Below are 72,089 nucleotides of genomic sequence, written 5' to 3' on the forward strand. Positions count from 1 at the left end.
CAAAAGCATCATGTCTAAGAAAACAATGTACATTACCTTAATTTAAAAATATTATCACTAAAAATTGCTAGCCATTTTCTGAGCCTTTAGCAGATTGTAGTCTTTTGCTGATCAGGGTGGTGATTGTTGAAGTCTGGGGTAGCTGTGGCAGTTTCTTGAAACAAGACAACAATGAAGTTTGCCACATCAATTGACTCTTCCTTTCATGAATGATTCCTTTTCACCATGCAATGTTGTTTGACAGCATTTTGCCCATTGTAGAACTTCTTTAAAGATTAGTCAATCTTCTCAAACCCTGTGGCTGCTTTATCAACTAAGTTCACACAATATTAAATTCTTTGTTTTCATTTCAACAATCTTCACAATATCTTTTCCAGGAGTAGATTCCATCTCAAGAAAATACTTTCTTTGCTCATCATAAGAAGCAACTTCTCACCCATTAAAGTTTTACCATGAAATTGTGGTGATTTAGTCACATCTTCACGTTCCACTTCTGATCTTGGTTCTCTTGCTTTTTCCACTACATCTACAGCTACTTCCTCCATGGAAGTCTCAAATCCCTTGAGGGATTTGAGGGATATGAGGACCAAAATCAACTTCTTAGAAAATCCTGTTACTCTTCATATTTTGAACTCTTTCTTAGAATCATGAATGCTCTTGAAATGAAGTCACACAGTCATGTCCGACTCTTTGACCCCGTGGACTGTAGCCCACCAGGCTCCTGTGTCCATGGGATTCTCCAGGCAAGAATACTGGAGTGGGTTGCCATTTTCTTCTCCAGGGGATCTTCCCAACCCAGGTCTCCCACATTGCAGGCAGACACTTTAACCTCTGAGTCACCAGGGAAGCCCAAGAATGCTCTTAATAGCATCTAAATAGTGAATTCTTTCCAAAGTTTGATTTTGCCTAGATTCATCAGTGGAATCACTATCCTTGGCAGCTATATCCTTTCAAAATGTATTTCTTTAATAATAAGACTTAAAAGTCAAAATATTACTTCTTGATCCATGAGCTGCAGAATGGTTGTTGTTATCAGCAGGCATGAAAACATTACTTTCATTGTACATCTACATCAAAGCTCTTGGGGAACCATACCCATCATCCGTGAGCACTAATATTTTTAAAAAAGAATCTTTTTTTTTTCCTTAGCAGTGGGCCTCAACAATTGGCTTAAAATATTCAGTTAACTATGTTGTAAACAAGTGCTGTCACCCAGGCTTTGTTGTTCCACTTACAGAACACAGGCAAAGTAGATTTAGCATAATTCTTAAGGGCCCTAGGATTTCAGAATGATAAATAAGCATTGGCTTTGAGTTAGTCACAAGCTGAATTAGCTTCTGACAAGAGAGTCAACCTTGGCTTTGGCATCTGAACCTAGGCATAAACTTCTCTCTGGCTATGAAAATCCATGATGACATCTTCTTCCAATATAAAGCTGTTTTATCTACATTGAAAATCTTTTTGTCTAGTGTAGCTATCTTCATTAATTACCTAGATATTTTGGATAATTTGCTGCACCTTCTACATCAGCTCCTGCTGCTTCATCTTGCACTTTGATGTTATGGAGTTGGTTTCTTTCCTAAAAGTTGATGAACCAACCTCTGTTAGCTTCACTTTTCTTCTGAAGCTTCCTCACCTCTCTTCCCTTCACAGAATTGAAGAGAGTTAGGGCTTTGCTCTAGATTAGGCTTTGTTTTAAGGGAATGTTGTGGTTGGATAGATCTTCTATCCAGACTACTACAACTTTCTCCCAAGAGCAATGTCTGTTTTACTTCCTTATCCCTTGTCTGTTCACTGGAATAGCACTTTAAATTCCTTCAAGCACTTTTCCTTTGCATTCACAACTTGGCTAACTGGTTGGTACAAGAGACTGGTTCTCAGCCTATCTCTGCTTTTGACCTGCCTTCCTCACTAAGCTTAATAATTTCTAGCCTTTGAAGTGAGAGACATGGGATGCTTCCTTCCACATGAACAACAAGTAGAGGCCATTGTAAGGTTATTAACTGATCTAATGTCAATACTGTTGTGTCTCAGGGAATAGAGAGGCCCAATAACAGGGACAGAGATGGGGGGATGGCCTGTTTATGGAGGAATCAGAACATATAAAACATTTATCAATTAAGAACACTGTCTTATATAGCATGATTCATGGCCTCTCCAAAACAATCACAATAGTAACCTCAAAGATTGCTGAGCACAGATCACCATAAGAAATATAATAATGATGGAAAAGATTGAAGTATTGCAGGAATTACCAAAATATGACACAGAAACATGAAGTGAGCAAATGCTGTTGGAAATGTGTCACTGATAGTCTTGCTTGACAAAGGGTTGCCACAAGCCTTCAATTTATAAAAGCACAATATCATTTTGGAGTGTAAAATTGGAGTGTAATAAAATGAGCTATGGCTGTGCAATGCTGAGTCTTACTGTTGATGAAAAGTATTTACCTGGATTTTGATGAATTTGAATTCTTTGTACTGAAAATATTAAGGCATTGGATTTTATAAAATGCTTTTGCTTCATGAACCAACTAGTTCCACACTTTTGTCACACCACATTCCTTCATGGAGCTAGGCACAGCTTTTATTTTTATGATTATTTTTAATCATTTAATGCATGTATACTATTCTGGTAGGCCAAGAGCCACATGCGATACTTTTATTTCTTATGCTAACAATGACATCTCCAGCATCATATGTAGCACTTGGATTCTAGTTGCCATTTGATAAACATCTGTTGAATCAGTGACTGAATCCTATGTGTTGTGGCTTTCCAAACCAGTATCTACCTGGTTAATATACACTTCCTTGGAAATGCTGACACACTCTTCCCCTATATCTTGATGCACATTCTTTCAGTCACTATCATCTTTTTCTAAAATAGGTTTCATCTAGTTTTTATGATGTAATTTAAATTCATCTGAATTTCCCACCCTGCAGTGCAATTGTATTTTTCAAACACAATTTTATGAATCTCTAGAAAAGGATATAAACATATACTTTCAATCTACACTTTATTTAAGTGAAATTTTAGATACTGATTTCTTAATTATATGCTCTCAAAACATTCTACATTTCATTTCTTTCTATGGGAAAATTTCCAGCAATAAACAGAAGAAATATTTTTTTGACTGCTTCTATAATATATAATTAGCACTTAGTAAATTAGATGTGGTGTTGTGTTAAATAGGATATAATTAAAAGGGACTACACATTTTATGTAGAATATGAATCCATGTTTCAAAATGTGATTAAAAATCAGACATATTCCCTTTGTAAAATGATAATGCTAGTATAAACACAAGAATTATTTAAAAATTAAAAAATTTTATTCTCTTGATTTTAATGTTATGGGATTAAAATTGTATTAGGCAAAAATTAGAATTTTAGTTTGTGGAAATATACTCTCAGATAATGGGCTATAATAAAACTTTAAATATAATGTCTCTACAATTTTTTTATAGAACTTGAAAATATCTGACTTTCTAGTTTGGCAGGCTGCTTGGAAGCACATGACTTCCATATTTGTTAAGAATCTATGCAGCAGTCCTCAGCACCATAATGGAAAAAGATTCTTCTGAGCTTTGTAAGTATATTCTAGTTTTAGAGAAGTGCTACACTCAGTTACTTTTGGGCTCCAAAATCACTCCAGATGGTAATTGCAGCCATGAAATTAAAAGATGCTTACTCCTTGGAAGGAAAGTTATGACCAACCTAGATAGCATATTGAAAAGCAGAGACATTACTTTGCCAACAAAGCTCCATCTAGTCAAGGCTATGGTTTTTCCAGTAGTCATGTATGGATGTGAGAGTTGGACTATAAAGAAAGCTGAGCACTGAAGAATTGATGCTTTTGAACTGTGGTGTTGGAGAAGACTCTTGAGAGTCCCTTGGACTGCAAGGAGATCCCACCAGTCCATCTTAAAGAGGATCAGTCCTGGGTTTCATTGGAAGGACTGATATTGAAGCTAAAAGTCCAATACTTCAGCCACCTGATGTGAAGAGCTGACTCATTTGAAAAGATCCTGATGCTGGGAAAGATTGGGGGCAGGAGGAGAAGGGGATGACAGAGGATGAGATGGTTGGATGGTATCACCAACTCAATGGACATGAGTTTGGGTAAATTCCTGGAGTTGGTGATGGACAACAGGGGAGGCCTGGTGTGTTGAAGTTCATGGGGTCAAAAAGAGTCGGACTTGACTGAGTGACTGAACTGAACTGAATCCTCAGTTACAGCATACAAGGGCATAGATATGAGTTCTTTTTTTTTCTGATCTTAAGAAATTCATATTCTCTGTAAAGAGTTACAAGCTGGGTCCTTTCACTGATTTTATCTTGAAAATATGACAAAATATTACCATGATGTTGTGAAGGAATGGTTGCCCCAATTTTCCTGATGAAAATTAGTCTGTGGTTGTTAGTATTGTTTGAAAGATCCTTAATTGTGAAAAATTGACTACCTTTGAAAATTAGAAATCTCAGAATGGACCATTAAAATGATTCTGAGATGATAAACCAGCAGATATTTAAGAACTTCTGGGATGGGCCAGGTTGGGCAAAATATGTAAGGTACATTTTACATGTCAACTTCAATTAAATGTTAAGGGGTAGCTTCTTGATTCATAGCACTGAGGATTTTGAAGCTGTGTTATAGTAGCTTTATCTGACCTTTATAGGTATTAAGGTGAAAGCACAAAAATAAAATTAGGAAGCAGAAGTATTCAGAAAACAATGAAGGAAATTTCAGGTCCCTGTTTTCATTTAGGATATCTAAAGCAGAACCTACCTAATCAACATGGTGAGTAGGAGATCTTATAATCTTTTTGGAATATTCTTATAGAGACAGAAGGTTGAGAATTCACTCCTCTTTAAATAAGGCTATGTATATGCTTATATGAGTCATTCTTCAACTTAACTTCACATTACAATCATCTAGGTAGCTTTAAAAAACTACTGATACCTGGGTTCCACTCCAGACTAAATAAACCATCATCTTTGGGACTGAAGTTCTGGCACTGGTATTAAAAACAAAACAAAAGAAAACAAACAAACAAACAAAAAAACTGCTCCAAGGTGCAGCTAAATTTGGGAATCATTGGACATTTCATGTAATTGCAAAACTAGATGGTGACAGCATATCCTTTCTTCCTTCTCTCCAAAGTTCCCATTGGAATGTATAAAAGTGTTTAAATAATTTACATATGTAAGAGTTGGACCATTAAGACAGCTGAGTGCCAAAGGATTGATGCTTTCAAACTGTGGTGTTGGGAAAGAGTCTTGAGAGTCCCTTGGACTGCTAGAAGATCAAACCAGTAAATCCTAAAGGAAATCAACCCTGAATACTCATTGAAAGGACTGATGCTGAAGCTCCAATACAGTGGCCACCTGATGCAAAAATCTGACTCATTGAAAATGAACCTGATGCTGGGGAAGACTGAAGACAGGAGAAAGGGACAACAGAGGATGAGATGGTTGGATGCATCTCAATGGTTGGATACCAACTCAATGGAAATGAGTTTAAGCAAACTCCAGCAGATGGCAAAGGACAGGAAGCCTGGCAGGCTGCAGTCCATGGGGTCACAAAGAGTCAAATATGACTTAAGGACTGAACAACAATAGTAACAAAAACAACAATAATACTGATGATATATGCGAGTTCTGGAAAGGAAGTGTTATCAGAGGTCCAAGCATGATAAGACATTTTATAAGATAAAAACAGATGGAATTAATTGGTGATGAAATCTAATCAGAGGAAACCACAGTGCAAGATATACTAGCTACAAACCCAGTTTCAATCAATACAAAGATAAAAGAATCACATTCTTAACAAATATTGTGACTGGGTCCTTCCCAGTTGCTGTTTATTACATAAAGAGGCTGTGAGCAGAGACTTGAAAAAAAGAGCAGAAATATAGTTATTATCAGAGCTCTTCCAAATACACAAAAGAGAAGAGAGGGAATGGGAAGGGAGGAGACTGCAGACAGAGAAAGGCACTTCTCCTAAGAACTGACTGAAACTTTGCACTCCCAGTGTGAATCCCTCTTTATAATGGCAAACATAGGGCAGCATACTTCCATAAAGAGAAACCTTCTTTCCACACTCACTCTCATTTACACAGAAGCTGAAGGTATCTGTCCCATAAGTGGAAAAGCATTGGGAGAAATTGATCTACAATTCCCAGATTTCTGTTAAAAATCATCAGTCTTTCATTTACTTCTATGAAGGTCAGCGAAGGCTATTCATACAAGTTAGAATAAGTTCTTTTTAGCCATTGAAGTCTTCAACAGTAGAGGGGTTTTGGAAGGGTTTTAGCAAGCGCACAGAATGAACAGGAGGTCTGGAGAGGCAGGGTCAGTGACTGGGCAGGAACCTTGGAGCGTTGTGCATCAAAGTCAGTGTAGAACGCTGTCATTAGTTCTACCCTTACTCACAATGTATCACCATTTCACCAGACTCAGCTCCACTGACAATGATGCAAATTACTCTTCTATTGGATGAAGCACAGGCTGGAATCAAGATTTCCAGGATAAATATCAATAACCTCAGATATGCAGATGACACCACCCTTATGGCAGAAAGCGAAGAAGATCTAAAGAGCCTCTTGATGAAAGTGAAAAAGAGTGAAAGAGTTAGCTTAAAACTCAACATTCAAAAAACTAATATCATGGCAAACAGCCCCATCACTTCGTGGGAAATAGATGGGGAAACAGTGGAAACAGAGTCAGACTTCATTTTTCTGGGCTCCAAAATCACTGCAGATGGTGACTGCAACCATGAAGTTAAAAGAGCTTGCTCCTTGGAAAAAAGCTATGGCCAACCTAGACACATATTAAAAATCAGAGACATTACTTTGCGGACAAATGTCCATCTAGTCAAAGCTGTGGTTTTTTCAGTAGTCATGTATGAGTGTGAGAGTTGGACCATAAAGAAACCTCTGCACTGAAGAATTGATGCTTTTGAACTGTGGTGTTTCAGAAGACTCTTGAGAGTCCCTTGGACTGCAAGGAGATCCAACCAGTCAATCCTAAAGGAAATACTGAATATTCATTGGAAGTACTGATGCTGAAACTGAAACTTCAATACTTGACCATCTGATGTGAAGAACTGACTCACTGAAAAAGACCCTGATGCTAGGTTAGATGGAAGGCCGAAGGAGAAGGGAATGACAGAGGATGAGATGGTTGGATGGCATCACTGACTCAATGACCATAAGTTTGAGCAAGCTCTGGGAGTTGGTGATAGACAGGGAAGCCTGGTATGCTGCAATACTTGGAGCCAAAAAGAGCAGGACATGACTGAGTGACTGAATTGATTGTGTATGTGAGCCTATCCTTTCTCCTGTTTTATGATTTCTTTGAGTCAAAGGTGTTTAAAGATAGGGATGCCTAAAGCTGAGCAATAATCATAATCAAAACCAAAATCCATAAATGATAAGAAAAAAAGCAGAGCATACAGAAAAACTGATGTCAGAAGCATAAAATATTGAATAATTTAGAAAACAAAAGAGAAACTTAAAGATTTTCTGAAAAATGCACTTGCAGAAATTTGACAAATTTTTGTCTATAATGCAAGTAAGAAAATACTACTATGAATAATACTATGTACTATGAATAAGAAAAATACAGAAGAGTGATTTCATGAAGATCAGAGAAGAAATAATACTTAAAATATAATACTAAAAATGATAGCTGAACTAATAAATCTAGTGAACCAACTAAACAGTAAACTGAACATGCCTTATGACCAAGTCAGTGATCTGGAAAATGAAAGAAATCTCTCATAATTTATACTACATACAAAAAGTTATTGAACATTAAGGGAAAATAAGACTCTGAGATTAGACCTGGAGTTAGAAATTTTATGTAAGTGGAGTTGTGGAAGAACAGTACATAGGGAAAAGTAAATGATTTTTTAAAAAGATTAAGAAAACAAAGTACAATTCCTAATGTTTAACAAACATAATATCTTTCAATTAAAAGAGTGCACCAAAAATAAAAAATAAATAAAATAAAAGAGCTCACTAAGGTCACTGTACTCTCACCACCACTATTCAACAAGTTTTGGAAGTCCTAGCCACAGCAATCAAAGAAGATAAATAAACAAATAAAAGGAATCCAGGCTGGAAAAGAAGTAAAACTCTCAGTGTTTGCAAGTGACGTGATCTTCTACATAGAAAACCCTAACGACACCACCAAAAAATTACTAGAGCTAATCAATGAATATAGTAAAGTTGCAGGATATAAAGTTAATACAAAGAAATCCCTTGCATTCCTATACACTAACAATGAGAAAACAGAAAGAAATTAAGGAAACAATCCCATTCACCATTAGAACAAAAAGAATAAAATACTTAGGAATAAATCTACCTAAAGAAACAAAAGACCTATATATAGAAAACTATAAAACACTGATGAAAGAAATCAAAGATAACATAAATAGATGGAGAAATATACCATGTTCATGGAAGAATCAATAAAGTAAAAATGAGTATATTGCCCAAAGCAATCTACAGATTCAATGCAATCCCTATCAAGTTACCAATGGTACTTTTCACAGAACTAGAACAAGTAATTTCACAATTTGTATGGAAACACATAAAAGCTCAAATAGTCTTGAGAAAGAAGAATTGAACTGGAGGAATCAACCTGCCTGACTTCATACTATATTACAAAGCTACAGTCATCAAGACAGTATGGTACTGGCACAAAAACAGAAATATAGATCAATGGAACACAATAAAAAGGCCAGAGATAAATCCATGCACCTATGGACACCTTATCTTTGACAAATGAGGCAAAAATATGCAACAGAGGACAGACAATCTCTTTAACAAGTGGTGCTGATAAAACTGGTCAGCTACATGTAAAAGAATGAAACTAGAACACTTTCTGACACCATACACAAAAATAAACTCAAAATGGATTAAAGATCTAAATGTAAGACCAGAAACTATAACACTCTTGGAGGAAAACACAAGCAGAACACTCTCTAACATAAATCACAGAAAGATCCTCTATTACCCACCTCCAAGAATAATGGAAATAAAAACAAAAATAAACAAATGGGACCTAATTAACTTAAAGCTTTTGAACAATGAAGGAAACTATAAGCAAGGTGAAAAAATAGCATTCCGAATGGGAGAAAATAATAGCAAATGAAACAAATGACAAAGAATTAATCTCCAAATTATACAAGTAGCTGATTCAGCTCAATACCAGAAAAATAAATGACCCAATCAAAATGTGGGCCAAAGAACTAAACAGATATTTCTCCAAAGAAGACATACAGATAGCTAACAAACACCTGAAAAGATACTCAACTTCACTCATTATCAGAGAAATGCAAATCAAAACCACAATAAGGTACCATCCCAAGCTGGTCAGAAGAGTTGCTATCAAAAAGTCTGCAAACAATAAATGCTGGAGAGGGTGTGGAGAAAAGGGAATCCTCTTATGCTGTTGGTGGGAATGCAAACTAGTTCAGCTACTATGGAGAACAGCATGGAGATTCCTTAAAAAACTGGACATAGAACTGTCATACAACCCATCAATCCCACTGTTGGGCATACACACTGAGGAAACCAGAATTGAAAGAGGTACATATACCCCAATGTCCATTGCAGCACTGTTTACAATAGCTAGGACATGGAAGCAACCTAGATGCCCATCAGCAGATGAATGGATAAGAAAGCTGTGGTACATATACACTATGGAATATTACTCAGCTATAAAAAATAATGCATTTGAGTCAGTTCTAATGAGGTGGATGAAACTGGAGCCTATTATACAGAGTGAAGTAAGTCAGAAAGAGAAATACCAATACAGTATATTAATGCATATATATGAAATTTAGAAAAACAAAAATGACAATCCTGTTGCAAGATAGCAAAAGAGACACAGGTGTAAAGAACAGACTTTTGGACTCTGTGGGAGAAGGCGAGGGTGGGATAATTTGAGAGAATAGTATTGAAACATGTATATTACCATACATCAAATAGATGACCAGTGCAAGTTTGGTGCACTTAAATCAGGGCACTCAAAGCTGGTGCTCTGGGACAACCCAGAGGGATGGGGTGGGGAGGGAGGTTGGAAGGAGTTCAGGATGGGTATTTCTCTTTCTGACTTACTTCACTCTGTATAATAGGCTCCAGTTTCATCCACCTCATTAGAACTGACTCAAATGCATTATTTTTTATAGGAGTTCAGGATTGGGGGACACATGTACACCCATGGCTGATTCATGTTGATGTATGGCAAAAACCACCACAATATTATAAAGTAATTAGCCTCCAATTAAAATAAATAAATAAATATTTTAAAAAGATTAAGAAAACAAAGGACAATTCCCAATGTTTAACAAACATAAAATCTTTTGATTAAAAGAGCTCACAAAGGACACTGCAGAATTAATGAAAAACCACTTATACTCCATCAGTTCCTGGTGAAATTAGTACACCAAGGAGAATGAGAAATTTCTAGGAGTATACAGAAAAATTAAATTATCCATAAAAGAAGAGACTCAGAATGATGTCAGTTTTCCTGTAACATTGAAAATATAAGTGACTCTCAAGAAAGATCTTCAAATATTTGAATCCAAGATTTTTAATTAACTGTCGCAATAAACCAAAAATAATATTGAGCATAAAATTTTTAACCACTAAAACACAGGATAGAAAACTATCTTAGGAAGCACTCTAACAAGATGAAGAACAAATCAAGAGGATGGCATAAAGTATAAGATAGTATATGCAGTGTATATCATGAGAAACACTGGGCCGGAAGAAGCACAAGCTAGAATCAAGATTGCTGGGAGAAATATCAATAACCTCAGATATACAGATGACACCACCCTTATGGCAGAAAGTGAAGAGGAACTAAAAAGCCTCTTGATGAAGGTGAAAGAGGAGAGCGAAAAAGTTGGCTTTAAGCTCAACATTCAGAAAATGAAGATCATGGCATCTGGTCCCATCACTTCATGGGAAACAGATGGGGAAACAGTGGAAACAGTGTCAGACTTTATTTTTCTGGGCTCCAAAATCACTCCAGATGGTGACTGCAGCCATGAAATTAAAAGACACTTACTCCTTGGAGGAAAGTTATGACCAACCTAGCATATTCAAAAGCAGAGACATTACTTTGCCAACAAAGGTCCATCTATTCAAGGCTATGGTTTTTCCAGTAGTCATGTATGGATGTGAGAGTTGGACTGTGAAGAAAGCTGAGCACCGAAGAATTGATGCTTTTGAACTGTGGTGTTGGAGAAGACTCTTGAGAGTCCCTTGGACTGCAAGGAGATCCAACCAGTCCATTCTGAAGATCAGCCCTGGGATTTCTTTGGAAGGAATGATGCTAACGCTGAAACTCCAGTACTTTGGCCACCTCATGCGAAGAGTTGACTCATTGGAAAAGACTTTGATGCTGGGAGGGATTGGGGGCAGGAGGAGAAAGGGACGACTGAGGATGAGATGGCTGGATGGCATCACCAACTCGATGGATGTGAGTCTGAGTGAACTCTGGGAGTTGGTGATGAACAGGGAGGCCTGGCGTGCTGCAGTTCATGAGGTCTCAAAGAGTTGGACACGACTGAGCGACTGAACTGAACTTAACAGCTAAGTATGATCCAGAGAGGTTTAGGAAGCTAAAATGTAAATGAAGAGAACCCATTATTCCATAACACTTAGGTTATTCTTTAAGTGGCAAACTTTAAAATACTGTCCCAAGTTTCTATCTTGTGTGATCTCTTATGATGTGTCTTCAAGGTCATCGATTCTTTCCTTAACTGTGTCAAATGGAAAATGATTTAAGTGGACTTAAGTCATTCTTCATTTCTGGTTTGATTTCCAGCATTTCCATGTGACTGTTTTTATAATTTCTATCTTTCTGCTCAAATTACTCATTTGACTTTACCTTTCCCATTAGGGCTGTTAATATCTTACAATTATTTTAAATCCCTATCTGAAAGTTCCTGTGTCTGCTTCTGATGCTTAATCTTTAAAGCAGTTCCCCCCTTTTCATATGCCTAGCTTTTTTTTTAAATTGAATATCTTGTGTAGGACAACAAATACTTAGGTAAGTAGCTTTTATACTTAAGAGATGAGCACAACTGATTATCAATATGGGATGATTTTCATCACCCAGGGGACACTTGACACTGTCTAGAGACATTCTTGAAAGTTATGATTGGAGGGGTGGGGTGCTACTGGCACCAAAGGTGCTCTTAAACATCCTTCAATGATATGACAGCCCCTAAATGATTACCCAGCCCAAAATATTACAGAGCTAGTGTTAAGAAACCTTCATTTAGAGTAAAAAGTCTCATTGTCCAGACACAAAAATTGATTTGAAGATCTAGCACCCAGAACAGACAATGAAAGAGTTGGAGATCCTGTCACCTATAGGTCCTGGTTCCAATATGGATCTAACACAAAGACAAGTACTCTGGTCAATGATTCAGTTAAGCCAGGATTTAATATGGGCTATTTTCTAAATAAAAGTCAGTTAGAAATAGCCACAAGGGCATTTCCCAGAGAGGACTAGAAAAGGGCTATAGATATTCATCACATACCACTTATATCTTAATCGAGACCCGTGATCATGAGGATGCTGCAGAGAGGCAGAGGATGAGATGGTTGGATAGCATCAACAACACAATGGAAATGAACTTAACCTGGGCAAACTCCAGGAGATGGTGAGGGACAGAGAGGCCTGGTGTGCTGTAGTCCATGGGGTTGCAAAGAGTTGGACATGACTTAGCAACTGAACAACAGCATGATCATGAGCACAACTATGTCCATCAGCAGATGAAAGGATAAGAAAGCTGTGGTACATATACACAATGAAGTATTACTCAGCCATTAAAAAGAATACATTTAAATCAGTTCTAATGAGGTGGATGAAACTGGAGCTGATTACAGAGTGAAGTAAGCCAGAAAGAAAAACACCAATACTGTATACTAACACATACATATGGAATTGAGAAAGATTAAGAAAGATGGTAACGATAACCCTGTATGCTGCTGCTGCTGCTAAGTCGCTTCAGTCGTGTCCGACTGTGTGACCCCATAGATGACAGCCCACCAGGCTCCCCTGTCCCTGGGATTCTCCAGGCAAGAACACTGGAGTGGGTTGCCATTACGAGGCAGCAAAAGAGACACAGATGTATAGAACAGTCTTTTGGACTCTGTGAGAGAGGGAAAGGGTGGGATGATTTGGGAGAATGGCATTGAGACATGTATAATATCATATAAGAAACGAATCACCAGTCTAGGTTCGATGCAGGATACAGGATGCTTGGGGCTGGTGCACTGGGATGACCCAGAGTGATGGTATGGGGAGGGAGGTGGGAGGGGGGTTCAGGATTGGGAACATGTGTACACCCGTGGTGGATTCATGTTGATGTATGGCAAACCAATACAGTATTGTAAAGTAAAATAAAATAAAATTTAAAAAATATATATATTTTAAATGAAAAAAAAAAAGAGTTCCTTTAAGTGTGTGCCTTCTTGTAAAGTTTATATTTGCAACTTAATTTGACTGTTTCTTTCAGACTCTTATTAACAACTTTAAAGAGCTTCCTCCACCATGTCAGATACACCTGGCTCTCAAGGGGAAAAAAAAGATTTCTACACAGTCACCTTTGGAAAACTTATTTTCTGAACTGCCAGACTTTACTCATTCTAAAGTGACTTCACTCACTCTAAAATAATTTCACTGAAGCAATTAATTTTTCTTGGTGATTGGAAAGAGATTTGAATGTTCAGCTTCCGCTTGTATTCCTTCTTCATCTCTTCAGTAACATTCCTACTCTAGGTGTCTATGTGTCTTGGCTCTTGGCTTTCCAAGAAGTCAGTATTTCCATAAATCATCAAATGGGGAAACAAACAAAAATTCTTGCTAGATGCTCTTCTTTTTAAAACAATTCTCATGAGCCCCATACCTGTTATAAAGGGTCTGGTCTTATTTGTGGACCCAGACAGTTTTCCTAATGGTGATTACTTGGGAAGGGAAAGAGGCAAATTAACATTTAATGAGCATCTGCTCTCTATCTGGCTCTGTGCTAGGCACCATATGTAGGATTTCTCACTCAGTCCTGACCATAACTCTAGAAGGTAGAAGACTATAATCTCATTTTATATATTTATACAACTGAAGTCTTAAGAAATGTAATGCCTCGTCCAAAATTACTCAGCTATAAGCAGATGATCTGGGAGATATGGAGCATAAGGACCATGTCTAGGTTACTATGGCCCAAGGTATGTATTTAAGAGACTCAGAAGACTTTTTAGTTGTAATGAGTCTTAAAGTGAGATGCCATTTCATATATCCAGGTATTTTGGCTGGATTGGTCTGTAGCCATTAACTAGCTCAGATGTTCTCATTTTTCAGATGAAGAGAATGAAATATAAACACAGAAGAGGGAAGGGCTGTTGAAAATTTAACATGTGTCAGACACAAGTGTGTGTACACTGATGCTCAGTTGTGTCTGACTTTTGGCTACCCAAGCTACTGTAGCCCACCAGGCTCCTCTGTCCATGGGATTTTCTCAGAAGGAACACTGGAGTGGGTTGCTATTTCTTCCTCCAGGGAATCTTCCCAACTCAGGGGTTGAACCTGTGTCTCCTCAATTGCAGACAGATTCTTTACCACTGACTGAGCCACCTGGGAAGCCCCCAGACACAAGTGCTTAGAGATAAATGTAAGATTAAAACTCAAGTATGAGTACAGCACATTGAACTCTGCCCAATGTTGTGTGGCGGCCTGTATGGGAGAGAGTTTGGGGGAGAATGGATATACATATATGTATGACTGAGTTCCTTCACTGTTTACCTGAAACTATCACAACACTGTTAATCAGTACATCTCAATATAAAATAAAACATTTTTTAAAACCTCAAGTGTGTATCTAGATTCTCATTTTTTCTTCTTAAAATGTTGCTTCTAGAAAAATTATAGGTTAATAGAAACTCTACCTCTTTCTTACATAAAATACAATATACACTGTCTTGTTTTGGGGGCAAATAATGCTCAGAGTTTGTCTTTGCCAGCAACCTATTTAACATAGGTTCATTGTGGAACCTATAATAATTTTACAAACCAATAACACATAAGAAAGTATCTTTTGATAAGCCAATAAAGAAAGAACACACTCCAAACAAATGGTAGAATAGTTACACTACTGTTACAGGCAAGGGGAGATGAAAGAAATAAAGTCCAAATTTAGTTCAAGGTGTACCTTTGTACACTGGGGACTTAGGAGAGAGGACTTAACAAAGAGCTGATGTCCAGCTGTCAAAGCAAAAATATGATTGTCCTTTTTGTCAGAGCAGGTTGATAGGGAATGAAGGCAGTGGTGTGGGTGGCAGGCTAGGCTGCTTGAGGGTTATCATTTAAGACACTATTGCTCAGGTTGCACCACTGCCTATGAGGAGCATTTTAAACAGGCAGGAGTGAGTGTTTCTTCTCCTTCTGAGACTGCTGCATGGCTTAACACTACACTGCTCAACCAGAGTAAACAACATGGCAAGAGCAAGTGTATCAAGACCTTAGGAAAGTTAGATCTGCAAAAAATAACTTCTGCCCAAAACAAAATACTTTCTCTCAGATATTCCTCACAAACTCCCAGTATTTACAGTCTAAATGTCCCCTTGCCATAGTTGCTTCTCCACAAGTTCTTATCAGTAAGTTCTCTGCAAGGCCCCTGGGAAGCTGAGCTATTAAGTGCTTATTAAGGACAATGGATGAGATGATGACATCCTGAAACAACTTAACTCATTCTTATATCACAACAACTTCACTTCTAAAAAAATACTTGTTTTCTTGTCTTAGTTATACACAAGTAGAACAAGACAATTTTACCTAAGACACAAGCAAGTGGATTTGAAATCACCTCAAACCAATACACAGTACCTACATTTTCAGACTGATTTCACATAATTTATCTCATTTGGACTTCAATGGCACCATTGATATTGGATAAAGAAAGTATTTTCATGCCTGTTTACTAATGGAAAACCTTTCTAAGTGAACAATGCAAAGAAATAGAGGAAAACAATAGAATGGGAAAGATTAGAGACCTCTTCAAGAAAATTAGAAATACCAAGAGATCATTTCATGCAAGGACTCAATAAAGGACAGAAATGGTATGGACCTAACAGAAGCAGAAGATATTAAGAAGAGGTGGCAAGAATAAACCAAAGAACTATACAAAAAGGATCTTAAAGACCCAGATAACCATGAGGGTGTGATCATTTACCTAGAGCCAGACATCCTGGAGTTTGAAGTCAAGTGAGCCTTCAGAAACATCACTACAAATAAAGCTAGTGGAGGTGATGGAATTCCAGTGGAGCTATTTCAAATCACAAAAGAGGATCCTGTGAAAGTGCTGTACTCCATATGCCAGCAAATTTGGAAAACTCAGCAGTGACCACAGGACTGGAAAAGGTCAATTTTCATTCCAACCCCAAAGAAAGGCAATGCTGAAGAATGATGCAACTACTGCACAATTGTACTCATCTCACATACTAGCAAAGTAATGCTCAAAATTCTCCAAGCCAGAGTTCAACAGTACATGAACTGAGAACTTCCAGAGGTTCAAGTTGGATTTAGAAAAGGCAGAGGAACCAGAGATCAGATTGCCAGTATCTGTTGGATCATCAACAAAGCAAGATAATTTCAAAAAAACCCCATCTATTTCTGCTTCATTGGCTATGCTAAAGCCTTTGACTATGTGGATCACCACAAACTGTGGAAAATTCTTCAAGAGATGGGAATACCAGACCACCTGACTTGCCTCCTGAGAAATCTGTATGCAGGTCAAGAAGCAACAGTTAAAACTGGACATGGAACAACAGATGGGTTCCAAATCAGGAAAGGAGTACATCAAGGCTGTACACTGTCACCCTGCTTATTTAACTTATATGCAGAGTACATCATTAGAAATGCCAGGCTGGATGAAGCACAAGCTGGAATCAAGAATGCCAGGAGAAATATTAATAACCTCAGATATGAAGATGACATCACCCTTATGACAGAAAGTAAAGAGGAACTAAAGAGCCTTTTCATGAAGGTGAAAGAAGAGAGTGAAAAAGCTGGCTTAAAACTCAATGTTCAAAAAATGAAGATCATGGCATCCAGTCCCATAACTTCATAGCAAATAGATGGGGAAACAGTGACAGACTTTATTTTCTTAGGTTCCAAAATCACTGCAGATGGTGACTGCAGCCATGAAATTAAAAGATGCTTGCTCCTTGCAAGAAAAGCTATGACCAATCTAGAAAGCATATTAAAAAGCAGAGACATTACTTTGCTGACAAAGGTTCATACTGTCAAAGTTATGATTTTTCCAGTAGTCATGTATTGATGTAAAAGTTGGAGCATGAAGAAGGCTGAATGCTGAAGAATTGATGTTTTTGGCCTGTGGTATTGGAGAAGATTCTTGAGAGTCCCTTTGACTGCAAGGAGATTAAACCAGTCAATCCTAAAGGAAATAAATCCTGAATATTCGTTAGAAGGACTGATGCTTGAAAGTGAAGCTCTAATATTTTGGCCACTTAATGTGAAGATCTGATTCATTAAAGAAGACCCTGATGTTAGGAAAGATTGAAGGCAGGAGAAGAAGAGGACAACAGAGGGCAAAATGGTTTGGATGGCATCACCAACTTGATGGACATGAGTTTGAGCAAGCTCTGGGATGGTGAAGCACAGGGAAGCCTGTTGTGCTGTATTCCATGGGATCATAAAGAGTTGGACATGATTGATCAAATGAACAACAACACTAATGGAAAATACTGAAATCACTGTAGATGACTGTCTTGCTAAAAAGACAATACAACTAGTAAGTAGCAAGAGCAAGAACAGAACCTGGGTTTTTGGGATCCTAAGTCAGTAAATTCCAACATTGAAATGCCTTTGTCAATCAAATTATTCATTGCAATTTAATCAACGTCTTTTTTGTACTCTCATTTTTTAAAAAGAAGTTTAACAGCTTTTACTTTTATTCTTATCCAAAGTTTCAATTCTCATCAATATTAACAAGTTAATTGTAGGTCACGAATCTGTAAAAAATATTGACATAGTGGAAAAAAAAAAAAGGCTTGAAATCAGGCAGACCGGATTAAATCTTATTTCTGTTACTCTCTAGCTCTGTACATTTGGGTAACCCATGCAACCTAAGACAGTTTCCTCACCTGCATAGTGAAGGTAATAGCATTATCTGATAGAGTTTCTATGAAGATTACATAAAACAGCATCTGCAAAACGCTTTTTAGCACAGTCCTTGGAACATAATTTACACTTGGTAAGTGACTGCAATTATGAATATCACACATATAAAGGTGTTGATGGGTCAGGCTAAAGAATCTGCCTGCCAATATAGGAGATGCTGGTTCAGTCCTTGTGTTGGAAAGATCACCTGGAGAAGGAAATGGCAATCCACTACAGTATTCTTTTAACACAGTATTGATTCTTTTGAACTATGTGTTAGAGAAGACTCTTGAGAGTCCTCTGGGCAGCAAGGAGATCAAACCAGTCAATTATAAAGGAAATCAGTCCTGAATATTCATTGGAAGGACTGATGCTGAAGCTGAAGCTCCAATACTTTGGCCAGCTGATGCTGACTCATTGGAAAAGACCTTGATGCTGGGAAAGATTGAAGGCAAGAGGAGAAGGGGATGACAGAGGATGAGATGATTGGATGGCATCACTGACTCGATGGACATGAATTTGAGCAAGGTCTGGGAGTTGGTGATGGACAGGGAAGCCTGGCATGCTGCAGTTCATGGGGTTGCAAAGAGTCAGACACCACTGAGCAACTGAACTGAACTGAGCAGTACTCTTGCCTGGGGAACCCCACAAAAGAACCTGGCAGACTACAGTCTGTGGGGATGCAAAGAGTCAGACACGATTTAGTGAATAAACAGCAACAACAAAGGTGCTTATGGTCAAAGCATGATTTTAAATTCTTTTCATGACTTCAGATCTGATAAAAATAGCTGGCATCTTAATACATTCTCTTCCAGATAGGCTTGTAGCCCTGAAGGGATGAAATTAATAGAATAATATAGATGAGTAAGTCTGTTTTGTGTCCCCAGAGAAATAATGTTATCCAGTTTTAAGACCCATTGAACAGGCATTCAATAAATGAAGTACTTGACTCTCAGACAATGCTAATAAAAGCTGATGAGAATCATCACATACAGTATGTTGTTTTGAATAGAGCAGTTTTTTCAGCTCCATTTCACAAAACTTCAGACTCCCAACTCTGATGGACTCCCTTTGTGGATGTTTGGTTTGAGTCCTTGATCTTTAACATTTATTGACTTGTAAACTCTGTGCTAGGTGCTTGGGTTATAAAATAAAAAATATAAAACAGGGCAAAATTCATAAAACATACTAAAAGCTGTTGGATCAAAGAGGTCAAATATTATCTAGGTTAGTATTTGGGTGGTCAAAATCTGTATCCTCTCAATGTGAACAATGCGAACATATGTGCTACCACAAAAATGTACACTTAAAAATGGTTAAGATGGTAATTTTATGTTTAGTTTATGAAAATTAAGAATAATATTTTAAAGAGAAAAGAAATAGGTCAAATACAGGATCTTCTACTTATATAAATATGGAACAATATGTAAAGAATTTTTATTATTCCAACACAGAAATTATTTTTAAAAAACAATGTTTTTTTTTTTAATTTATATCCCCAGATATTATGTATATGGGAATTTTAAAGTTTACAAATAAAATTAGAAAGCTGAGATTTTGAGAAAAAAGAAAGAAGTTTTAAGAAGAAATCAGGAAATATAATCATGAAAATTTGAAAAAAGAATTTTGAAGCACAGAGACTACTTAAAAACTCTAGTAAGAGAAAATAGAATCAATATTACAGCAAAAGGCTTCATTCCATAAGGAATAGGCACTTCTTTGAAATACCTAAATACCAAAATGAGGGGTGACATCTTTTTTAATAGTAAGATTAGTTATTTATTGGTTTTGATTAATATAAGACAAGTATTTCCAGAAGTAAAGACAGAATGACGATCTCTTATAGTTTTTTTTTTTTTTTCCTAATCCTGTGTTCTATAACTCTAAAAAAAGACTTTGCTGATATTTGGGCAATAGTAACTCTAAATTCATGAATCTTTTAAACATAGGTTAGTTTTTAGGCAATAACATAGACATGGTTGAAAGCCTTAGGCCCTATGTACTCAAGAGAAAATTGTGTCCCATGAATTTTTAATAAACTAAACAGTGCTATTTCCATGAAGAAATAAGGTATGCTAAATAAGAGTGACAGGAATTCCAAGGGGAAAGGCTGAAAAAAGACAGTGCTTGGCACTTTTATCTTTCAGTGGAGGTGGGGGAAAAATCATAGAACTTTATAACAAAGGTACTAGATTTTATTACATGCAAAACTGGGAAACATTCTGATTTGCATTTTGAATAAATTTACATAATTTGAAAGTCCTATTTGCAAATATTTAAAAGCAGTTTAATTAATTAATATACATTCTTGTTGTTCTATCTGAATCCAGTACTCAGGATATGGCACATTAAATAAAGATGATATTTTAAAAACCAATTTTATCACATATCAGATGTATTAGATTGTTGGGATCAAAGTAGAGATGAAATTTCAGATGGAGAAGTAGACACAGAAATCAGGGACTTCTACCAAGACAAAAAGAGAAGATAAGAAAGAAGATAGGGTTGTTTTCCTCTTCTTTAGTCTCCATCTCTACCTTTCCCCTTTCTTCTCCTCCAACAGGTAATCCCTCCTTCTGGTATTAGTCCTACCTGTGTTATCTTATTTTTTCAAGTCCATCCTCACAGCCACAACTATTATTTTAAACAATAAAAAGCAAATTGAAATATGTGTTCTATTCTCCATTTTAAATGTGTTTAAAAAGATTTGAGAGAGAGAGAGAGAGAGAGGCAAAACTCCCTTGTGAAATCAGAGGTCTACCTGAAACCTGTAGTAGCATGGATGGCAGAAAGGGGTAGGGGACAAGCAGAGCTTCAGGGAGGGTTTCAGTACATAGATGCATAAATAATTCAGAGGAAACAGTGTCAGACTTTATTTTTTTGGGCTCCAAAATCACTGCAGATGGTGATTGCAGCCAGGAAATTGAGATGCTTACTCCTTGGAAGGAAAGTTACAACCAACCTAGACAGCATATTGAAAAGCAGAGATATTACTCTGCTAACAAAGGTCCGTCTAGGGGGGGAGGTGGGGGGGGTGCTTTGGGATTAGGAACACGTGTACACCCGTGGCAGATTCATGTTGATGTGTGGCAAAACTAATACAATATTGTAAAGTAAAAAAAAAAAATAATAATAAAATAAATAAAACACAACAACAACAACAAAAAGAAACTTTCTCAAAATGATCAAATATGCTATTTGTAACCAGGAATACAGTGAGGTAGAAAAGTGTAACAAAGTGGACATCTGTTCAATAAATATTATTTTAACAAAGAGATTATTGTGAATTAAAGAAAACCAGATATTTCAAAACAAAAACAAACAAACAAAAAGTCCATCTAGTCAAGGCTATGGTTTTACCAGTGGTCATGTATGGATGTGGGAGTTGGACTGTGAAGAAAGCTGAGTGCTGAAGAATTGATGCTTTTGAACTGTGGTGTTGGAGAAGACTCTTGTGAGTCCCTTGGACTGCAAGGAGTTCCAACAAGTCCATCCTAAAGGAGACCAGTCCTGGGTGTTCATTGGAAGGACTGATGCTGAAGCTGAAACTCCAATAATTTGGCCACCCGGTCTGAAGAACTCACTCATTTGAAAAGACCCTGATGCGGGAAATATTGAAGACGGGAGAAGGGGACGACAGAGGATGAAATGGCTGGATGGCATCACTGACTCGATGTACATGAGTTTGGGTGAACTCCGGGAGTTAGTGATGGACAGGGAGGCCTGGCGTGCTGTGATTCATGGGTCGCAAAGAGTTGGACATGACTGAGAGCCTGAACTGAACTGAACTGAACCTTAAATTCTGGAAGTTTGAGGGTGAAGAGATGGTTGCAGCGAGAGCTTACCTTAAGACAAACTAATAAAACAAATTATGGAATCAATCAAAAATGGGTTAGGATATGAGAAGGGATTTCTATAGGAAGCAAGACCACCTAGAAGAGTATTACTGGTAGGTTCTTACAGGGCAAAACTTTGCAAGGAAGGCACACTATCAAAAGGACTGAGGAAGAACTGGGGTTTCTTCCATGGAGAGCTGCTGATAGAACCTGAGATGTCTGAAGTCCTTTTGAAGGTGAACATGTATCTCAAAAAACTAAAATATTACTGAAACAGAAGTATAGCTGCTCATTCTCAAGAAAAGATCATGATGACACTTTAGGATTAAGAAATGAAACTAGGCTATGATTAGGTCATGATTTATTACAAGTTTCATGAGAGAAGGTTCACAGACTTTACCTAGATGCTCTAATTATTTAAATTGTATTTTTTCAGACAATCCAGATTGATTTTGTTTTGTTTATCTTTATTGAGGTATAATTAACAAAACTTTAAGATATTTAAAGTGTATATTGTGATGAATTGATATATGTATACATTTTGGAAGGATTCCTCCCACATGGGCAAATAACTCATCTATCACTTTATAAATTAATGCTTATCATTTTTTCTGCGGTTAAGAACATTTAAGTTCCACTCTCCACTAACTTCAACCAAACGATACAGTAGTGAATTATTTTTTTATCATACCAAAGAGAAATATAAATCATTAATACTTGGTTATTAAATTTACAAAAAATATTTTTCTTGGGTAAAAACTGGTCAGTTAAGAATAACCAGCCATTCTGATTTGTTCAGGCCTAACGGGTTTTCCAGAATATAAAATTTGAAGTTCTAAAACCAAGGAAGTGTTGGGCAAACCAAGAGAAGTGTTCACCCTAATCTAAAGGAAAAAACCTAAGTGTTTGATATCCTGATTCTCCATTTGACGTTCACTGAGCACTTATCTATTTAAATGCTCCATGGGATGCATGAACATGTATATTGACTTTCACAAATCAAACAGAAAAGTGGGCAATGCTGAGGCACCTATAGAATCCTATTCCCCATGTAAGGACATTCAAAATCAGATTTTTAAAATAGAAGAGGCAAGCAAAACTTACACACTGTGAATCTCCACTTTGTAACACTGACTTATTGTGTTTTAGATGCCATGAATTTAAAGATAAGGTGGATCCTAACACACTCTGTCCTTGAGGCTTTTACAGTCTGGTGTGAATAAGGAGACACTAGAGATTAAGAGACCACATGTACTGGGTAAAATGCACCTAAATTTCAGGCAAGAATTGACCTCTAGAAGTCAGGAGAATTATATTCTACTCTAAGTTTGTCTATTGATCATTTACATGGCTTTACTTAGATCATTCCATTTCCCTGGGTCTCAATTTCTACAACTTTAAAATGTAATGGTTGAGATAGAGGATACTCAAATCTTTTAAAGTATATGTTTCTATGAACCCAGATACTTCAAATAGAGTTTTATGGGATAAAGTCTTGCAAATAACAATTTCTCATGAAGGATGACCAATATTTTTTCCTCAGATCATACAAATGGTAGTATGTATTCTTGGTCAATTGAAGAAAAAAAAATATTGTGAAGAAAAGTTAGAACTCAGCCCTAGAAATAAGAAGTGCTTTTCATTTCATTGGTGTGCTGGAGACAGCCTATTCTATGCATCTCTTCATGTTCAATAATCAATGTTCAAAAATATAAAAGACTGTTGCTTCCTCACAATCCTTTAAAATACATATAGTTATTAACAAAAAGATGATAAGACTTAATTGTGGGATTCATAATATGCATGTTGTAATACATATGGCCATAAAACACGATGATGAGTTAAATCAAATTATATACTTGCAAGATTTTTACATTTTTACATGAAGCAGAATAATAACTCTACATAAACTGTGGAAAGTTAATGAAGTATACTATGAAACACAAAATTCCTAAAGCACAATGCCAAAATGTATAACTAAAAAAGTCAACAGATAAATTTTAAATGGAGTTAAAAATATTCATTTAGTCCAAGAGACACCCCACTCCAGTACTCTTGCCTGGAAAATCCCATGGACAGAGGAGCCTGGTAGGCTGAGGTCCATGGGGTCGCGAAGAGTCGGACATGACTGAGCGACTTCCCTTTCACTTTTCACTTTCATGCCTTGGAGAAGGAAATGGCAACCCACTCCAGTGTTCTTGCCTGGAGAATCCCAGGGACGGGGGAGCCTGGTGGGCTGCCGTCTATGGGGTCACATAGAGTTGGACACGACTGAAGTGACTTAGCAGCAGCAGCAGCAGTCCAAGAGAAGGTAGGAAATGGAAGAAAAGGGAAACAAAAAACAACGTTGACAAGCAGAAAAAAAACCCAGTAAAATTGTAGGCCTTAAGCCAACAATATGAAAAACTACATTGTGTCAGTGGTCTAATTTCTGGGCATGTACCCAGAGAAAACCACAATTCAAAAAGTTACATGCATCCCAGTATTCACTGCAGCCCCTATTTACAATAGCAGGACATGGAAGCAACCTAAAAGTCCATCAACAGAGGAGTGGATAAAGAAGGTGTGGTACATATATACAGTGGAATATTACTCAGTCAGAAAGAGAAAAACAAATGCTGTATGATATTGCTTATATGTGGAATCTAGAAAAATGGTACAGATGAACTTAAGTGCAAAGCTGAAAGAGAGACACAGATATAGAGAACAAACTTATGATTACCAATGGGGGAAAGAGGGTGGGATGAATTGGGTGATTGAGATTGACATATATACATGACTACGTACAAAATAGATAACTAATGGGACCCTACTGTATAGCACAGGGGAACTCTACTCAGTGCTCTGTGGTGACTAAATGGAAAGGGAATCCAAAAGAGAGGGAATATATGTACTAATTCACTTTCTGTATAGCAGAAGTTGACACAACATTATAAAGCAACTATACTGCAATAAAAATTAATAAAAAATGTTAATGATCTATACACTCCAGTTAAAAGTTAGAGGTGGTCAGAATAGGCTAAAAAAAAGGAAGACCCAACTATATCGTATATTACAATCTAAAAGTAATGCACTTTAAACATAAAGCTCAGGTTTAAAGATAATATATGAGGAATGATATTCCATGCAAACAGTAAGAATAAAAAGGATATGTTAACATTAGATTAACACATAAAGACAAAGAGTATTATCAGGTATAAATAGGGACATTTCTAAATGATAGAAGGTCAATTCACTAGGAAGATGTAACAATCTTAAATGTATACATACTTAAAGACCCTGATGCTGGGAAAGATTGAAAGCAAGAGAAGGCAGAGACAGGATGAGATGGTTGGATGGCTTCACTGACTCAATAGGCATGAGTCCGAGCAAACTCTGGGAGACACTGAAGGACAGGGAACTCTGGCATGCTGCAGGTTATGGAGTCACAGAGTCAGACACAACTTAGCGACTGAACAACAATAACTAATAATATAGCTTAAAGGTATATAGAAGCATATGAAACAAAAAATTGAGAAAACTAAAGAGAAAAATATTAATTCCTCAATCATTCGGAAATCTTAATATCTCTCAGCAACTAATAGACCAACTAGATTAAAAAAAAAAACTAAAGACATAGAAGATATGAACAACACTATCAAACCCTTAACCTTCTTGATATTTATACATAATATTTTAAAAATTTGTGCTCCTGCATTTGGCTATTTATATTACAATAATAATTGCAGGCTTTTAAATTTGTTTCTATTCTGGAAACATTACTTTGTAAGTGTTGAACTTCACATGCATAAAATATATTGTGGTCCTCTTTTTGTTTGGTGTTTCATGAGAAGACAGAGAATTTTACAACTTTTAATTATTTTCAGTTCTTCTTTATACTGTGCCTTACATATTTTTTAAAAATATTTTTCATCATATTAAGATTTTCTCATGTGGACACTATACCTGCACATGTACACACACACACACATACACACAGAGAAGCTATTTGTTATATTTGAAAAAATATCAGAAAACAAGTACATTCTCTTAACAATTACACATACATACATTTTATGGGCTTTCCTCATGGCTCAGCTGGTAAAGAATCCACCTGCAATGCAGGAGACCTGAGTTCAATCCCTGGGTTGGGAAGATCCCCTGGAGAAGGGAAAGCCTACCTTTCCCTTCTGGAGTGGTCCAGTATTCTGGCCTGGAGAATTTAGAGTGTTGGACAGAATTTAGAGAGTCAGTCTCAAAGAGTCAGACATGACTGAGCAACTTTCACGCAATTTATACAAAACAGATATGTATAAGTGTACATATATACAAGCCATATCATCCCAGTGTGTTTATAATTTACACTGGACTCAGGTGTTGCTCCTTAACTGACAATGATTTAGCTCATCCCAGGAGAAGGCAATGGCAACCCACTCCAATATTCTTGCCTGGAGAATCCCAGGGACAGAGGAGCATCCCAGGGACAGAGGAGCCTGATGGGCTGCTGTCTATGGGGTCGCACAGAGTCGGACATGACTGAAGTGACTTAGCAGCAGCTTAGCAGAGTATACCCACTGATGGTTCTACCCACACACACAAAAAAAAACCACACTTAATCTTATGTTTTGATTATTCAGTAGCATACAAGCCAGTAGGTTTTATTTACTATATACCCACTGATGCTTCTGGATAACTGAGATTATAGATGAAATTGAGCCTCAGTGTCTGCGATTTGATCCCACCAAAGTCATGTTGTAAAACTAAGCATATTTGAGTCACATTAAAGTATACATCTTTTAATGTGTATAAACTTTATGTTAGTATTAATTTAAATGACAACAGGAGTAAATAATGTGGTTCCTTGCAAAACTAGAACAAAAAAAAAACAAACAGAAAACTAACCTCAGAGTCACGATTTTTGAAAGTTACATTTTTGAAAGCTATATCATGCATGCTTAGTCACTTCAGTAATGTTTGACTCTTTGCAACCCTATGGACTGTAGCCCACAGGCTTCTCTGTCCACTGGATTCTCTGTCCATTGGAGAATTGCCATGCCCCACTCCAGGGAGTTGTTCTGATCCAGAGATTGAACCTGTGGCTCCTGAGACTCTTGCATTGCAGGCAGGTTCTTTACCCAGTGAGCCACCTAGAAAGTCCCAGGTGCATCATATCATTCAAATTTTGTCACACAAGAAAACAAACTCCAGAACCTACACCAGGTTGTAACTAACAAAGCAACTGTAAATAGGAATCTTGAGTGTAAATATCAAACCCCATATTTCCCAAGAAGTTGTCTCTGATCGTTTCAGAACCTTCCCCTTAGTATTTTCTACCTGCAAATGCTGTAGCAGAATTAGTGGCTCTCTGACTGATCCAGTTATATTTAGCTTTTTCTAGACCCCTGTGTGAGAGCAAGGATCATGATTTCCACTGCTTTCTCATCATCTACAGTGCCAAATTTTCAGTAATGTATCAACAGTGTACACTGACTCTTTGATGACTATTTATTTATAAATCCTTTTAAAAAATGTTCTTTATTTTCTTTTCAGCTGTGCTAGGTCTTCATTGTGGTGTGGGCTTTTCTCTAGTTGCAGTGAGTGTGGGCCTCTCGCTGTGGTGGCTTCTTGTTGCAGAGCACAGGCTCTCAGGCATGGAGTCTTAGTAGCTGTGGCACATGGTCTCAGTATTTGCAGCTCTGGGGCCCTAGAGCACAGGCTCAACACTTGTGGCATGTGAGCTTAATTGCTCCATGGCATGTAAGATCCTCCTAGATCAGGGATCAAACCCATGCCTCCTGCACTGCCAGGCAGATTCTTTATCACTGAGCTACCAGGGAAGGCCCTGATGACTTTTTAACAGTGACATTTTCACTCTAGTGTCCTGTTAGTAATTATGTGTATAGAATTTGTAGTTAAGACTTGCCCTGCAAATGATGGTTGAGAGGTGAATCTGGTTGGAAGATACATGGGTCCAGTTGTGTGTGGTTTTCCTAGTAAGCAAGCCAATCTTTGAGGTTCTGTGTCTATGCTAGCTTGAATTACAACACATTTTGAAAAGGTGTCAGTGGTCTGCATGTTTTTCAGGGTGATTTTGGATTTTGAATATTTTTTTCACTTAAAAACCTATAGTGATCAGATATTAATTCTGCTGAGATGCACATCTGAAACAAAATTGAACAATTCAGGATTTATTACCAATAACTGCTTCAAAAGACAAATTCCAATAGAATGATTTTTTTTTCTGTTATATTTCAAAGGCTTTTTTTTAGTTGAGGGGGACATGTGACTAAGGGAAGGTGCTCTGAATATTAGTAAATGTGAATTCAATGGAAGTGATTGAAAATTAGAGAATATGTCAACATCACAAAAATCAAAATCATGCCTCTAATGCAGTTCTAATGGTTGAACGTTACATAGTTGAAATGTTTAATATATTACAGAGCTGTAAGAGCATGTAAAGGTGGCAGGAATGAAGTGTTAAACATTACACAAAAATCTATACTTCTTAGGAACATTTTTATGTAAATGATCAAAATTATACATATGGCATAGAGCTTAGTAAATAATGAAGAAATAATGTAGATTATTTGAATGTACTTGTTGAAACATTTATTGTCACTTTGCAATATTTCCTCATAAATGGAATCAGAATATGTCTGATTATCTTGAGTTTAAAGCTGAATCATTCTGATAGGAGCGATTATTTTGGAGTTGTTACAGACATATTAAGTGACTTCTTCCTTGGAAGATTACATTCTATGGAAAGTGTTTTCAGACCTCAGTGAGGGCCTGCTCCTCTCACTTGAGGATCTTTGGGATAATGGGTAAGAAGAGATGGCCAAGCTATCACGACCTTGAAGACAGATTCTGGGTTACTGTGCAGACTTTACATGGTTTCTCTTGGCCATGTCCCTTAGAGGTAGTTTACTAAGGAAGGATGAAAATAATCACTAGTCCTACTTTTATTTTTTTTCTTCTTCTTTCTTAGAGATTGGGACATTGGGTGGAGGGCAGTCCCAAGATGGCAGACGAATAGGACTAGGAGACCACTTTCTCCCTCACAAATTCATCAAAAGATAATTTGAATGCTGAGCAACCCCCACAAAACAACTTCTGAATGCTGGCAGAGGACATTGGGCACCCAGAAAGACAGCCCATTCTCTTCAAAAGGAGTTAGACGGAGAGACAAAAAAGTTAGGGACGGAGACCCATCCTGGGGAGGGAGTCGTGAAGGAGGAGAAGTTTCCAAATAGCCGAAAACCCTCTCACCGGCGGGTCTGTGGGGAGGTTTAGAATCTCAGAGGGCAACGTAAGGAGAAAAAAAAAACAACAATAACAACACAGAATACATGCCTAACTGCAATTCCCAGTGGAAAAGTAGCTCAGACACTTGCGTCTGCCACAAACGAGCAGGGGCTGGACAGGGAGGCATGGGCTGCCTGCTTAGGGTAAGGACTGGGCATGAATGCTCTGAGGACAATCTGAGGGAGCTAATGTGAGACAGCAACCCAAACTGTGGGATAGCCAGAGAGGGAAAAAAAATAAGAAGAGAACTTTCCCAGTAAAAAACAAGAAGAGAACTTTCCCAGTGAAAGGCTCTAACCTAACATGCAGCCTGGCCTGCTCACAGAACAAAAGATTGAGCAAATACCAAAGGAGAGTGAGGCAGCTGTGTACAGGCCCCTTCCCCACTCCAGAGGCAGAGAGGCAGGTGTGGGACAGCCAGAGCAGGAAGGCAAGGGGCAATCTCAGCCCCAGAGACCAGGCATCCTCCACCAAACTGTTAGCAGGCTCCCAGTTGCTAACCATGTCTTCCTGGGTTCCTGGATAGTTGACATCTGCTAGGAGGGTCCGGAGAAGGAAATGGCACCCCACTCCAGTACTCTTGCCTGGAAAATCACATGGACAGAGGAGCCTGGTAGGCTGCAGTCCATGGGGTCGCTGAGTCAGACACGGCTGAGTGACTTCACTTTCACTTTTCACCTTCATGCATTGGAGAAGGAAATGGCAACCCACTCCAATGTTCTTGCCTGGAGAATCCCAGGGATGGGGGAGCCTGGTGGGCTGCCATCTATGGTGTCACACAGAGTCGGACATGACTGAAGCGACTTAGCAGCAGCAGCAGCAGCCAGGAGGGTCACAGCCTGAGATCAGCTTTCCAGAGGAGACAGACGGCACACCTGAGATGGTGCTCTTGCAGTGCACCCAGGAAACTGAGTGGGTGGGACTGCGAAGGTGATTAATAAGGCCCACCTGGGACAGTGAGCTCACAAAGCACCTGGTTGCCTGAGCTGCTCAGACCTGGGAAGGGCACAAAATGCATGCCCAGCTGAGTCTGTGGCATTGTGGAGTGCCTAAGAACCTGGACCTGAGCATCTTAGACCTGGGAAGTGCACTAAAGGCAGGGCCCATTTTGGACAGTACCCCTGCAGAGCAACCTGGAGCCTGAGCAGTGTAGACCTGGAAAGCACACACTGCCATGCTGCCATGAGCTGGGGCAAACCCAGTGTGGTCCATAAACTGTGAGTGCTCCCCACATACTCCAGTGACATTTGTTTGCAGTATTCCTCCCTCCTCACAACACAGGTGAACAGGTGAGCCTAAACAAGTGGCCACCTTCTCCCTCTTGTGTCAGGGTGGAAATTAGACAATGAAGAGACTTTCAAACAGGGGAAGCCAAAATAAACAAAGAGGGAACCACTCTGGAAGTGACAGGTGCAACAGATTAAAACCCTGTAGTTAACGTTGACTGAGCATTGGAAGGGGCCTATAGACCTTGAGGAGAAGTTTACAAGCTGGAATAAGGAACTATCTGAAACTGAACTGACTCTACACTGCCCTCAACAGCTCCAGAGAAATTCCTAGATATATTATTACTATTATCATTTTTTAATTTTTAAGTTCTTTATTACTGCTTTAGTTTTCATTTTTATAACCTACTATTACCTTGCAAAAAAGACCCTATTTTTAAAGCAAATTTCACATATATATATATTATAATTTTTGTGATTGATTTTGTTTGGTATTTCTAATATTGTATTTTTGAGAGTCTAACCTCTACTCTCAATTTTTAATCTTTGCTTTTTTGTATTTGTTATCAATTTTGAGCCTTTAAGAAACTAATCTTCAGTATCCATTTTCACTTAGGGGTGTGATTACTGGCTTGATTGCCCTCTCCCCTTTTGACTCTCCCTTTTCCCCCCAGGTCACCTCTATTTCCTCCCTCCCCCTCCTCTTCTCTACTTAAATCTGTGAATCTCTCTGGGTGTTCCAGGCTGTGGAGAACACGTAGTGAACTGATTACTGGCTAGATTAGTCTCTCTCCTTTTGACTCCCCCTCTTCTCATGGTCGTCTCTATCTCCCTCCCCCCTCTTCTCTTCTCTATGTAACTTCTGGTGTTACATATAGAGTAACCTCTATAAAACTTCTCTGGGTGTTCCAGACTGTGGAGAGCACACAGGGAATTGATTACTGGCTAGACTGCTCTCTCCCCTTTTGACTCCTCTCTTCTCCTTGGGGTCACCTCTTTCTCTCTCCTCCCTCTTCTCTTCTCCATGTAACTCTGTGAACCTCTCTGGGTGTCCCTCACTGTGGAGAATTTTTTCACCATTGACCTAGATGTTTTATCATCTGTGCTGTATGGATGGAGAAGTCTTGAAGCTACTGTAAGAATAAGACTGGAAGCCAGAGGCAGGAGGCTTAAATTCAAAACTAGAGAACTCCTGATTCCAAGGAACATTAATAAACAAGAGCTTATCCAAAAGCCTCCATACCTAAACTGAAACCAAGTTCCACCCAAGAGCCGACAAGTTCCAGAGCAAGACATACCATGCTATTCTCCAGCAATGCAGGAACACAGCCATAAGCAGTAAAATACAGGCTGCCCAAAGCTGTGGCAAACCCATAGACACCTCAAAACTCACTACTGAACACTTCATTGCACTCCAGAGAGAAGAGATTCAGTTCCATCCACCAGAACACAGACACAAGCTCCCCCAACCAGGAAACCTTGTCAAGGCACTAGTCCAATCCCACCCACAGAGAGCAACCTCTACAATAAAGAGGAACCACAAACTTCCAACATACAGAAAGGCCACCCCAAACACAGCCAATTAAACAAAATGAAAAGGCAGAGGAATATTCAGCAGGTAAAGTAACATGATAAACGCTCACCAAACCAATCAAAGGAGAAGGAGATAGGGAGTCTATCTGAAAAAGAATTCAGAAATATAATAGTAAAGATGATCCAAAATCTTGAAAACAAAATGGAGTTACAGATAAATAGATTAGAGACAAGGATTGAGAAGATGCAAGAAATGTTTAACAAGGACCTAGAAGAAATATAAAAGAGTCAATCAATAATGAATAATGCAATAACTGAGATCAAAAGCACTCTGGAGGGAAACAACAGTAGAATAACTGAGGCAGAAGATAGGATAAGTGAGGTAGAAAATACAATGGTGGAAATAAATGAAGCAGAGAAGAAAAATAATTAAAAGTAACGAGGACAACCTCAGAGACCTCTGGGACAATGTTAAATGCTCCAACATTTGAATCATAGGAGTCCCAAAAGAAGAAGACAAAAAGAAAGGCCATGAGAAAATACTTGAAGAGATAATAGTTGAAAACTTCCCTAAAACAGGGAAGGAAATAGCCATCCAAGTCCAAGAAACCCAGAGAGTCCCAAACAGGATAAACCCAAGGTGAAATACCCAAGACACATATTAATCAAATTAATGAAGATCAAACACAAAAAGCAAATCTCAAAAGCAGCAAGGGAAAAGCAACAAATAACACACAAGGGGATTCCCATAAGGATAACTGATGAGCTTTCATTTCAGGCCAGAAGGGAATGGCAGGACATACTTAAAGTGATGAAAGAGAAAAACCTACAACCCAGATTACTATACCCAGCAAGGATCTCATTCAAATATGAAGGAGAAATCAAAAGCTTTACAGACAAGCAAAAGCTGAGAGAATTCAGCACCACTAAACCAGCTCATCAACAAATACTAAAGGATCTTCTCCAGACAGGAAACACAGAAAAGGTGTATAAACTCGAACCCAAACAACAAAGTAAATGTCAATGGGATCATAATTATCAATAATTACCCTAATGTAAGTGGGTTGAATGTCCCAACCAAAAGACAAAAACTGGCTGCATGGATACAAAAACAAGATCCCTATATATGATGTCTACAAAGACCCACCTCAAACCAAGGGACACATACAGACTGAAAGTGAAGGGCTGGCAAAAGATATTTCACGCAAATGGAGAACGAAAGAAAGCAGGAGTAGCAATACTCATGTCAGATAAAATAGACTTTAAATAAAGGCTGTGAAAAGAGACAAAGAGGGAAACTACATAATGACCAAAGGATCAATCCAAAAAGATATAATAATTATAAATATATATGCACCATACATAAGAGCACTGCAATATGTAAGGCAAATGCTAGCAGGTATGAAAGGGAAGATTAACAGTACCTCACTCACACCTATGGATAGATCAACAAAACAGAAAATTAGCAAGGAAACACAAACTTTAAATGATACAATGGACTAGTTAGACCTAATTGATATCCATATGACATTTCACCCTGAAACAATGAATTTCACCTTTTTCTCAAGGCAACACAGAACATTCTCCAGGATAGGTCACATCCTAGGCCACAAATCTAGCCTTGGTAAATTAAAAAAAAATGAAAATCATTTCAAGCATCTTTTCTGATCACAATGTGGTAAGATTAGATGTCAACCACAGGAAAAAACTATTAAGGATACAAACATATGGAGGCTAAACAAGATGCTTCTGAATAACCAACAAATCACAGAAGAAATAAAAAATATAAATCAAAGTGTGCATAGAAACAAATGAAAATGAAAACACGACAACCCAAAACCTGTGGGATTCAGTAAAAGCAGGGCTAAGAGGAAGGTTCATAGCAGTATAAGCTTACCTCAAGAAACAAGAGAAAAATCAAATAAATAACCTAACTTTACACCTAAAGCAACCAGAAAAAGAAGAAATGAAAAATCCCAGGGTTAGTAGAAGGAAAGCAACCATAAAAATTAGGGCAGAAATAAATGAAAAACAAAGAAGACTATAGCAAAAATCAACAAAACTAAAAACTGGTTCTTTGAGAAGATAAATAAAATTGATAAACCATTAGCCAGACTCATCAAGAAAAAAAGAAGAATCAAATCAACAAAATTAGAAATGAAAATGGAGAAATCACGACAGACAACACAGAAATACAAAGGATCATAAGAGACTACTACAGCAACTAGATGACAATAAAATGGACAACTTGGAAGAAACGGACAAATTCTTAGAAAAGTATAACCTTCCAAAATTGAACTGGGAAGAAATAGAAACAGACCTATCACAAGCACAGAAATCGAAACTGTAAACAAAAATCTTCCAAAAAGAAAAAGCCCAGGACCACATGGCTTCACGGGTAAATTCTACCAAAAATTTAGAGAAGAGTGAACACCTATCCTACTCAAACTCTTCCAGAAAATTGCAGAGGAAGATAAACTCCCAAACTCATTCTATGAGGCCACCATCACCCTAATACCAAAACCAGACAAAGATGCCCCCAAAATGAAAACTATAGGCCAATATTACTCATGAACATAGGTGCAAAAATCCTCAACAAAATACTAGCAAACAGAATCCAACAACATATTAAAAAGATCATACATCATGACCAAGTGGGCTTTATCCCAGGGATGCAAAGATTCTTCAATATTTGTAAATCAGTCAATGTGATACACTACAATAACAATGAAAGATAAAAACCATATGATTATCCCAACAGATGCAGAGAAAGCCTTTGACAAAATTCAGCATCCATTTATGATAAAAACCCTCCAGAAAGCAGGCATAGAAGGAACATACCTCAACATAATAAAAGCCATATATAATAAACCTACAGCAAACATTATCCTCAATGATGAAAAATTGAAAGCATTTCCCCTAAAGTCAGGAACAAGACAAGGGTGCTCACTCTCACCACTACTATTCAACACAGTTTTGGAAGTTTTAGTTACAGCAATCAGAAAAGAAAAAGAAAAAAGAAAAATCCAGATTGGAAAAGAAGAAGTAAAACTCTCACTGTTTGTAGATGACATGATCCTATACATAGAAAACCCTAAAGACTCCACCAGAAAATTACTAGAGCTAATCAATGAATATAGTAAAGTTGCAGGATATAAAATTAACACAAAGAAATTCCTTGCATTCTTATATACTAACAATGAGAAAACAGAAAGAGAAATTAAGGAAACAATTCCATTCACCATTGCAATGAAAAGAATAAAATACTTAGGAATAAATCGACCTAAAGAAACCACAGACCTATATATAGAAAACCATAAAACACTGATGAAAGAAATCAAAGATGACACAAATAGATGGAGAAATATACCATGTTCATGGATCGCAAGAATCAATATAGTGAAAATGAGTATATTACCCAAAGCAATTTATAGATTTAATGCAATCTCCATCAAGCTACCAACAGTATTTTTCAGAGAACTAGAACAAATAATTTTACAGTTTACATGGAAATACATAAAACCTCGAATAGCCAAAGCAATCTTGAGAAAAAAGATGGAACTGGAGGAATCAACCAGCCTGACTTCAGACTATACTTCAAAGCTAGAATAATCAAAACAGTATGGTATTGACACAAAGACAGAAATATAGATCAAGGGAACAAAATAGAAAGCCCAGAGATAAATCCACGCACCTATGGACACCTATCTTTGACAAAGGAGGCAAGAATATACAATGGAGAAAAGACAATCTCTTTAAAAAGTAGTGCTGGGAAAACTGGTTAGCTACATGTAAAAGAATGAAACTAGAACACTTTCTAACACCATACACAAAAATAAACTCAAAATAGATTAAATATCTAACCATAAGACCAGAAACTATAAAACTCTTGGAAGAAAACACAGGCAGAACACTCTTTGACATAAATCAAAACACTCTTTGAAAAATCCTCTATGACCCACCTCCAAGAGTAATGGAAATAAAAACAAAAATAAACAAATGGGACCTAATTAAACTTAAAGCTTTTGCACAATGAAGGAAACTATAAGCAAGGTGAAAAGATAGCCTTCAGAATGGGAAAAAAATAATAGCAAACAAAACAACTGATAAAGAATTAATCTCAAAAATATACAAGCAACTCCTGCAGCTCAATTCCAGAAAAATAAATGACCCAGTCGAAAAATGGGCCAAAGAACTAAACAGATATTTTTCCAAAGAAGACATATAGATGGCTAACAAACACATGAAAAGATGCTCGACATCACTCATTATCAGAGAAATGCAAGTCAAAACCACAATTAGGTACCATCTCACGCCAGTCAGAATGGCTGCTATCAAAAAGTCTACAAACAATGAATGCTGGAGAGGGTGTGGAAAAAAGGGAACCCTCTTACACTGTTAGTGGGATGCAAACTAGTACAGTCAGTACAGAGAACAGTGTGGAGATTCCTTAAAAAACTGGAAATAGAACTGCCATATGACCCAGAAATCCCATTGCTGTAAACAAGAATTGATAGAGATATGTGTACTCCAATGTTCATCGCAGCACTGTTCACGATAGCTAGGACATGGAAGCAACCTAGATGTCCCTCGGCAGATGAATGGATAAGAAAGCTGTGGTACATATACACAATATTGCTCAGCCATTAAAAAGAATGCATTTGAGTCAGTTCTAATGAGGTAGATGAAACTGGAATCTATTATACAGAGTGATGTAAGTCAGAAAGGAAAACACACCAATACAGTATATTGGTATATACTGTATACACCAGTACATATATATGGAATTTAGAAAGATGATAATGATGACCCTATTTGTGAGACAGCAAAAGAAACCCAGATACAAAGAACAGACTTTGACTTTGTGGGAGACAGCAAGGGTGGGATGATTTGAGAAAATAACGTTGAAACATGTATATTACCATATGTGAAATAGATCACTAGTCCAAGATCGATGCATGAAACAGGACACTAAAAGTCAGTGCACTGGGACAACCCTGAGGGATGAGATGGGGAGGGAGGTGGGAGAGGGCTTCAGGATGGGGGACACATGTACACCCATGGCTGATTCATGTCAATGTATGGTGAAAACCACTACAATATTGTAAAGCAATTAGGCTCCAATTAAAATTAAAAAAAGAAAGTTACATACCTTGGGTCATTGAGATTATCATTTGTTATATGAATCAACCCCATCTATTGATAGGACCTTTGAAAGGACTGTGGTCAGAGAGACATACTGCTTTGGAAAAAGAAAAAAAAGATTGGGACATTGGGATGAAAAGTATTGTCTTTAAAATGTTTACTTAGAACAGTGGTTGCAGATAGCCATTAGGCAGAATTTGCCCTGTACATACTTTAAAAGTATGAAAATTTCACATCAGTGTCAAGATTTCTGTTTTTTCTTTAAAAATTCTAATTTCTGGAAGTATAAGCCTTACTATAGAGGACTTCCCAGGTGGCTCAGTGGTAAAGAATCTGCCTGCCAGTGCAGGAGTTGTTGGTTTGATCCCTGGGTCAGGAAAATCCCCTGGAAAAGGGAATAGCAACCCACTCCAGTATTCTTGTCTGAGAAATCTCATGGACAGAGGAGGAGTCTGGCCGGCTACAGTCCATAAGATCTCAAAGAGTCTGACACAACTTAGTTACTAGACAACAACCACCACACAAGGCCTGTAATTCCACATGAAACCTTGGTTTGGAGGTGAGTGGTATGTGATATTCTCAACTATGAGTGGTATTCTCATGCTCCCTTTTGTCTTATACCTGCTTCACATAAATGGTCTGCCTGGGTCATCTACACGCATTTGTGTGTATGAGTTTCTATTTAATACATCAACTCACCTTTTCTCAGTGCATAATATATACTTGTCATTATTTCTTTATACTGTATATAGTGATTAGATTTAATCCTCTAAGAAGTATTTGTGATTGTATAATAACAGCAGGTTCTTAGCTGAAAGTCTCAAAAACAGCCATATTCTCTAGCCAACTAAAATTGTCATGATTCTGGGAACTGTGTATGTGTGTGTGAGTGCAAACAAATAAATATAAAAGTTCAGGTGCCATTTATTTACATTACTTTATTTATATTAATATTGTGCTTGACAGAGTCTAGTCCAAATTTAATTTAAAATTTCTGTTTTTATCCCTTTCCACTAAAGCAAAACTGATGGTGTGGACTAGGATCCTAAGTATTTATTCTAGAAATGTGTAGGCTCTTTATCTGAAAAATTGATGTAATTACTCTTAGAAAAAAAGTCATAAAAATCAGTTGCTTGATTATTCAAAAGAAATTTTATATTTCAAAAAGCCACTATAATACCTTGTGTTTATATTACACTTATGAGAGTGATTTTACATATGCCATTTAAGGTTTTTTTTTTTTCTTTTTTACTTAAAACTTCCCATGAAATAGACAGATATGTTTCAGTTCATTTTGCAAATGGAAGCAGCAAAGCTCATGGAAATTAAGGGACTTTGTTAAAAGTACACAGCAGATAGTTTGCAAGGTGAGCCTATATACTAGATCTTGAGATTGTAAAGTCAGCTTTCAGAAGGCAAAAAGCATTCCAATGCAATATTTGTGAAAAAAATTACTGAGCCTCAAATCATTTGGGTAAGTTTCCAACTGCAAAGAATCGTAAGAAGCATCTTCCTATACAGTCCCTATGATAGAAGTGACACCCCTGTCAGGGGACTAGAGAACCCACACTGAAGCACCCTATTATAACATGATATTCTTCTGTCTCTGATGATTGTGCCTGTGTACTAAGTTGTTTTAGTTGTATCTGAATCTTTGTGACCCATGGACTCTAGCCCACCAGCTCCTCTGTCCAGACAAGAATACTGGAGTGGGTTGCCATTTCCTACTAAAGGGGATTTTCCTGACCCAGGGATTGAATCTGCATCTCTTGTCTTCTGCACTGGCAGGTGGGTTCTTTACCACTAGTGCACTTATTAACATGGATTAAATGCAGCTTACATTTCTGTAATACAGGGTTTCCTGACTTAGCACTGTTGGCATTTTGCACCAGATGATTATTCTGTGAGTATTAGTGGGTATTGTAGGAATTTTAACAGCATTCTTGGCCTCTACACACTAAATGCCAGGGGCACCTCCTCAGTTGTGACAAATAAAAATGTCTCCAGATATTGCTAAATGCCCTCCCAGGGGATAAAATTGATTGTTGTTGAAAACCATTGTTGTGATGTATTTTGACCAACTGCCCAAGAGAGTGAAATTTTGGAAAAACTGGAGATTCACCACCATTTCCTTCATGAGAGCCTGGGAAGATAAGGTTAAAGTGAGGTTTCCAGATCTTATTTGAACATGGAGTTAATATTGAGTCCCTTTCTCTGCCATTTAGTGTGAAAACTAATATTGACAAGGCAAAGAAATTCACTGTGTAGGACACAAAAACCCATTTTTGTGGCTTAGGAATGGCCAATACCTCTGAAGATACTAGAACTAAAATCAGATAGCAGGCCCTTGGAACGAACATTTTATTTCTTCAGCTTTGGATAGAAAATAAAATTTGGTTGAAATACTTAGTCCAGAGGGATTTTTAAGACTTCCTGAGGAGTAGCCATTATGGAAGTAAAAGAAGTATTTGGTATCTGACTTCTTTTTTTTTTTTTTTAATATCAATACCTACTCATTAGAAATTTATTTAAAAAATCTTTACTAAGTAGGTTTAAGAAACTGTCTTCTATTTCTGTCAGAATTGTATCACTTGTGTTGTACAGGCTCTGCTGAAGTTACAGTGTCCCATTTTGGTTCCTCCCATGAAGTTGTTCCAATTTTCAGGCTAATAGGACAAAACCTCTAACCTCTCCCTATGGTTGTTTCGCAACTGCAGCACTGAGAAGAGTCTTCCTTCAATACACTTTGGTAAATGCCTGCTCTCAAAAAGTTATCGCTCTAGAAAACACCTACACTGGGCTTTCTTGTTCCCCCTCTAACTACAAGAATGGCTTATAATCCTCCTCCTTCAATAGGGCACTAACCACTACATTTAGGATTGATCTATAAATAAGATTGTGACAATGCTTTCTTGGGGCTTCCCTGGTAGCTCAGCTGGTAAAGAATCTACCTGCAATACAAGAGACTCTGGTTGGATTCCTGGGTCAGGAAGATCCCCTGGAAAAGGGATAGGCTGCCCACTCCAGTATTCTTGCCTGGAGAATCCCCATGGCCAAAAGAGCTTGGCTGGCTATACAGTCCATGGGGTCATAAAGAGTTGGACATGACTGAGCAACTAAGCACAATGCTTTCTTGAAGGTATATATTAATGTTCCCATTTTACAGATGATGTTGAGACACTGAGATGTTAAGTAATTTGCCTGTGTTACAAAACTAATTAGGGACATAGTTGTGATTCAAGTCCAGGGTTGTCTGACCCTAAAACTTGTGTGTTCCATTACACTTCAGCGCATCCTTGCTACTCTACCATCCATCGGAGGAAGTGGTAGCACTCTTTTATTGCCATATATATGACAGTACATATGTCATATATATCAATATATATATTTTATTTAATATATATTTTATATGTGTGTATGTGTATATTTCTCTAGCTATACCATAACTGGGGGTGGGTGAGCAGAATCATTTTGAATATTAATGCAAGAGTACAAAGTCAGTAAAAAAGCAGGACCCTAAGTATGAGACGCTTACTCCTTGGAAGAAAAGTTATGACCAACCTGATAGTATATTCAAAAGCAGAAACACTACTTTGCCTACTAAGGTTCATCTAGTCAAGGCTATGGTTTTTCCGGTAGTCATGTATGGATGTGAGAGTTGGACTGTGAAGAAGGCTGAGCGCTGAACAATTGATGCTTCTGAACTGTTGGAGAAGACTCTTGAGAGTCCCTTGGACTGCAAGGAGATCCAACCAGTCCATTCTGAAGGAGACCAGCCCTGGGATTTCTTTGGAAGGAATGATGCTAAAGCTGAAACTCCAGTACTTTGGCCACCTCATGCAAAGAGTTGACTCATTGGAAAAGACTCTGATGCTGGGAGGGATTGGGGGCAGGAGGAGAAGGGGACGACAGAGGATGAGATGGCTGGATGGCATCACTGACTCAATGGACATGAGTCTGAGTGAACTCCGGGAGTTGGTGGTGGACAGGGAGGCGTGGCGTGCTGCGATTCATGAGGTCACAAAAAGTTGGACACGATTGAGCAACTGAACTGAACTGAAGTATAAGACGATGCTTAGGAAGAAAGCCTATTTATAATTCCTTCATGTATGTGTGTGTGTGTGTGTGTGTGTGTGTGTGTATTCACTCCTACTTAACATGTGTATTGATATTTTGAGCCATGAACATTCTAGACACTGTGCCTCTGAACAGATGTGCTCCCTGTTGTCATGTGGAAATCACATAGATAGGATGGGCTTATGTGAAAACCTAGGAAGGGCCCAGGAGGGTCAGGAGCAGAGAAGGATATTACTATCTCTGTAGGGTACAGTGAAAGATACTAAAAAGAAACTCACTAAGGCATAAAAAAGAAGAGAAACATTGTTTTTGCGTTACAGATATGCCTAGGGGTGATGATGCCTAGATGACCTTAATTAATATTGCTCCTAGCACTGTCTTCACATGACCTTGTAGTTACAATGGTGTTAATATACTTGTATTGCTATAATGTCAAATGTCTTCTGATGTAGCAAGTACTTGTGGTATCCTAAGAACTAGACCAAAATTCAATCAGAAATAACACTTAACCTTAACTGGCCCCCATTTGACTATACTAATAAGGGTACTGATCCTTATCCATGTACCTTCATAGGAAAATCTGGTTCAAAATTTAGCCTTTTAATTATAACTATTAGAAATTTAGAAATAAAATTTATTTTAATCTTGAAATGCTTTTTTAGAAGTTCATAGGCCAAATGGGAAGAATTTATAGCACAATAAAACAGTCATTGTTTTGATGTGTTATTAAAATGGGCTGCATAATAAAGCATTCATAAGGAACTTTTATCATATTGTAGATGAAATAGTCCACATGACTCATATGTAATCTTTTCTAAATCTCCTTAATAATTTTTATAGAACTGTTAATGTCAAGTAATTGCAACTACATGAGCTATCTGGCCTGGGAATTCACAACAAAATACAAGTAGTAATTCAAGATAATTTATCTACACAGTGATGATGTTCATTAAATTATCAATAAGTATTATGAAGTAATGGGAGTTTTCAAAGTTTGGGAATGTAAAAGGACTACTGCACTCATAAGTATAATTTCATCCCTTGCAAATGATGGCATGTCTGTTTATAGCACTAAGGAATTAAAGAGAACACTGAGTCATAGGTAGTTCTCATGGGAAGCTACTATAGCTTTCTAACTTTGCCCTAGTTAGAGTTACCATTGGAAGCCTCAGCTGTAATTATCAGTGACAACCCAAGGCCATGCCATTCCTTGCACCTCCATCTACCCCAAGTATATGTAATCGAGTTCAGCTGCCAGATACGTAGTTCTCATCTAGAATGAGTGTCTGCTAGATTCAGACATCAGGTGATACTTCTTGGTTTTACCATACCTCCTGAAACCAACATGAGTGCCAGAAAACCAATTTGCTTTCCCTAGAGTAATGCATTGGCTATGGTTTTTCCAGTGGTCATGTATGGATGTGAGAGTTGGACTGTGAAGAAGGCTGAGCACCAAAGAATTGATGCTTTCGAACTGTAGTGTTGGAAAAGACTCTTGAGAGTCCCTTGGACTGCAGGGAGATCCAACCAGTCCATTCTGAAGGAGACCAGCCCTGGGATTTCTTTGGAAGGAATGATGCTAAAGCTGAAACTCCAGTACTTTGGCCACCTCATGCGAAGAGTTGACTCATTGGAAAAGACTCTGATGCTGGGAGGGATTGGGGGCAGGAGGAGAAGGGGATGACCCAGGATGAGATGGCTGGATGGCATCACTGACTCGATGCACATGTGTCTGAGTGAACTCCGGGAGTTGGTGATGGACAGGGAGGCGTGGCGTGCTGCAATTCATGGGGTTGCAAAGAGTTGGACACAACTGAGCGACTGAACTGAACTGAGTGTGCTTGAGCTATTCAGGCCTCCTTTGCCCTCTAGGGGGCCTTTCCGATGGCTCAAGCAGTAAAGAACCTGCCTGCCAATGCAGGAGACTCAGGAGGCACAGGTTCAATCCCTGGGTCAGGAAGACCCCTGGAAGAAGAAATGTCAACCCACTCGTTTTCTTGCCTGGAGAATCCCATGGACAGAGGAACCTGGCAGGCTACAGTACATAGGGTCACACAGAGTCAAACATGACTGATCATGCATGCATGTTTAAGTGTGTGTGTGTGTGTGTGTATGTATATATATATATATATTTGTATATATATCCCTCTAGGAAAGTAAATAACTTGGCAGATTGTAGGGTGGAGAGGTGTGGAAGATTCCAATGAGGACACTGTTTCCATCAATGACAGATAAGCTGTTCAAGTTTGTGAAAGACTTAAGTAAGCTTATTTGCAAGTTGAATCTGTTAGAATCATTCTGTAATTGGAATGTCTCCATCCTTCACTGGCTCATATGTACAAATAAGACCATGTATAAGATGATGTCTAGGTGTGCAAATTATTAATTTCAATCTTAAAAAACTTTGTAGTAAAGGACCTCCTTTTGTTCACTGCTATATAATTAACATACAAAGAAATGAACCCATCTAGAGAGTTCAGTTCAATCAGTTTTGACAATTGTTTATGCCAGTGGAACCAGCACTCAAAACAACAAAGATTTCAATCGAAACCCTTTGGCTCCATTTTAATCAGTGTCCCTCCTCCCACTGCTGGCAACCACTACTTCTAATTTCTATCACCATAGACTTATTTTGTCTGTATACAAATTCCATACCATTATTCTCATGGTTTGAATTTTTTGTTTCTGTTTTTTATTGCTTAACATACAGTTTTTGAGATTCATGCATGATGCTGTGTGTAGTAGTAGTTCATTCTTTTTATGGCTGAGTAGTTATTAATTCCAATCCTGATGGTTCACTGCCCCCAACTGCAACACAGACTCAGACCCCTGTCAAGTGTCCCACCACAAGACCTTCTGGGAAGTCCCAGAGTATGTCTCACACGCGTCCTCCGACAGGGCACTACAGCTTTTCCAGTGGGATCTCCTGAGTGTGCTGACCACTATCCATATGTGTCTGTCCTTGTAAGTTACATTCATTTCCTATTGCTGCTGTAACAAATTATCACCAACTTAACTGTTTAAAACAATACCAGCTAATTATAGTTCCGGAGGTCAGAAGTACAATATGGGCTTTATGGGACTAAAATCAAGATTTGGCAGAGCCATGTTCCAGTATGAGGGCTTGGAGGAGAATCAACTGCTTTGCCTTTTCCAGTTTCTAGAAGCTGCCCGTATACCTTGTCTCATGCGTCCTTACTCCATCTACAAAGTGGATTACTACAATCTTTGCTTCCTTTGTCACCTCCTTTTCTGATTCTGACCTTCCTGCTTCCTCCTCATGAGGACCCCTGAGATAATAACTGAGCCCAATTGAAAAATAAAACTTAATCTCCCTGTTTCAGGCACTTTAATTAAATTACATCTGCAAAGTCCCCTTACCATGAGTGGTGAGTGTCTTAGTCACTGTGAGATACCGTAGCAAAATACTGCAGACTGGGTAGCTTAAATGGCAAACATTTATTTCCCACAATTCTGGAGAGTGGGAAATCCAGTTTCAGAGAGAGAGAGAGACCCCAACCATTCTCCTGGGTCTTTCTCTTTTTATAAAGGCATTCATTACATCATGCAGGCTCTGTCCAGATGATTTAATCTAAACCAAATTACCTCTGAAAGACCTCAGCTGGAAATATCACATTGGGGATGAAGGCTTTAACATGTGAATTTGAGGAAGCCCACAAACATTCAATCCACAACAGTAATACACTGAAGGCTGTGGGAATTATAATGTGGATATTTGGGGGTATCCGTTATTCAGCCTACTCTGTAAGTTATTTGTCCAGGCGCTGATGGCTGTCCTTTCAAGTATTACCATCAATATTACTCAGTGATGACAAAGAATGAACCATGCCATTTGCAGCACCATGGATGGACCTAGAGACTGTCATGCTTAGCGAACTAAGTCAGAAAGAGAAGGAGAAATAGCGCATGACATCCCTTATCTGGGGAATATTAAAAAAAATGATACAAATGAACTTAGTTACAAATCAGAAAGACTGACAGAAAATGAACTTACGGTTGCCAATGGGGAAGCATGGTCAGAGGGGAGAGAGTGAGAGTTTGAGACCACGATGTATACACTGCAGCATTTAAAATGGGTAACCACCAGGGTCCTCCTGAGTAGCACAGGGAATTGCTCTGTGGGATATGGCAGCCTGCATGGGATGGGGAGTTTGGGGGAGAATGAAAACATGTATATATATGGCTGAGTCTCTTTGCTGTCCACCTGGAACTATCACAACATTGTTAATTGGATCTACTCCAAGATAAAATAAAAACTTTAAAAAGTACCACCGTCAATGCCCTAGAAATCTCACAGCACAGAAATGGTGCTGGGTACCAAATAAAAGGGGCAAGTGAGGGACAGGCATCAGCTCACCTTACACAGCACTTCAGAAAGCACACACTTCAAAGTCTCCATGAGAACAGTCCTTCAGCTTCTACCTTTGCTCCTCTTAGTCAAAAGCTCTGATGTAACTCATAGGCTTGGGCCATTCATCATAGTCTCTTCTCCATTCACCATATTTCATCTCTGTAAGTGGATAGTCTCACATAAAACTTCCTTCTGGCAGATTGTCTTTCTGCTATAAAAATTAGCTTATGTACATAGGTATCTGGGTTCAGTCAACCCCTCAGTACCCACAGGTATAAATCTTAGCTCAGGCCAGTGTCCTCCTGATACAAGTCATTAATTCAACAAGTCACCAATCCACTTTAATTCATTCCTTAAAAAAATTGCCAGTAAATGAAAAACTATTGTATTAAAAAATATTCTCATTCAATTTAATGGATAAATATGATGCATTCTGATCCAACTAGCTACCTCTGAGTGAGTAAGTGAAAGTTGCTCAGTCATGTTTGACTCTTTGGGACCCCATGGACTATAGTCTGCCAGGCTCCTCTGTCCATGGAATTTTCCATGCAAGATTACTAGAGTGGGGAGCCATTCTCCAGGGGATCTTACTGTCCCAGGGATTGAACCTGGGTCTTCTGCATTATAGACAGATTCTTTACCATCTGAGACACCAGGGAAGCCCTTTAGCTACCTCTAGCACTCTAGAAATGAGGAATGCATGATACTCATACTCTGCCTTTATGTCATAAGTATTGATGGATTCAGATTCCATTCATTTACAATACATGATGAGGTGGACCTGCAATGGGGGTAGAATTTGGATATATGAAGAAGTCACTGAAAAGGTTGGATTAACATTATAGGGATAATGTTTATCGCTCCTGTGAAGAGCACACTTGACTCCAGTTTAGATGCATTTTTTTCATATAATTAGTTTGTACAATTATTATATATATCAATGGTATGATCATTTTAATAGGTTTCTCACCCCCTCTGGTAGAAGTATTTAATCAACACAATTCTAACCAAATATGGTATGCAATCCAATCTGAACCATGAGATCAAATATCACTTTAGTATTTATTTAGTATGGTGTTAGGTAAAAGCAGCTATACCACATAAAAAGGGAGTTGATGTCAGAAAAGCTGTAGGACTTTTCAACAGCCAGTATTTACTGTTGCTTCCTGAGAAAAGTCTATGTTTAGAAAATATTTATGCCAGTCTCAGGGACATCAAGATAAAAGAGACAAAATTCCTGTAATGAGCTTTACTGTTCAGGGGGAGAGATCAGAAAGCCTAAAAACTGTCAGAAACAAATCAAAACATTAATATAGTTATCAGGTAATGTTTCTGAGCTTTTTTTTTTTTTCATTTGATGTATTGGAGATATAAGAGATGTATGTTTGATCCTTGGGTCACGAGGATCCCTTGGAGGAGAAAATGGCACCCTGTTCCAATATTCTTGCCTGGAAAATTCCATGGACAGAGGTGCCTCATGAGCTACAGTCCATGGGGCTGCAAAAAGTTGGACATAACTGAGCAACTGAACACAGACATTGACTTTTAAATATTGTACAGTGAAGCTGTATAACTGTTATAAGCAGGAACATTTTATAATTGATCTTTATGCTATCTAATTGGAGCATATTAACAATAAGCTACAATTAAGCCACTAAACATATCCAGTGCCATCTCAAATAGAAAGCTGTCTCTTAGTTCCTTGAATTGGCACTGTATAAGTCACATCACTAACTTCAAGTTGGTATATCTTCTCCAGCCTAGGCCTAACCCGCCAAATCTTTAGTCTCTTGTTAAGGAGAGTTTATCAGAACCCACAAGCAGACTAGAATAAACTCATTAGTCCTAAAGGATCATAGAACTTTTGATCGCAAAGAGCCTTCAAGCTTGAAAGTAACTTACTGTATTACAATTGGATCAATATCATGAGCTCAGCCATAATGTGAATTATTGGTACCATGACTTTGGACATGAAACTATTCATGTGTTTCTCCTATATGAGAACCAATCTCGAGTTTCATAGGACCCACTGCAAGAGATTCTGTGACTCCTGGGAGCCACCCAACCTGGAATCTGAATTGATGCAGCAAATAAAAATCAAATGACTCCTTTATGTGCTTTCTGTATCTGTTGCAAATTGCCTCGAAGGCCAGCCAGTTACACCAGGTTAGGCATACAAGCTAACTTGTGGGAATCCCCTCAGATCTGACCTCTTCTGCCCTTTCTGGGCAGGCCAACTATGTTTGGGTGTGACCATGTTTATACCATGACTCATGGGTCAGTAGTCTTTTGCTTGTTTGTTCAGTTCATACTTTCTCTGTGTAAATCACTTTAGTCTACCGCTTAACAAGTGAGCCTTGGCCTATTATTCTGTATCTCTCTTAAACCTTGACTTGCTTGTAGGCCTGTCCTCTCCTGGATGGACATTGTCCTAGTGAAATAAATGCATCACTCTCATGCTGCCTTTTTCTTCTCTGTTTTGCTTCAGTTTGCCAAGTTGTTGTGTTCCCTTCTGTCCCTGGACCATTTGCTACTGGGGTACTCTTTCTTCCACAGTACACCACACCACTTCCAACTTTTCTTTCAAGTTCAGGGTTACAAATAGGGTACGCCAGAACTTACTCTCTGGAAAACTCCATTGCTTAGTCATTTGGGGAAAGTTTTAAGCTCAAAGAAACAGCCACTATGGAGAACAATCTGGAGGTTCCTTAAAAAAACTAAAAGTAGAACTACCATATGACTCAGCAATCCCACTCCTGGGCATATACCTAGGGAAAGCCATAATTCAAAAAAAAAATAAAGAAATGCAACCCAATGTTCATTGCAGCTCTGTTTACAATAGCCAGGACATGGAAGCAAAATAATGTTCATGAAAGATGAATGGATAAAGAAGATGTGTTATGTATATACAATGGAATAATAATACTCAGCCATAAAAAGGAACAAAGTTGGGTCATTTATAGAAATGTGGATGGACCTAGAGTCTGTCATACACAGAGAAGTAAGTCAGAAGGAGAAAAACAAATATTGTATATTAATGCATGTATGCTTGAGAAATCTGTATGCAGGTCAAGAAGCAACAGTTAGAACTGGACATGGGACAATAGACTGGTTCCAAATCGGAAAAGGAGTATGTCAAGGCTGTATATTGTCACCCTGCTTATTTCACTTCTATGCAGAGTATATTATGAGTTCACTTCTATGCAGAGTATATTATGAGAAATTCTGGGCTGGATGAAGCATAAGCTAGAATCAAGATTGCTGGGAGAAAGAACAACTTCAGATACACAGATGACACCACCCTTATGGCAGAAAGAGGAAAAGAAGTAAAGAGCCTCTTGATGAAAGTGAAAAGCGATGAAAGTGAAAGTGGAGAGTGAAAAAGTTGGCTTTTAAGCAAACTCAACATTCAGAAAACTAAGATCATGGCATTTGGTCCCATCACTTCATGGCAAATAGATGGGGAAACAATGGAAACAGTGACAACTTTATTTTTTGGGCTCCAAAATCACTGTAGATGGTGACTGCACCCATGAAATTAAAAGATGCTTACTCCTTGGCAGAAAAGCTATGACCAATCTAGAGAGCATATTAAAAAGCAGAGACGTTACTTTGCTGACAAAGGTCCATCTAGTCAAAGCTATGGTTTTTCCAGTAAAGAAAGCTGAATGCTGAAGAATTGATGCTTTTGAACTGTGGTGTTGGAGAAGACTCTTGAGAGTCCCTTGGACTGCAAGGAGGTCCAACCAGCCCATCCTAAAGGAAATCAGTCCTGAATAATCATTGGAAGGACTGATGCTGAAGCTGAAACTACAATACTTTGGCCACCTAATGTGAAGAACTGACTCATTTGGAAAAGGTGCTGGGAAAGATTGAAGGTAGGAAGAGAAGGGGATGACAGAGGATGAGATGGTTGGATGGCATCACTGACTCAATGCGCATGGGTTTGGGTGGACTCCGGGAGTTGGTCATGGACAGGGAAGACTCGTGTGCTGCAATCCATGCATTTGCAGAGTCTGAGACGACTGAGCGACTGAACTGAGCTGAACTTAATGCATATATGTAGAATCTAGAAAAATGGTATGAACCTATTTGCAAGGCAAAAATAAAGACACAGATGTAGAGAACAGACATGTGGACAAGTTAAAGGGGAGTGGGAGGAACTGGGAGGCTGGGATGGATGGATGTGTACTTCTATGTGTAAAACAGCTACTGGGAACCTGCTATTTGGCACAGAGAGTTCAGCTCAGTGTTCTGTAATGACGTAAAGGGGTGGGATGGTGGATGGTGGTGGGAAGGAACTACAGGAGGGAGGGGATATATGGATACAAATCGCTGACTCATTTCATTGTGCAGCAGAAACACAACATTGTAAAGCACCTATACTCCAACAAAAATAAATAATATTTTCAAAAAGCCTGTGTTAAAATCTCAGCTCACCCAAATACTAGCAATACAGCTATGAGATATTGAGCAAAAATCTTAGTTTTACCATTATAAGATGGTGATAATTGCACCAACTTATTAAGAATAGTCACTGAAATTATGCAGGTGATATCCTTAGTACTAATACCTGTACATAGTAAGGGTTCAACTTGTAACTCTGAGCCTTGCTTTACTTCACAAATTTCTCAAATGCTGACTGGATGCTCCTGTATGGGACCTGTGTGCTGACACTCATTGTGCTCTATCTGCTGCAAACCATGTTGTAAAGGTCAGCTTGATTTTGACATTTATAGTATCACTGTGGAACCACTTCTTAGTTTTAATATTAGTGGAATTCTTTTTGCTATTTCTGGGCTTCCAAGAGGGCATTTATTTAAATAGGCATTCTTTTCCTCATCTTTCTTAAAGTCATCCCAAATTAGTTTTCTATTTTTAAAACACTATTTTGAAACTTTCCCCTGAATATAAGTGTCAACTTTGCTTTTAGTAAAGCATGATACTAAAAACTATCTGGGGGAGGGGGGTGGTGTCAAGAATACAACACAGTATTGGTCACTTTGTTTACTAAAGATAAATGGCCAAACATTGATTTTTTTTTTTTATTCCTTAAAGTTCTACATCAGTTAAATCCTGCGATTCAATCAAATATTTTGTCTTCCTAGCTACAATGTAATGATTTAATATCTAGTTAGGAGAAGGCAATGGCACCCCACTCCAGTCCTCTTGCCTGGAAAATCCCATGGACAGAGGAGCCTGGTGGGCTGCAGTCCAATTTCTAGTTACTGAGTACTAATTTGTTAATTCTTGGATTGCTTCTCAGGTGATGAAAGTCTAATGTGATTTCCCCCTCCCCCTCTGCCTTTTCCCTGAACAGGCAATAATCAATTGGCCCATTTCTGGCATTTTTTGCCTGTCAGTATGTCCTAGTGAAAGACAACACATTTATGGACCTCAGAATGTCAGAAGATGATGAATGGCTTTGGATATTTTGAACAATGTATACTGAACACACTATAGAATAGTTGACATTTTATTCCAAACTATTTTCTGAAAAAAAGTTATGGCTAAAATATTTCATAGTGCAAATCAGCTTTGATTTTCTAAAAAATGCAAAGAATTGTAAGTGCTGATGAGAAAATGCTCTTTACTTTTAAGTGACCTGCACATGAGTAATTCAGAGTTTTATTTCAAGATTACTGGTCATGTATGGCAAAACCAATACAGAATTGTAAGGTAAAATAAAAAAAAAAAAGATTACTGGTCAGTCTATGCCTTTCATTTACATTAATCTTACTGTAAACTGAGATCATTTAAATTGGTCTTCAGTTGACTGGCTGACATTAAAAGTCACCAGTTCAGAGATTTAATCAAGTATAAACTGAAAGTCTTTTTTCTGGGTTGCATCACCTAGTGTAGGAAATTGTTTGCTGATCATTGAGTTCATACTACCCTGCATTCACGGGTTTTCTTAACTCCTTTTCCCCTGAAATCTGTGTTTGCTTCACTTTTCTTTGTTACTGTTTTTCTCTATCACCTTGTGCAGAGAAGGTGAGAGCGAACTCTATTGTGTGCTTTTGTTGCCATGGTGAAGAAAAATAGCACAATTCCACAGTTAATAAAGAGTATCAGGGTGAGGAAGATATTTCTTCTAAGCTTGCATGATTTTCATTTCATTACAGTGGAACTAAGAAGCATTGACAGGCCTGTCGAAGCAAAATCTTACGTTAGATGTAGTTCATAATGTCATGCTATTCACTCAGAATATAGTACTTTCCTTTGAGAAATTATTTAAAATGCTTGCACTGGAGGAATGTTTTAAAAGGGGTTTCATGCGGTCCTATTTTTTTCTAGCTAAAAGGGAACTGACATTCTACAGATTTCCATTTTGAAAACTGAACAGTCACAGAGAAACATTGTTGCAAAGGACCTTATTAATTCAAGCTTTGAAAAAGTGGTTTGTGGCTTTTTTAAAGGAAAATGTCTTCATTTAGCTATTCCCTCCAAACTTGGGTGTGGAAAGCACAAAAGATCCTTCACTTCATGACAAGTACAAAGGGTAAAGAATTTTTAGTAGTTTATTTGGTTCTGATCAGAAACATCTCTCCTCCCATCCTTTCTATCCCTACCCCTTCCCTTTCTCATCCTGACTCTTACTCAATCTCTCTTCACATGCTCATAATATTTCAGAAGAGCAAAATGTGTCAGGGATTTTCTCTGAGAGAGAGGGGAGCAGCTAAGATCCAAGAGTGGGGCTGAAGGTCTTTGCCCCATGAATTTTTTAGCTGTTAGGAAGCAGGCAACTGAAATTGGGTAGTGTAATTCAGACTACCACAGTCGAACATTCTGTAAGAGCTCACAGCAACCTTACAACCTTCCATAAAAGTTGAAGCGAATGGAAAGATTTCTTAATTGCAATTTTTTCCTACTTATCCAGGTCTAATTGACTCTGATGAAATGCACTCTGATGAGTAGTCAATAGTTTGAACAGAAAAAGGGTAGAAAAATAATCTTTAAAAACCTAGGATGAAGAGAAGTGAGACTATTTGAAGATAACAAATGTCCAACTTTTCATCCCATTGTTAAGATGAAAGTCGTTTGTGAACTCTGCAATTGTTAAAATTGCAAATAAAGTGTTACTAGAAGTACAGGTGAAGGGGCTTATGTTGAAGTTTGCTGATTGAAAACACAAAGGTGTGTTATGTAATAACTTTTCTGTTTCAATGGAGCTAAAATAATAGAAAAAAGTGAAAAAAGGAAGTTGAATACAAGAAGGTTTCTTTAGAGGAAGGAAAATTAATCTTTTAATGTAAATAGCAGGCATTTTGCCAAGAAATGTTTTTAGAATAGGCATGATTGAGATGGGTGTGTGCAAAGTAGAAGAACTGATCATTGTAGAACACTTAGACTGTGGTATGCATTTTGCTTTACATACTTTATTTCATGTAATCCTTGTGTGTATGAGCCCAAGAAGCTGAGTAGCAAGGCATATATGTTTTTACAAATTAGGAGAGAAGTCATTTTCTCAAACTCCCAGAATATGTCAGTTCTACAAGACTCCATAACTTACTGACTAATTCTTGCCAATAAGAGAAACAACAGTTTCTAGTATTTTGGAAAGGGAGACAGTGGAAAAAGAAATTTCAGAGAGAGCATATTCATGAATTTTGTCTGGTTAGTTCAATTTTATCATTTTGTTTTAAACAAAATAGATGCTTTGACAGTCACATAACCAGGGAATTTTATTTTTTCAGTTGTATATTCCAAGTATTTATTCAATCACCCTCCAAATCTCAAAACATCTCATCCATTTCATTACAACCTATTGACTGTAATTTTCCATTTTATGACCACATATATTTGTATCCTAATGGACAGAAATCCACTTCAAATCTGAGTAATTTTAAAGATCACATCAAACTTAGAGAAAAGACTTACATTAAGGTAGAGAGGAAATGGAAGACATGGACAATGAATCTTAAATATATATTGGGCTGGCCAAGTGTTCATTTGGATTTCTCTGTAAGACGTTATGGAAAAACCTAAATGAATCTTTTGCCCAACCCAATAAAATTTAAATGTTGAGCCTGGTAAAAATGATGTATATATAAGCATTTGAAACTCATATAACGAAGCACAATGCAAATATAAATCAATATAGATTGTTTTGCATATAAGGCCCAAGAATCCAGATTGATGTTATGCCCAAGACTAAAGACAATGACTACTGGATTCTGCAAGAGCAAACTGCTTGTAGAGTGTACGAGTCTGACTACAGTTACAAGGTTAATAACTTGTAGTGAATTTTGTTTCACAAATAGGTTAGTTCTAATTGCATGATATTTTAACCATTCCAAAAACCATATGATCATTTCAAAAGATCCATAAAAACTTTTGATAAAACTTAACATCCATTTATGATAAAAAAAAAAAAAAACCTCTCCAGAAAGTGGCCAGAGGTAACATACCTCAATATTTAAAAGTCTATTTGCAAAAAACTCACAGCTAACATCATATTCAATGGTGAAAAGTGGAAAGCATTTCTTCTAAGATTAGAAACAAAACAAGAGTGCCCACTCTAGCCATTGACATTCAGCATAGTATTGGAGGTCCTAATCATAGCAATCAGAGAAGAAACACAGATAAAAGAAACCTAAATTGGAAAGAAAGAAGTAAAACTGTCACTGTTTGCAAATGACATGATACTATACATTGAAAATCCTAAAGATGCCACAAGAAAACTACAAGAGCTCGTCAATGAATGTGTTAAAATTGCAGGATAAAAAAGTAATACACAGAAATCAGTTGCATTTTTATATATTAACAACAAACCATCAGAAAGAGAAATTAAGGAAACAATCTCACTTACCACATCAAAAAGAATAGCTAGGAATAAACCTAGTTAAGGAAGTAAAAGATCTGTATTCAGAAATCTATAAGAAACTGATGAAAGAAATGGAAGATGACACAAACAGATAGAAAGATAATACTATGGTTTTGGGTTGGAAGAATTTATATTATTAAAATGACCATGAACTCAGACTATGAACTCCTTATTGCCAAATTCAGACTTAAATTGAAGAAAGTAGGGAAAACCACTAGACCATTCAGGTATGACCTAAATCAAATTCCTTACAATTATACAGTGGAAATGACAAAGAGACTCATGGGATTAGATCTGATAGAGTGCCTGAAGAACATCCAAGTGCCTATAGATGGAGGCCTTACAAATACGTGTTTTTTTTTTTTTTTTCACAAATACTGAGAAAAGAAGAGAAGTGAAAGGCAAAGAAGAAAAGGAAAGATACCCATTTGAATGCAGAGTTCCAAAAAATAGCAAGAAGAGATAAGGCCTCCCTCATGGATCAGTGCAAAGAAACAGAGGAAAACAATAGAAAGGGAAAGACTAAAGTTCTCTTCAGGAAAATTAAAGCTATCAAGGGAACATTTCATGCAAAGATGGGCACAATAAAGGACAGAAATGGTACGGACATAACAGAAGCAGAAGATATTAAGAAGAGGTGGCAAGAACACAGAAAGAAAGTGAAAGTGAAGTAGCTCAGTCATGTCTGACTCTTTGTGACCCTGTGGACTGTAGCCCACCAGGCTCCTCCATCCATGGGATTCTCCAGGCAAGAATACTGGAGTGGGTTGCAATTTTCTTCTCCAGGGGATCTTCCTGACCCAGGGATCTACCCCAGGTCTCCTGCATTGGAGGCAGATGCTTTAACCTCTGAGCCACCAGGGAAACCACCAAGAACACAGAAGAACTGTACAAAGAAAGATCTTCATGACTCAGATAACCAGAATGATGTGATCACTTACCTAGAATCAGACATCCTGAAATGTGAAGTCAAGTGGGACTTAGGAAGCATCATTAGGAACAAAACTAGTGGAGGTGATGGAATTCCAGTTGAGCTATTTCAAATCCTGAAAGATGGCACTGTTAAAGTGCTGCACTCAATATACCAGCAAATTTGGAAAACTCAGCAGTGGCCACAGGACTGGAAAAGGTCATTTGCATTCCAATCCCAAAGAAAGGCAATGTCAAAGAATGTCAAACTGCCACACAATTGCACTCATCTCACATGCTAGTAAAATAATGCTCAAAAGTCTCCAAGACAGGCTTCAACATATGTGAACTATGAAATTCCAGGTGTTCAAGTGGATTTAGAAAAGGCAGAGGTACCAGAGATCAAATTGCCAACATCCACTGGATCACTGAAAAAGCAAGAGAGTTTCAGAAAAACATCTATTTCTGCATTATTGACTACGCCAAAGCCTTTGACTGTGTGGATCACCACAAACTGTGGGAAATTCTTCAAGATATGGGAATACCAGACCACTTGACCTGCCTCTTCAGAAATCTGTATGCAGGTCATGAAGAAGCAGTTAGATCTGAACATGGAACAACAGACTGGTGTCAAATAGGGAAAGGCATACGTCAAGGCTGTATATTATCACCCTGCTTATTTAACTTATATGCAGAGTACATCATGAGAAACATTGGGCTGGAGGAAGCACAAGCTGGAGTCAAAATTGCCAGGAGAAATATCAATAACCTCAGATATGCAGATGACACCACCCTTATGGCAGAAAGTGAAGAACTAAAGAGCCTCTTGATGAAAGTCAAAGAAGAGAGTGAAAAAGTTGGCTTAAAGCTCAACATTCAGAAAACTAAGATCAGGGCATCTAGTCCCATCACTTCATGGCAAATAGATGGGGAAACAGTGGCAGACTTTATTTTTCTGGGCTCCAAAATTACTGCAGCCATGGTGCAGCCATGGTGATTGCAGCCATGAAATTAAAAGACACTTACTCATTGGAAGAAAGTTATGACCAATCTAGACAGACTATTAAAAAGCAGAGACATTACTTTGCCAACAAAGGTCCGTCTAGTCAAAGCTATGGTTTTTCCAGTAGTCATGTATGGATGTGAGAGTTGGACTCTAAAGAAAGATGAACGCTGAGGAATTGATGCTTTTGAACTGTGATGTTGGAGAAGACTCTTGAGAGTCCCTTGGACTGCAAGGAGATCCAACCAGTCCATTCTAAAGGTAATCAGTCCTGAATATTCATTGGAAGGAGTGATGCTGAATCTGAAGCTCCAATACTTTGGCCACCTGATGTGAAGAACTGACTCATTTAAAAAGACCCTGATGCTGGGAAAGATTGAAGGTAGGAGGAGAAGGGGACGACAGAGGATGAGGTGGTTGGATAACATCACTGATTCAGTGGACATGAGTTAGTGTAAATTCCGTGAGCTGGTGGACAGGGAGGCCTGGCATGCTGCAGTCCACAGGATTGCAGAGTCGGACATGACTGAACTGAAAATGACTGTACTATCTGGAGGTAATCTACAGATTCAATGCATATTTATCAAATTACCAATAGCATTTTTCATAGAACTAGAACAAATAATTAAAAATTTTGTATGGAAACACAAAAGATCCTAAAGAGCCAAAACAATCTTTTGAGAAAGAAGAATGCAGCTGGAGGAATCAGGCTCTCTGACTTCAGACAATACTACAAAGCTACAGTCATCAAAAGAGTACCATACTGGCACAAAACAGAAACATAGATCAATGGAACAGGATAGAAACCCTAGAAATAGACCCATTCACTTATGGTCAATTAATCTACTGTAAAGGAGGCAAGAAGATACAATGGAGAAAGATGATCTCTTTAATAGTGAAGCTGGGAAACTGGACAGATACATGTAAATGAATGAAGTTAGGACATTCTCTAATACCATATTCAAAAGTAAACTTAAAATGGATTAAATATATCTAAAAATAAGACCAGAAACCATAGAATTCTAGTGAAAAACATAGGCAGAACACTCTGACATAAATTGTACTGATGTCTTTTTGGATTAGTCTCCTGTAACTAAGGAAATATAGGCAAAAATAAGCAAATGGGGTCTCATTAAACTGAAAAGCTTTGGCACAGCAAAGGAAATCACTGACAAAATAAAAAAACAATCTACTGAATCGGAAAAAATATTGGGTTGGCCAAAAAGTTCAGGCTTTCCATAGGATGTTATAGAAAAATCCAGATGAACTTTTTGGCCAACCCAATATTTACAAATGACATAAGCAATAAGGGATTAATATCCAACATGGGACTTCCCAGATAGCTCAGTTGGTAAAGAATCAGCTTGAAATGCACAAGACCCTGATTTGATCCCTGGGTTGGGAAGATCCCCTGGAGAAGGGAAAAGCTACCCACTCTAGTATTCTGGCCTGGAGAATTCCATGGACTGTATAGTCCATAGCGTTCCAAAGAGTTGAACACACCTGAGCAACTCAGAGGTTAAAGCATCTGCCTTCAGTGCACAAGACCCGGGTTCGATCCCTGGGTCGGGAAGATCCTCTGGAGAAGGAAATGGCAATCCACTCCAGTATTCTTGCCTGGAGAATCCCATGGACAGAGAAGCCTTGTAGGTTACAGTCCACGGGGTTGCAAAGAGTTGGACACGACTGAGGGACTTCACCTCTTCCTCTAGCTTATACAACATATATATATAAATGACACATACAACTCAGCATCATAAAAACAAGCAATCCAATTAAAAAATGAGCAGAAGAATTGAATAGATACTTTTCCAAAGAGGAAATGCAGATGGCCAATAACCACATAAAAATATGCTCAACATTGCTCATCATCAGGGAAATGCAAATCAAAATCACAATGAGATTTCACCTCACACCTCAGACTATCATCAAAAAGAACACAAATAACAAATACTTTGGAAGATGTGGGGAAAAAAAGGACCCCTTGTACACTGTTGGTGGGAATGTAAATTGCTGCAGTCACTGTGGAAAACAGAATGGAAGTTTTTCATAAAACCAAAGCTAGACCTATCATATGATTCAGCAATTCCACTCCTGGGTATATAAAACACTAACTCAAAAATATGCACGTACCCCTATGTTTATAGCAGCAGTATTTACAATTGCCAAGATACAGAAGTAACTTACGTGTCCATTAACAGATGAGTGGATAAAGAAGATGTGGTATATATACACAATAGGATACCACTCAACTATAAAAAAAATGAACTTTTGCCATTTGCAGCAATATGGAGGACCTTGGAAAATATTAAGTGAAATATATCAGACAGAGAAAAACAAATATGTATGATATCATTTACATATGGAGTCTAAAAAATATATAATAAATTAGTGAATATAACAAAAAAGTGGACTCCCATATATAGAGAACTAGTGGCTGCCAGTGAAGAGAGGGAAATTCAGAAGGGCATTATAGGTGTAGGGGATTAAGAGATACAGTCTGTTTTGTATAAAATTAAGTGTAAAATAAGCTACAGGATATATATGTGGAATGTAGACAATATTCCACAATATCTGTAAGTTGAGTATAATGTTAAAGATTATGAATCAGTGTATTATATACCTGTAACTTCTAAAATATTGTACATCAATTATACTTTAAGTAAAAAATAGAAGTAGCCTACTATTATATTTTCCTTTGGAAACTGCTAGTTTCAGAATGAAATCACATTCCAGAATAAATGCAAGCAATGGCTCATCACAAGTTTCATATCCAAATTCTGAAGCATTTTCATAATAATGAATTCCTTCATTCCCTTATTCTTTTATTAAACATGTAAGTATGCTGCGAGACATAGAGTGGGGAATACAGCATGTAGTTTCAGTGTTCATATTTTGACACTGAAATCAAGAGATCATAGAGTCAAAGATAATGCCACAAAATTTCAGATCAGAGTTTTCCGAAGTGTTTGCAAAAAGCCCTTTAGGGCTGAGGGTGAAACTCATTTGGCTAACACTGTAATGCATTTTATTGTCCCTTCTTAGAAATTCACGGTGCATACTAATGTAGTGAAGCCTAAGAAATTCCATAGGGAAGAAGTTCCTTTAACTTTGTCAGCCCCCCAAGACTTTCTTAAAAATTCTGTTGTGTGGAACAGCCTAAGGAAGACATCAGCTCAGAAATGGGTCATTGAGACATACTAATTCAGCAAGTCAATGGTGTGATAAAGATGGACAAGCAGATGCCAGATTCTGGGATAGCTAGCAGAAGAGCAGAAAAATCTTGCAAATATGTCCTAACTCTGCTTATGAGAGATCAAGTTATTTGAAACAAAATCAACCTGGTGAAAGACATTGCTGTATTTGCTCTGAAGCTATAAAAACTCCCTCTTTCTCCTCCATTCTTTCCTGTCCAGGAAGGATTCAAGGCAAGTGACAGGGAGGGTGTGGGAACTCCCCTAAGGGGCAGTAGTAGATTTAGATATATAGGGTGCTATGAGCTAGTTTGTTTAGTTATTTATTCACAAAGTGTGTCTACTCTTTTGCGACCCCTTGGACTGCAGTAGATCAGGCTTCTCTGTGCATGGGATTTCCCAGACAAGAATACTGGAGTGGGTTTCCTTCTCCAGGGGAACTTCCTGACCCAGGGATTGAACCCATGTCTCCTGAACCACAGGCAAATTCTTTAAGTAATTTTTTCAGGTGAAGTCTGAATAGGAAAAAATTCAGATTTTCCATATCTGAAATGTTATTTTACCTTCACAACTGAAGAATAATTAGACTGAGGATAGAATTCTAGGTTCAAAGCAATTTTCCAACAAAACAGTGAATATGCTTCCACACTATTTTCTAGCACCTGGTGTTAATGACGAAAAAATCTGAAACTCTGATTTCCTTTTATTTTTTAGTTATTGTTTTTCCCTCCAAAATGTTTAGAATTTTGTGGGGTTTTCCCTGTCTTATGCTTATATCATTTTTTTACTATGTATATTATTTATTTTCATTTTATTTTATCGTGATTAATTTCACCAGGGATTTGTTTCATTATCTTAAAAGAAAAGCTCTCAAGTTTAAATAGATCCCATTTGTTTATTTTTGTTTTTATTTTCATTACTCAAGGAGGTGCCTCAAAAAGATATTGCTGATTTATGTCAGAGTGCTCTGCCTATGTTCTCTTTTAAGAGCCTTATAGTATCTGATCTTACATTTAGGTCTTTAATCCATTTTGAGTTTATTTTTGTTTTACATGTAGCTGTCCAGTATTCCCAGCACCACTTTTTGAAGAGATTGTCTTTTCTCCACTGTATATTCTTGCCTTTGTCATAGATTAGTTGACTGTAGGTGCATGAGTATCTATGAACTTTCTATCCTATTCCATTGATTTATATTTCTGTTTTTGTGCCTGTACCATACTGTTTTGATGACTGTAGCTTTGTAATATATTGTGAAGTCAGGGAACCTGATTCCTCCAGCTCTCTCTTTCTTTCTCAAAATTGCTTTGGTTATTCAGTGTCTTTTGTATTTCCATACAAATTGTAAGAATTTTTGTTCTAATTCTGTGGGAAAAAAAAAAAAAAAAGCTTTAGCACAGCAAAGGAAAACATAAACAACAAAAAGTCCACAGAATGAGAGAAAATACTTGCACATGAAGTAACCATCAAGGGATTAGTCTCCAAAATACACAAATAGCTCATGTAGCTCAATAAAATAATTAAATTAGAAAAAAAAAGTAAGATCTAGAGATTGTTAAATTTAGTGAAGTCAGAGGAAGACAAATATCATATGGTATCTCTTATGAGTGAAATCTAAAAAAAAAAAAAAAAGAGTACAAATGAATTTCTTTACAAAACAGAAAAAGATACAGATGTAGGAAACAAACTAAATGGTTACCATGGGGGAAAATTGGGGGAGGGGATAAATTGGGAAATTGGAAATGACATACATCAGTTCAGTTCAGTTCAGTCACTTAGTTGTGTCCGACTCTTTGCAACCCCATGAATCGCAGCACACCAGACTTCCCTGTCCATCACCAACTCTGGAGTTTACTCAAACTCATGTCCATTAAGTTGGTGATGCCATCCAGCCATTTCATCCTCTGTTGTCCCCTTCTCCTCCTGCCCCCAATCTCTCCCAGCATCAGGGTCTTTTCCAATGAGTCAACCCTTTGTATAAGGTGGCCAAAGTAATGGAGTTTCAGCTTCAGCATCAATCCTTCCAATGAACACCCAGGACTGATGTCCTTTAGAATGAACTAGTTGGATCTCCTTGCAGTTCAAGGGACTCTCAAGAGTCCATACATTCTACTGTATATAAAATAGTAAGGACCTACTGTATAGCACGGGGAGCTCTACTGAATACTCTATAATGACCTATAAGGGAAAATAATCTATAAAAGAGTGGATATATGTATAAGTATTTCACTTTGCTGTACAGGAGAAACTAACACAGCATTGTAAATCAACTATACATGATTTACCCTCCCCATTTTCTCAGGGTGACTGCAGAGTGCAGCAGGCCTCCCAATGGGTAACAACTGATTGGATCTATTCCTGCTCACCTGAGCCTGGGGGAGGGCTGGGCTGAAAGCTCCAAAAATAAATATATGGAAAGAGATATGCAATATCATTAATATTCATAGAAACACAAATTGATTTAATAATGAGTTATTATTACACAGCTATTAGACTGGCAAAATCTGGGCAGTGCCAAGAGTTGACAAGAATGGGGAGAGACAGGAAACCTCATTCACTGATGATCAGCATACAGACTAGGATGTCCTTTTGGACATCAGTGTGACACTTACTGTGCAAATGAACCACACTTGTACCTGTGATGCAGTAACTCTACTTCTGGGCATATAAATCTCTCTCTTCCCCTTTTATAGATAAATAGATGACAGAGAGGGGAAAAGAAAAGAGGAGAGAGAGAATTCATAAAGAATATGTATGAGGATCTTCATTATATGGATATTTGTAAAGGAGGATAGACAAAACTTGGGGAAATAGATTGACAAAATATGATAGACACACATTGATAAAAATACATGTTAAATAGAAGAGAATGTTACCATAGTTGTTGGTGCAAATGGATCTGGAAATGAGCAAGAGAGAATGCACTAATGAAAAATTAACTTTTGTAACTTTCTCTATATTCTCTGTCTCATTGTCTCAGAGCTTAATATCATTGAATTCTGCAATTATCTTTTCTTTCATTTCCTCGTTATTTGGGCTTATTCTCTTACTTTTTCTAACTTCTTGAGATGAAGCTAACTTGTTTTCAATATATGTTTTCTCATATAAGCTTTCAAAGCTCCCTTCTTTCAAAGCTCACAAAATTGTTTATTTTGAGACTAACTGGCTTATAATTCTTGGTTATTATTAAGTATTTTATATATTATATATCAAAATAGGCAAAATTATAAGCTTTGCTAGAAATTATGCAAAAGAATGTCTGAAGATCAAGAAACACACAAAGGAAGAGTAAATTATTAAACTGGAATATGAAGAGAACTTCTCCCAGAAAGAACTGAATGAATGAAAAGATGAACAATATGAGATAAAATTTAAGTGGTAAGAATCCATGGTTCCATTCTCTCAGATAATTTAAGTCCTATACTCTCATGCACAACTGGTGAGTAACCAATTGTGCATGGGACTACTATGGTTGCCAATCTGAAACATAATCTGGAAATAATTTTTGAAACTGACCAAGGATGAGATGGCTGGATGGCATCACGGACTCGATGGATGTGAGTCTGAGTGAACTCCAGGAAATGGTGATGGACAGGGAGGCCTGGCGGGCTGCGATTCATGGGGTCGCAAAGAGTCGGACATGGCTGAGCGACTGAACTGAACTGAACTGAATGACCGAGTGTGATTATGAGCCTCCAAGATGACTCTCAGGGACTCCTTCCTCCTGGTATTTACACCTTGTAAAATTCCCACCCATACTGTACCAGGTAAGGTAACCAACCATCCTTGTATGTTTGGGACTTACCCATTTTAAGCCAGAAAATCACATTTTAAAATCTGAGAAATCCCTCAGCCCAAGGCAAACCAGGTTCTCCTTGTACCATGGTTGGTCTCTATGATCAGTAGAATGTGGCAGCAGTGATGGCCCATTACATTACAAAGACTGTGGCTTCCATCTGGGACAGTCTCACAGCTCACTGTCTCTCAAACCACTGCTTACTCTGGAGGAACACAGCTGCCATTGTAATCGGCCCTGTGGAGAGGCCCATGTGGCAATAAACTGAGACTGTTGGACATATGAATGAGCTTGGAAATCAGTCCTTCCTCAGTTGAGATTTATGACAACTGCTGCCCTAGCTTAGAGCAGTACTGCCCTTCACAGGGATCCTGAGCCAGAGCCAACCAGCTAATCCACTATCAGGTTCAGCCCCTCCCTCACAGGACTGCTGTGAACAGTAAACGAGTTAATGTGTAAAACACCAGAGGGCTTGACTCATAGTACATATTATATAGGTATCTGCTACTATTAAAAAGACAAGTTGAGAAAAATGTATTTGCAACACACTGAGTACATATAGGATAAAGTTGAAGAAAATATAAAGAACTCTAAAAAGTCACTGAGAAAAACTACTAACTTACATATAGGTAAAAAAATATATCAACAGTATAAACAGAAGAAAATGGTATATAATCATACACACAAACTAGAACAATGAGAAATTTAAATTTAAAAGTTTTCAAAATGGCAATAAAAATGATTTATGTTATCAAACATCAAAAATATTCAGAAATGTTAGTAGGACTATAAGTGTACGAAACATAAATGGCAACTAGACAGCATCTATTAAAGGTAAATGGCCTTCCATTACTCCTAACAATGCCACCTGTAGAAACTGATCCTGTAAAAATGTGTCCTGAGCACAAAGATGTATATGCAAAGGTGTTTTCTATAACATTGTTTATTACAGAAAAATACTGTAAAAGTCGTAAGTATCCATCCCATGGAAGGGATTTAATAAAGTATTTTTTATCCATTCTATAAAAATGATGCAACTCTTATAAAAGAATGAGGTAATCCTATACAGACTGAAAGAAAGTGAAAGTGTGAGTTGCTCAGTCACGTCCGACTCTGCAGCCCCATGGACTGCAGCCTACCAGGCTCCTCTGTCCATGGGATTCTCCAGGCAAGAAGACTGGAGTGGGTTGCCATTTCCTTCTCCAGGGGATCTTTCCAACCCAAGTATCTAATCCTGGTCTCCTGCATTGCTGGTGGATTCTTTCCCATCTGAGCCACCAGGGAATGCACAGAAAGCTAACTGGGTGTCTGTCTCCCCAAACTTGTCCCTACTTATTGCTGGAAATTGTAGAAGGAGTGTGAAGGGAATGGTTATTTAATGTGGGTGGGAGGGGTAGTGATTTAAGTCAAAAAATAACAACAACAACAACAACAACAAAAAGGACTGAAAAACAAATAAGACATGATTCTTTTTATTTCAATGAGATTATAGTCTATAATGGACAATAAAACAAGTTATAAAAATATAAATGCAAGCATCTATCAATATGAAGACCTATGCCTATCAATTTACACTTGACCTTAGCCAAAAGGCTGAGAAGCAATGTATACCTATCAATTCTGGACTAGTATGAGGATCAAATGAAGCAATACATACAAAGTGCTGACAAAATTCTTGGCACATGGTAAGTCTTTTAAAATATTTGCATATATATATTATTGTGAAGTATAAATAAACACAATAAATGCTACTGACTAGGAACTGACATTTTTCTCTTTAGCATCAGTACAATTCCAGAGCACTTAACCATATCTGACGTCTTCCTTGCTCATATGTTTACTTCTGTATAGTCTGCTAAGGGTTTTGTCATATACTATTTGGAAGAGAATATAACACACAGTGTATTCAATGATTTGAAAGAGAACATAACACACACACATAACGATTTGTTGAACTGTTATTTCTTTCTGCCAGTGCTTATCTTTTGTACTGATTAAAGTATTTCCCACTATGCTAAATGCTTGAATGGTAATCCCCAACTACATCCAGCAAACATTTCAAAACAGGGGGTTGAGTTCTGTACTTTCATTAATATTCTGACTTACTAAAAACGTTTGACCAAGTTCATTAGTTATCAAAAGCAAGCTTCATGAGTTATTTTGCTGAAACAAAGAAATGAACATTTTGAATAAAAGTAGAATTGTTCTCTCTGTGAAATTCTTTCCAAATAAGAATGAATAAAATGAAACTTTATTTGGTCTCCAAAATCACAGAGCAGCACAAGTGCTTGCCAAATACAGGAAGGCATCAATGAGGAAAAGAGACTTGTCTTCAACTTTCCAATATAAATTACTTAGACCAGAAATGAAGTGAAGTGAAAGTTGCTCAGTAGTGTCCAACTTTTTGCGACCCCATTGACTGTAGCCTGCCAGGCTCCACTGTCCATGGGATTCTCCAGGCCAGTATACTAGAGTGGGTAGCCATTCCCTTCTCCACGGGATCCTCCCAAACCAGGGATTGAAAGCAGGTCTCCAGCACTGCAGGCAGATTCTTTGCCATCTGAGCCACCAGGGAAGCCCCAAGAAATGTGTAAATAGCAATTGGCAATACTGGTTTAAACAAATGTCAAAAGGTTTTATTTTTACCACCTCTTGGAAAAAATCTCTTGCTAAGATAAGCTTTGTAAAGGTAGGACAAATCTATTAAGCAAAAGTCTTCTAAAATTTAATTTCCTCTTGGAAAAAATGTATGAAAATCCCACTTGAAAATAGGTGGGATTCTAGACAACATCATTGGTTGTGGGTCATAAGCTCTTTGGGAATATTGATTGCAAAATCTTCAGTTTGCAATTACATAGATAGAAAAGATAGGCTGATGTCACACATGTGTCATTTGTCCCCTTTTCCTTTGGTATTGTACATTTATCTTTTTCTCATTAACTGGTAAGGACTCTGTATATTATGCTACTCATTCCTTACCTTTATGAAGACCTACAAGATCTTTTAGAACTAACACCCAAAAGAGATGTCCTTTTCATTCTAGGGGACTGGAATGCAAAAGTAGGAAGTCAAGAAACACCTGGAGTAACAGGCAAATTTTGCCTTGGAATGCGGAATGGAGCAGGGCAAAGACTAATAGAGTTCTGCCAAGAAAATGCACTGGTTATAGCAAACACCCTCTTCCAACAACACAAGAGAAGACTCTACACATGGACATCACCAGATGGTCAACACCAAAATCAGATTGATTATTTGCAGCCAAAGATGGAGAAGCTCTATACAGTCAACAAAAACAAGACTGGGAGCTGACTGTGGCTCAGATCATGAACTCCTTATTGCCAAATTCAGACTTAAATTGAAGAAAGTAGGGAAAACCACTAGACCATTCAGGTATGACCTAAATCAAATCCCTTATGATTATACAGTGGAAGTGAGAAATAGATTTAAGGGCCTAGATCTGATAGAGTGCCTGATGAACTATGGAATGAGGTTCGTGACACTGTACAGGAGACAGGGATCAAGACCATCTCCATGGAAAAGAAATGCAAAAAAGCAAAATGGTTGTCTGGGGGAGGCCTTACAAATAGCTGTGAAAAGAAGAGAGGTGAAAAGCAAAGGAGAAAAGCAAAGATATAAGCATGTGAATGCAGAGTTCCAAAGAATAGCAAGAAGAGATAAGAAAGCCTTCTTCAGCGATCAATGCAAAGAAATAGCGGAAAACAACAGAATGGGAAAGACTAGAGATCTCTTCAAGAAAATTAGAGATACCAAGGGAACATTTCCTGCAAAGATGGGCTCGATAAAGGACAGAAATGGTGTGGACCTAACAGAAGCAGAAGATATTAAGAAGAGGTGGCAAGAATACACGGAAGAACTGTACAAAAAAGATCTTCACGATTCAGATAATCATGATGATGTGATCACTAATCTAGAGCCAGACATCTTGGAATGTGAAGTCAAGTGGGCCTTAGAAAGCATCACTATGAACAAAGCTAGTGGAGGTGATGGAATTCCATCCAGTTGACCTATTTCAAATCCTGAAAGATGGTGCTGTGAAAGTGTTGCACTCAATACGCCAGCAAGTTTGGAAAACTCAGCAGTGGCCACAGGACTGGAAAAGGTCAGTTTTCATTCCAATTCCAAAGAAAGGCAATGCCAAAGAATGCCCAAACTACCACACGATTGCACTCATCTCACATGCTAGTAAAGTAATGCTCAAAATTCTCCAAGCCAGACTTCAGCAATATGTGAACCATGAACTCCCTGAGTTCAAGCTGGTTTTAGATAAGGCAGAGGAACCAGAGATCAAATTGCCAACATCCGCTGGATCATGGAAAAAGCAAGAGAGTTCCAGAAAAACATCTATTTCTGCTTTATTGACTATGCCAAAGCCTTTGACTGTGTGGATCACAATAAACTGTGGAAAATTCTGAAAGAGACGGGAATACCAGACCACCTGACCTGCCTCTTGAGAAACCTGTATGCAGGTCAGGAAGCAACAGTTAGAACTGGACATGGAACAACAGACTGGTTCCAAATAGGAAAAGGAGTACGTCAAGGCTGTATATTGTCATCCTGCTTATTTAACTTCTATGCAGGGTACATCATGAGAAATGCTGGACTGGAAGAAACACAAGCTGAAATCAAGATTGCCGGGAGAAATATCAATAACCTCAGATATGCAGATGACACCACCTTTATGGCAGAAAGTGAAGAGGAACTAAAGAGCCTCTTGATGAAAGTCAAAGAGGAGAGTGAAAAAGTTGGCTTAAAGCTCAACATTCAGAAAACTAAGATCAGGGCATCTGGTCCCATCACTTCATGGCAAATAGATGGGGGAACAGTGGAAACAGTGTCAGACTTTATTTTTGGGGGGCTCCAAAATCACTGCAGATGGTGACTGCAGCCATGAAATTAAAAGACGCTTGCTCCTTGGAAGAAAAGTTATGACCAACCTAGATAGTATATTCAAAAGCAGAGACATTACTTTGCCGACTAAGGTCCATCTAGTCAAGGCTATGGTTTTTCCTGTGGTCATGTATGGATGTGAGAGTTGGACTGTGAAGAAGGCTGAGTGCTGAACAATTGATGCGTTTGAACTGTGGTGTTGGAGAAGACTCTTGAGAGTCCCTTGGACTGCAAGGAGATCCAATCAGTCCATTCTGAAGGAGATCAGCCCTGGGATTTCTTTGGAAGGAATGATGCTAAAGCTGAAGCTCCAGTACTTTGGCCACCTCATGCAAAGTGTTGACTCATTGGAAAAGACTCTGATGCTGGGAGGGATTGGGGGCAAGAGGAGAAGGGGACGACCCAGGATGAGATGGCTGGATGGCATCACTGACTCGATGAACGTGAGTCTGAGTGAACTCCAGGGGTTGGTGATGGACAGGGAGGCCTGGCATGCTGCAATTCATGGGGTCGCAAAGAGTTGGACGCGACTGAGCGACTGAACTGAACTGAACTGATTCCTTACCTCTGATGCTGTAAATTTTTTTTTTTTTAACAAATTTGCTTTGTGTCCTGTACAATCTATATATGATATTTTTCTTGTCCACACAGTGTTTTAATTTTTAGGTAGTTCAGTTCAGTCGCTCAGTCATGTCCTACTCTTTGCGACCCCATGAATCACAGCACACCAGGCCTCCCTGTACATCAGCAACTCCCAGAGTCCACCCAAACCCATGTCCATTGAGTCAGTGATGCCATCCAACAAAATCATCCTTTGTTGTCCCCTTCTCCTCCTGCCATCAATCTTTCCGATCATCAGGGTCTTTTCAAATGAGTCAGCTCTTCGGATGAGGTGGCCAAAGTATTGGAGTTTCAGCTTCAGCATCAGTCCTTCCAATGAGCACCCAGGACTGATCTCCTTTAGGATGGACTGGTTGGATCTCCTTGCCGTCCAAAGGACTCTCAAGAGTCTTCTCCAAAACCCCAGTTCAAAAGCATCAATTCTTCAGCATTCAGCTTTCTTTATAGTCCAACCCTCACATCCATGCATGACCACTGGAAAAACCATAGCCTTGACTAGATGGACCTTTGTTGCCAAAATAATCTCTGCTTTTTAATATACTGTCTAGTTTGGTCATAACTTTCCTTCAAAGGAGCAAGCATCTCTTAGTTTCACTGCTACAATCACCATCTACAGTGATATTGGAGCCCAGAAAAATAAAGTCAGCCACTGTTTCCACTGTTTCCCCATCTATTTGCCATGAAGTGATGGGACCAGATGCCATGCTCCTAGTCTTCTGAATTTGAGCTTTAAGCCAACATTTTCACTCTCCTCCTTCACTTTCATCAAAGGCTGTTTAGTTCTTCTCTTTTGCCATAAGGGTGGTGTCATCTGCATATCTGATGTTATTGATATTTCTCCCGGCAATCTTGATTCCAGCTTGTGCTTCCTACAGCCCAGCGTTTCTCATGATGTACTCTGCATATAGGTTAAATAAGCAAGGTGACAATATACAGCCTTGATGTTCTCCTTAACTATGTTAATTGTTGTTGCTATTGTTCTGATTTCTAGCTGGAGTTTCATGTTGAGAAATACCATTCCAAACATAGTATTTAAAGTGATAAGCAGTATTTCTTTCTATTGATTTTACGGCTTTGTTATTGTAATTTTATAATTACATATTTGATAAATCTAAAATTTACTTTGGTGTGTAGTGTGAGGTGGCTTCTCAGGTGTCTCGGTGGTAAAGTGGTAAAAGAATCTGCCAATACAGGAGACTCAGGAGACACAGTTCAATCCCTGGGATGGAAAGATTCCCTGGAGGAGGAAATGGCAAGCCACTCCATATTCTTATTTGGAGAATCTCAAGGACAGAGGAGCCTAGAAGGCTATAGTCCATGGTATTGCACAAGAGTCAGACATGACTGAGCATGCATGTACCTGGTGTGTGGCCATAATCAAATTGTTTTCAAAATGATCTCTTTGTCAAGCATACTATGTTAATACTTATTGTTCTTCATTGTTGATATGTTCATCCCACTGTTCTTCATTTTCATAATTCTCCTGGCTATGTTTTAACGTTTTTCCAGATGGGTTCTTTTAGTCACTTTAAAAATATTTATATGAATATATTCTCATTGTAAACATTTAAAACAGAATATGGAATAAAAGAAGATAATTTCATCTTATTACTTCTTATATCTACTCTTCTCCACAAAAATAATGGCAGCTAACACTTTTGAATGTATGTTCTAGAATATTCATTTACCTAACTGTAACAGACAGTCCCCAATTTACAATGGTTCGACTTAATGATGTATTGACTTTACGATGATGTGAAACAACACATATTCAGGAGAAGCTGTACTTCACATTTCGAATGTTATATCCAATATGACCTTTTCTCACTCTGAGCAGCAGCAGTGAGATGAGTTGTAACTTCCCAGTCAGCCAAATGATCATGAGGGTGAACAATTGACACACTTAATGATCAATCCATACCCATACAACCACTGTGTTTTTCACTTTCAGTACAGTATTCAATAAGTAATGTGAGAATGAAATATTTGCAAACAAAGCAACTGACAATGGATTAATCTCCAAAATATACAAACAGTTCATACAGCTCAACATCAGGAAAGCAAACAGCCCCCCCCAAAAAATAGGTGAAAGATCTAAATAGACATTCCTCAAGAGAAGACACACAAATGGCAAACAACTACATGAAAATATGCTCATCATCACTAATTACTAGAGAAATGCAAATCAAAATCATAATGAAGTATCACTTCACACCAGTAAGAATGGCTATCATCAAACATTTACAGATAAAGCTGGAAAGGGAGAAAAGGGAATCTACTACATTGTTGATAGGAATGTAAATTGGTACAGCCACTATGGAAAAAAGTATAGAAATTCCTCAAAAACTAAAAAATAGAGCCTGGGTATATATCTGGGAAAAATATGAAAACTCTAGAAAAGTTACATGCATCCCAATATTCACAGGAGAACATTTACAATAATTAAGACACAGAAGCAACCTAAATGTCTATCAATAGATGAATGGATTCATATATACAATGGAATATTCAGTTCAGTTCAGTCGCTCAGTCATGTCTGACTCTCTGCAATCCCATGAATCACAGCACACCAGGCCTCCCTGTCCATCACTAACTCTCGGAGTTCACTCAAACTCATGTCCATCTAATTGGTGATGCCATCCAGCCATCTCATCCTCTGTCATCTCCTTCTCCTCCAATCCCAATCCCTCCCAGCATCAGGATCTTTTCCAATGAGTCAACTCTCATGAGGTGGCCAAAGTATTGAAGTTTCAGCTTCAACATCAGTTCTTCCAATGAACACCCAGGACTGATCTCCTCTAGGATGGACTGGTTGGATCTGCTGGCAGTCCAAGGGACTCTCAAGAGTTTTCTCCAGCACCACAGTTCAAAAGAATCAATTCTTTGGCACTCAGCTTTCTTCACAGTCCAACTCTCTTCACAGTCCAACTCTCACATCCATACATGACCACTGGAAAAACCATAGCCTTGATTAGATGGACATTTGTTGGCAAAGTAATGTCTCTGCCTTTCAATATGCTATCTAGGTTGGTCATAACTTTCCTTCCAAGGAGTAAGCATCTTTTAATTTCATGGCTGCAATCACCATCTGCAGTGATTTTGGAGACCCCCAAAATAAAGTCTGACACTGTTTCCACTGTTTCCCCATCTATTTGCCA

Source organism: Oryx dammah, unplaced genomic scaffold (assembly GCF_014754425.2).
Source record: "Oryx dammah isolate SB20612 unplaced genomic scaffold, SCBI_Odam_1.1 HiC_scaffold_2, whole genome shotgun sequence".
Classification (NCBI taxonomy): Eukaryota; Metazoa; Chordata; class Mammalia; order Artiodactyla; family Bovidae; genus Oryx; species Oryx dammah.